Source organism: Coregonus lavaretus (assembly GCF_964263955.1).
Source record: "Coregonus lavaretus genome assembly, chromosome: 6".
Taxonomy (NCBI): Eukaryota; Metazoa; Chordata; class Actinopteri; order Salmoniformes; family Salmonidae; genus Coregonus; species Coregonus lavaretus.
Genome location: NC_139993.1, coordinates 30523162 through 30595250, shown reverse-complemented (window position 1 = coordinate 30595250; position 72089 = coordinate 30523162). Strand labels below are relative to the sequence as shown.

The following is a 72089-nucleotide window of genomic DNA, read 5'->3' as shown; positions in this document are numbered from 1 at the left end:
GAGAAATCGATGGTAATAGTAGTTTATTATCTGATGTCAATAATCAAGGACCAAGTTTGTGTCCTTAACTCAAGGAATCGCCGCCGCATACGCGGTTTGAAGTGAGATGGAGAACTGTTGCTCCTACGGCACTAATTTAGTGGGCACCTTTGGAGCTCCACCCAAACAAGGCATTTGATAGGTTTGACGAGTTGCGAGGCGTCACTGATTTACACCGGGTTTCCACCCTTTTGTAGCTACTTTCTGCCATTAACTTCACCAGGTTTTCCGATTAGGGAAGCCTGGTTCTCGACAAGGCTACTAATGACTCAACCCACTTTGCCTGCTCTGTGCTGGTGTGACCCTCAGTATGCCAGAGCTGCAGAAGCTGCAGCAGCTGAAGGATGAGACTGGGGAGCTGTCGTCTGCTGATGAGAAGCGCTACCGGGCCCTGAAGCGCACCGCTGAGCGAGAGCTTCTCATGGTGAGAGGACTTTTATAACACTAATACCTTTGTCGCCCAATATGTCACAGCAGTTACAACAGTGCTATGAGAACAGTATGGCAGGTCCTGTCAAGTAGAATGTTTTTTGACCTAGTGAAGATGATATGGGTTCCCCATTCCTTCAATTTCAACCTTTTTACCACTGTTCCTCTTCTGTCCCTCGGCAGAATGCGGATGTGATCTGCTGTACCTGTGTGGGGGCAGGAGACCCCCGCCTGGCCAAGATGCAGTTCCGCTCAATCCTCATTGATGAGAGCACCCAGGCCACCGAGCCAGAGTGCATGGTGCCTGTGGTCCTGGGGGCCAAGCAGGTACACACACACACCAATTTATAGTCAAGATTGGTTAAATCCCAATGATCTTTGCATGGTCATGTTTTGAGAGAAAAAGGTGTCAACAGCTCAACTAGGTCAATTGTCCGTGACCTACTCAGTCCAGACAAAAACAGTTTTTTGTCTGTTCAAAAGACTGTTCCAGACAATGTAAAAGCCCATGAGAATATTTGGTTAATTGATTGTCGTTTAATCATTAACTCCCCCCTTCACAGCTCATTCTGGTGGGAGACCACTGCCAGCTGGGCCCAGTAGTGATGTGTAAGAAGGCAGCCAAGGCGGGCCTGTCCCAGTCTCTGTTTGAGCGTCTGGTTGTGCTGGGCATCAGGCCCATTCGTCTGCAGGTGCAGTACCGTATGCACCCGGCCCTCAGCGCCTTCCCCTCCAACATATTCTATGAGGGCTCCCTGCAGAACGGCGTCACCGCTGGTGAGTTAGACGTTTTTACCAGGCTTCTTGGTCATATTATAGCTTTTGAATTTGTCATGTGTATAAAGTGATTTAATTTCAAAATAATTCACACTTATTATTAACGATGTACTGGTGCCTAGTGCCTACTATAATTTCCCCACACAATATACAGAATTGCATCTAGAAAATGTGGAGTTTCTGTAGAAACTGTGTTTGTTCACCCCTAGAAGATCTAGAAGTAGCAATCAAGAAGTAGCATTGTAGATCTCCTTTGGATTCAAGCAGTGTTTCAGAGCCCAATGTGTTTGGTGTGTTCATACACTGAGTATAAAGCATTTACTCTACTGTGGAAGTTTAATGTTAGGCCATTCTGAAATCGACTGTAACTCAAAGCATATTGATTTTGGGCACATATTTGCTGTTGAATAAAATGGCAATTTAGGTTTGTTCACTGAATTATTGAAGACCAATTCCCATACTAATAACCATGTTGACAATTCTCTGTTTATCCTGGGCAGCTGACCGCATCAAGAAAGGCTTTGACTTCCAGTGGCCGCAGCCAGACAAGCCCATGTTCTTCTATGTAACTCAAGGCCAGGAGGAAATCGCTAGCTCTGGAACGTCCTACCTGAACAGGTACAGCTTACAGTCCAGTCAAGGTTAATCTCAAAGTGCTATTTTGAAATGCACATAGCGTGCGTCTCTTCATTTAGTTTGATTGAAACCATTTTAAACACTGTCCTCTCTCGCCAGAACTGAGGCGGCCAATGTGGAGAAGATCACCACCAGGCTGCTGAAGGCTGGGGCCAAGCCTGACCAGATAGGCATCATCACCCCCTATGAGGGCCAGAGATCCTACCTGGTGCAGTACATGCAGTTCAGTGGCTCCCTCCACACAAAGCTCTATCAGGTACAGCAGTATAGCTGAACTTGCACTGTCTGGGGGAAAAACAATGATATGTATTTTTGTTGTCGCAGTCTTCTCAAGAACATTGATTTGTGATGTCGATTTGCTTTATTATTGTTTTGCAGATGGTAGCAGATTTATACAATCTTAAATGAGTATTGCGTTACTACTTATGTCGATACCTGTTGCATTTGACCAATGCCAAATGCAACAGGTCTTGATGACCAATGTTCCAACACTGTTCTATCCTCTTCTCTTGCTATCAGGAGGTTGAGATCGCCAGCGTGGATGCGTTCCAGGGCAGGGAGAAGGACTTTATCATCCTGTCGTGCGTACGAGCCAACGAGCACCAGGGCATCGGCTTCCTTAATGACCCGCGCCGTCTCAACGTGGCCCTCACCAGAGCCAAGTAAGCATCTGGACCATTAGTCTTCATTCTCACCACAGCTTCTCTGGATATACAGTTTCAAATCTGTATGGCCAAAGTCATGGAATTACATATAGAATCCCTAGAATGGACAATGGGGTCCTAGCAATAGTTATTTCATAGGATGTCTGTGGTCAAAGTCATGGTAGTTTAGAAGAATTGATGATGAATTGTGATGAGCCTCGGTGGAACAGTATAGAATGCATCATCCAAATATTGACGGGAATCACTGACGTGAATCCTTGACAAAGTAGACAAAATTGTGATTTTGAGACTGCCTTGTCCTTAGATAGATCTCTCCCACTGACGTGTGTGTAACATATGTTTTCAGGTATGGGGTGATCATTGTGGGCAACCCAAAGGCCCTGTCCAAGCAGCCTCTGTGGAACCACCTGCTCAACTACTACAAGGAGCAGAAGGTTCTGGTGGAGGGACCCCTCAACAACCTGAGAGAGAGCCTGATGCAGTTCAACAGGCCCCGCAAGCTGGTCAACGCCATCAACCCTGTGAGTTATCACACATGCATAAACACACCGCACATGTTTTCAGTGTGGATATTGAACCCATGTAGAGTCTATTCCCCTCATATAATTTAAAAAAAAGTAATACTTGAAACACGTTTTCCTCAGTAAAACTTTTTCCCATTAACACTTTTAACTCTGTAACACTTTTGTTGGCCAATATGTTATGACAGTTACAGCAATGTTAGAACAACAGTATAGTAGCTCCACTGGGTTTTCGAGGGTATTGAACCCATGTTTGTGTTCCAGGGAGCCCGGTTCATGAGCACTGCCATGTATGATGCCCGCGAGGCCCTCATCCCTGGGTCTGCCTACGATCGCAGCAGCACAGGTTAGTGGGAAAGTGTCTCTTTTTAATAAGGCCGTGGCTACGAATACAGAGTTTTTGCACAAGCCATCATGCAAATATAACTTGTCAGTATATAAGGGAACTAAATGGGACTGCCCCATTAGAGCTTCTGACAGACGTTCACTATGGTGCATTACGTTTGTTGGAACCTCTAGCACGCTGACAATAAACAATGATTCATTTAAGAATGACTTTGAGTAATTAAGACACACAAATGACTCAAGTGGGAGCCCGATGGCCACGCAATGTAATTATTTATTTACAGCGAGTGCCTGTGTGACTGCCTCTCTTTGTCCCTCTCTCCTCCCTGCTGCAGCGAACAGGCACCACAGCACAGCAAGTGTTTATGCGCTGTCCGTGCTGATGCTGCAACATAATTACAGCCATTTAGTTTCTTAAACTCTGACTGAAAAGTTTTGTTAACGAAATCCCTCATTTGTTTAGGAAAAACATTCCCTATTCCATCAACCCTTGCTCTCTTTATGTGAAACATGTATGTATCGCATGCACGTGGCCAATAGGGCCTGACCTATAGCCTATCACATCAATAAATTGGTTATAACAAACTCTGAACACCGTAACATGTGACAGCAAAATTACTACGGAAGACGTGAAAAATAAACTTGAAACGGGGGAATGTTTACTGGTTGCTCAGGAGGGAATGGGGATGTCAATTGTGTGGAAGACATTTGACTTAGTTGTGGAAGCCACTGGAGATCAATAAAAATGAGGGTATAGGAGCAAGCGCTGCGTGAGTATTATGTGTGCCAAACAGGTGCTGTTAGATTACAATATTATTATTTTTCTGACCATCTGGAACATTGTAAAGAAAATGTAATAAATTATAAGTGTACCAGAGAGTCTGTTCTAATGGAAAACATTCACAATTATTCAAAGCTCCCATTTGTTATTTCATTTAAAAACTGAAATGCTTTATTGCATTTCAAAGCATGAATGACTCATATGCTGTGTGATGACATGAACAAACAAATGATTTATTGATTGATTTTAGGGCTGAACCCATTTAGTCGACTGGTCGATTGCTTGGTCGACAGGCTGTTGGTCGACCGAGATTTCTTTAGTCGAGCAGTAGCAAAATATCTATCTATCTACAGTGCCTTTGGAAAGTATTCAGACCCCTTGACATTTTCCACATTTTGTTACAGCTTTATTCTAAAATGGATTAAATAAATAAAAATCCCCAGCAATCTACACACAATACTCCATAATGATCAAGCGAAAACACGTTTTTATACATTTTAGCTAATTTCAAAAAAATGGAAATACCTTATTTACATAAGTATTCAGACCCATTGCTATGGGACTCTAAATTGAGCTCAGGTGCATCTTGTTTCCATAACTTGATTGGAGTCCACCTGTGGTAAATTCAATTGATTGGACATAATTTGGAAAGGTACACACCTGTCTATACAAGGTCCCACTGTTGACAGTGCATGATTACAGCTATCTTTCTGCGTAAGTCTCTAAGAACTTTCCACACCTGGATTGTGCAACATTTGCCTATTATTATTTTCAGAATTCTTCAAGCTCTGTCAAATTGGTTGTTGATCATTGCTAGACAACGATTTTCAGGTCTTGCCATAGATTTGTAAGTAGATTTAAGTCAAAACTGTAACTCAGCCACTCAGGAACATTCACTGTCTTCTTGTTAAGCAACTCCAGTGTAGATTTGGCCATGTGTTTTAGGTTATTGCCCTGCTGAAAGGTGAATTAATCTCCCAGTGTCTGGTGGAAAGCAGACTGAACCAGGTTTTCCTCTAGGATTTTGCTTGTGCTTAGCTCTATTCCATTAATTTTTTTATCCTGAAAAACTCACCAGTCCTTAACGATTACAAGCATACCCATAACATAATGCAGCCACCACAATGCTTGAAAATATGGAGAGTGGTGCTCCGTAATGTATTGGATTTGCCCCAAACAACACTTTGTATTCAAGACAAAAATAGTGAATTGCTTTGCCAAATTTTTTGCAGTTTCACTTCAGTGCCTTGTTGCAAACAGGATGCATGTTTTGGAAAAAATGTATTCTGTAAAGGCTTCCTTCTTTTCCCTCTGTCAATTAGGTAAGTATTGTGGAGTAACTACAATGTTGTTGATCCATCCTTAGTTTTCTCCTATCACAACCATTAAACTCTGTAACTGTTTTAAAGTCACGATTGGCCTCATGGTGAAATCCCTGAGCGGTTTCCTTCCTCTCTGGCAACTGAGTTAGGAAGTACACCTGTATCTTTTTAGTGACTGGGTGTATTGATACACCATCCAAAGTGCAATTAATAACTTCACTATGCTCAAAGGGATATTCATTGTCTGCTTTTTTTTACCCATCTACCAATAGGTGCCCTTCTTTGCAAGGTATTGGAAAACCTCCCTGGTCTTTGTGGTTGAATCTTTGTTTGAAATTCACTGCTCGACTGAGGGACCTTACGGATAATTGTATGTGTGGGGTACAGAGATGAGGTAGTCATAAAAAATCAATGTTAGACACTATTATTGCACAGAGTGAGTCAATGCAACTTACACTGAACAAAAATATAAACAAAGTGTTGGTCCCATGTTTCATGAGCTGAAATAAAAGATCCACAAAAAGATCAAAATTTGTTTATATCCCTGTTAATGAACAGATCTTTACCAAGATAATCCATCCACCTGACAGGTGTGGCATATTAAGAAGCTGATTAAACAGCATGATCATTACACAGGTAATTGCACCTTGCGCTGGGGACAATAAAAGGCCACTCTACAATGTGCAGTTTTGTCACACAACTCAATGCCACAGATGTCTCAAGTTTTGAGGGAGCGTGCAATTGGCATGCTGACTGCAGGAATGTCCACCAGAGCTCTTGCCAGATAATTGAATGTTAATTTCTCTACCGTCGTTTTAGAGAATTTGGCAGTACGTCCAACTGGCCTCACAACCGCAAACCACGTGTATGGCGTTGTGTGGGCGAGCGGATTACTGATGTCAACATTGTGAACAGAGTGCCCCATGGTGGGGTTATGGTATGGGCAGGCTTAAGCTATGGACAACGAGCACAATTGCAGTTTATCGATGGCAATTTGAATGCACAGAGATACCGTGACGAGATCCTGAGGCCCATAGTCGTGCCATTCATCGGCTGCCATCACCTCAAGTTTCAGCATGATAATGCACGGCCCCATGTCGCAAGGATCTCTACGCAATTCCTGGAAGCTGAAAATGTCCCAGTTTTTCCATGGCCTGCATACTCACCAGACATGTCACCCATTTGAGCATGTTTGGGATGCTCTGGATCGACGTGTACGACGGCATGTTCCAGTTCCCACCAATATCCAGCAACTTCGCACAGCTATTGAGGAGGAGTGGGACAACATTCCACAGGCCACAATCAACAGCCTAATCAACTCTATGCGAAGGAGATGTCGTGCTGCATGAGACAAATGGTGGTCACACCAGATACTGACTGGTTTTCTGATCCACGCCCCTACCTTTTTTAAAAAGGTGTCTGTGACCAACAGATGCATATCTGTATTCCCAGTCTTGTCAAATCCATAGATTAGGGCCTAATGGATCCCTTCAATTGACTAATTTCCTTATATGAACTGTAACGCAGTAAAATCTTTGAAATTGTTGCATGTTGCGTTTATTTTTGTTCAGTATATTGTGACGTGTTAAGCACATTTTTACTCCTGAACTTATTTAGACTTGTCATAACAAAGGGGTTGAATACTTATTGACTCAAGACATTTCAGCTTTATTTTGTATTAATGTATAAAAAAAAATATATATATATATATATCTACTTTGACATCATGGGGTATTGTGTGTAGGCCAGTGACGACAATGTAAATGTAATCCATTTTAAATTCAGGCTGTAACACCACAAAGTGGAAAAAGTCAAGAGGTGTGAATACTTTCTGAAGGCACTGTAGCCTAATATCTTGCTAGAACTGTAAGGTGGCACCAGAATTGATTGCATTGCTAAATGCAACAAACGCATTCTACAGCAATCGGACCGCTCACACATGCATGACTACTGTGACATGTTTTCTGTCTGTGTGTTTCTTTCTACAGGGCGTCCATCCAACATGTATTTCCAAACCCACGATCAGATCGGCATGATTGGGGCTGGGCCAGCCCACATGGCGGCCATGAACATGCCTATTCCCTTCAACTTAGTGATGCCCCCCATGCCTCCGCCAGGCTACCTGGCCCAGGCCAACGGCCCTGCTGCAGGTGAGCAGGAAGCGAAACAATCACTATTCATTAGTTGTTCATATATTGACTGGTGGAATATGTATTTGGCCCTGTGAAGTTGGCCTGAACCAGCAGTCATAACTTTCCAAGTCTCCGGGGTCCAAGCATAACACTGTGTTGCTCACCAGAGTATTCCTCATGTGGTACTTTTGTGGTGATAGTATGTTATGGGGGTTTGGAGATGTCCTCGTACCCCTACTATTTATCCTCTGTAATGCATGTTCATTGTTTGTTACTGTGTTTGATAAGTGAGCGGGAACTTACTCCCTCTGTGCCACCCAGGTCGTGGTGGGGCACTGAAGGGCAAAGCGGGGCGTGGCGGGCGCCAGAGGACCCGCGGCATGGGGAACCACGGTAGCAGCGGGCAGGCCAACGGGCCCAACAGCCAGGCCAGCCAGGACGTGTCTTCCCAGCCCTTCTCCCAGGGGCCACTCACCCAGGGCTACATCACCATGAGCCAGCCCTCCCAGATGAGCCAGCCTGGCCTCTCCCAGCCTGAACTTTCCCAGGTAACAAGACCGGCCTAAACTCCACTCACCACTACCTAATACCAAATCAGACTTTGGCCTCGTACTCCTATGCCCAATCCCAAATCGTACCCTACCCTTTATGTGATTGTGGAGATCTGAGAGGATTAGATGGGTATTAGTAAAAATGATAACAGCTTCAGCTTGCCCATTGGCTAGATGTGGTTCTCTGTAGCTCAGCTGGTAGAGCACGGCGCTTGTAACGCCAGGGTAGTGGGTTCGATCCCCGGGACCACCCATACACAAGAAAAAAATGTATGCACGCATGACTGTAAGTCGCTTTGGATAAAAGCATCTGCTAAATGGCATATTATTATTATATTATTATGTGGTCCTCTGTAGCTCAATTGGTAGAGCATGGCGCTTGTAAGGCCAGGGTAGTGGGTTGGATCCCCGGGACCACCCATACGTAAAAGTGTATGCACACATGACTGTAAGTCGCTTTGGATAAAAGCGTCTGCTAAATGGCATATTATATTATTAAATTATGTAATGTTTTTGCCATACTGCTTCTTGCAAGTAATATGGTAATAATAACGTATGCAATATGGTAATAATGCCACCTCTAATTTGCTGGGTGGAGGTTCATATTGCTGACATCTGATACTCTCAGGGAAATGTGTTGGAAGCAATGTGGGCATGCAGTAGTTTCGAGACTGCCGCGCAGCTCCCCTGGGACTGCGCAGAAGAAATACAGTATCAGCCCACGGAGAGAAGCACGAGATTGAACTTCACTCAACTTTCTAGAGTTTTCCCTGTTAGTTAACACTATCAACGTTTCCCTTTACTGTGGCAATTGTGATCGAATCAACTAAATATTAGCCACATTCAATGCAACATACCGAAACAAAAAGAACTATGCAAGACTTAGTATGCAAAACTAACTACGGAAGAGATTTTTTGTTGTTGTAGCGTGCGGCATAACCAATCAGAGCTTCAGTATGCCTATATGCAAATAGACCGTTGCCATATATGGATCTGTGCCATTTACTTTGAACTGGACTGTTTACAGCATGAGCGGTCGTGAGTAGATGCGCTTGTTTTGAGATCAAAGTGAGAGCTACATGTAGCCACGTGTGCACATTTAGTTAATATCCTTTGCTAGTTAGTGAGTTATTATCCCAGTTATAGATCATTTGTAATCAGCAATAGGGGAGTGATTGCTTCCTACAAGAGCACAAAACGTGTACATTTCTAGACATCTTTGAAAAGCAAGTCAGGTAAAGAGCTTTTTTGTCATAAAGGGGCAGTGTTGTATTTTGAGACAGGCTTGAAAAGCTAAGTAGCCAATTTGTCTGATTCTCTGTAAAAAATAAAATAAAATAAATGGTATGGGAATAATAATGCATCAAACAACATTTTCAGTCGCCTCTTTTTCTGAAGGACAAGTGGATAAACTGGTTAAGGTCAAGCCCTGCATGTTCTTTTCAAAAGTCTCATGGAATGTAGGCCTACATTGAACACCACACATTGGCTTCTACTGTTGGCTGAATGATAGAACAGCTATTTCCATGTTAAAATGTTATGGGATGCATTTTCGCCATTGTTTTTGATGGTAGGCCTACATTATGATCAAATAGCCACAGTAGCCTACTTGGCCACTGTTAAAACTAACCTAAACTGGGTACAGCCTCAGTGTTCACAGTAAACGCACGCTGGAAGTTTGCGCTCAGCAGACCTGAAATTTGCTCAGTGCTGAAAATATTAGAGGGAACATTGGTTGGAAGAATTATGTTTTGGATGTAATTGGGTGTTTCTCCTTCTATTTTAACAGGACAGTTATTTAGGCGACGAGTTCAAGTCCCAGATCGACGTGGCTCTGTCGCAGGATTCGACTTACCAGGGTGAACGTGCATACCAACATGGTGGGGTGACTGGACTGTCACAGTACTAGAGTGTAAGGTAACTCTTCCCTCTATTCCCATTCCCACGGTACTAGAGTAATCAAGAACTGTTATTGATTTGACCTCCACTGTACAGACGAGTGTGCTTCCAAAAATCGTGTTGGTGGAAGCCATTTTGAATATCCTTATTGTTTCCTTTTCTCAGGTTGTTGGAAGAGGAGCTAGGCTTGAGTTGAGCTTAGTTCATCAGCATTTTAATCTGGGTAATAATAAAAACAAAAAATGGAGACCTGTTTTCCTCTGCTACAACTGAAGCACCACCGTGTGAAATCAACGGGAGAGAGAAACCAACCAATCGCGAGAGAGAAGGAAAGAAACTGATCGAAAGAACGGACGGCCAGGAAGACGGAACAAGTAGGAGTGAGGGACCACTGCCGGCACATGGGAACGAGAGCGAGAGGAAGGCGGTGGCCGGCGGTCGAGATGTCGTGAGGAAGACGAAACGAGGAACAACTCCCTCCACAACACTTTTCCCACCTCCCCTCCCAGCCTCACGCCTCTGTCTGAGGGAATGACCAGTTGTCAAGAGGACCTCGCTCTTTGAGCGGCGAACAGAGAAGGACATGTTCTCAAGCAACTTGGCTGGGGGAGCACATTCTGCTAACTCTCAAAAGCGGATAACAAGAAAGGGGGGGGGGGGTGCGGAACACTTCAAGCAGGCAACATAGGAAATCCTCACCTCAAAGTTGATCGGTTGTCAAACCCGTTTGATACCCAGACTCATTTGATTGGATTGATGTGGAGGACGAGTGGCGGTGTTGATCTCAACTCTTAGACCTGAAATCTCATCAAATGACTGCAAGAGGAACAGTCTCCAAGAGGAACAGTGTCGTCGTTCAACTTTGAGTTGAAAAGTTTTCTCCGCTAAAGTCTGATATTAAAGAACTTTGAATTGAAATGCCTTTGATGGCATTGGAACCATTGGCTTTTTCAACAGGTCTTTTCAGAAACAGGTGGTTAACTACAAGTCTGGTGGAGTTGAGTGGTATGGGGATATCAGAGGAAAGTTTCTGAAGTGGTGAGCTCTGGATCCAAGAGATCTGTAATCATGAGACTATTTGTTTTTGAAGTACCTTTCTTATTGCAGAGCACAAAAGGCAAAAAAATATTTGATTGAAAACTGACCAGCATTGAAGAATACGAACTCAATATTATTTGAAGTTGCAGCAAAGGCTTTTTTGATATTTTGAAAGGGGGGGGGGTGACAGATGATGTTACCCCCTGTGCTGTTGGGCGGATAATTTTCTGTGTTTTAAACGTTTTTTATGCTTAGATTGGCAGCGGCTTTGAAGTAATGCTTTACTTGGAGGAATTCCTTGTGGATGTAAGATCCGTCTGCATGAAACAAATTTCCATAACAAGTGAACACTGAGCTATTAATGGAAACTGATTTCCACTATAGTCCACACACTTTTGTGTCACTATTGAAGTTGCAAGAGGCAGGTGGCTAGGTGTGAAATACAAAAGTATGTGGACACCCCTTCAAATTAGTGGATTCTGCTATTTCAGCTACACCTGTTGCTGACAGGTGTGTAAAATTGAGCACACAGCCATGCAATCGCCATAGACAAACATTGGCAGTAGATTGGCCCGTACTGAGGAGCTCAGTGACGTTCAACGTGCCACTTTTCCAACGAGTCAGTTCTTCAAATTTCTGCCCTTCTAGAGCTGCCCAGGTCAACTGTAAGTGCTGTTATTGTGAAGTGGAAACGTCTAGGAGCAACAACGGCTCAGCCGCGAAGTGGTAGGCCAACAAGCTCACAGATTGGGACTGTAGCACGTAAAAATCGTCTGTCCTCAGTTGCAACACTCACTACAGAGTTCCAAACTGCCTCTGTAAGCAACGTCAGCACAATAACTGTTCATCAGGAGCTTCATGAAATGTGTTTCCTTGGCCAAGCAGCTGCAAACAAGCCTAAGATCCCCATGCACAATGCCAAGCGTCGGCTGGAGTGGTGTAAAGCTCGCCGCCATTGGACTCGAGCATTGGAACCGCGTTCTCTGGAGTGATGAATCACGCTTCATCATCTGGCAGTCCGACGGACGAATCTGGGTTTGATGGATGCCAGGAGAACGCTACCTGCCCGAATGCATAGTGCCAACTGTAAAGTTTGGTGGAGGAGGAATAATTGTCTGGGGCTGTTTTTCATGGTTCGGGCTAGACCCCTTAGTTCCAGTGAAGGGAAATCTTAATGCTACAGCATACAATTACATTCTAGACGATTCTGTGCTTCCAACTTTGTGGCAACAGTTTGGGGAAGGCCCTTTCCTGTTTCAGCATGCCAATGCCCCCATGCACAAAGCGAGGTCCATACAGAAATGGTTTGTCGAGATGTGTGGAAGAACTTGACTGGCCTGCATAGAACCCTGACCTCAACCCCATCGAACACCTTTGGGATGAATTGGAACGCCGACTGCGAGCCAGGCCTAATTGCCCTACCTCACTAATGCTCTTGTGGCTGAATGGAAGCAAGTCCCTGCAGCAATGTTCCAACATCTAGTGCTGTTTTAGCAGCAAAGGGGGACCTACTCCATATTATTGGCCATGATTTTGGAATGAGATGTTCGACGTGCAGGTGTCCACATACTTTCGGTCATGTAGTGTAACAGGTAAGGAATAGACAAGGATGGTGGCTGGAAGAAGGATAAGGCTTGTGAACTTGAAGATACTAAATAACCAGATTTGGAGGATGTATGTAGAGTCAATTGGCGTTCAAATTTGAATGTGATTCTTCCCCTGTGAAATGTAGTCGTGCATAAAGAATGTTAGCTGCATGACTAGAATTAAGTTGTCAAATCCAAAGTATTTGAAACCATTTCACACCAGTTACACACAATCAGTAAAATTACCACTGATACTGATTATCATACAAGGTGACAGTGATTTCTCACATGAAAATAATTAATGCATCCGAATCAGTAGCCATAACTTCCTTTTGGTTATTTGCAGGTATATAGCTGCACAAACAGGAATGAAGGTGACAGCAACCTAAGCCAGCATGTACCAATTTACTAGAAAGAATCACTGAATGTGGCCAGTTGTTGTGACGTTGAAACCACAGAGCAATAACTTGACCCAGAGTCAACATGTTGTTACTGAATGTACGAACTGGTGCAAGCCACCTTCCTTCTCTTAGGAGTGCCACTAAACCAGGCTGGTAGAATGGCTTTCCTTTTGTAACTATTATTTTATGTGTTTTGAATTTTTGGCTTCCCCGATGTTCGCCCATCGGTTTGCTCCAGATTCCTATGGCTCACAAACCCTCCATTCTTACCCCTCTGTGAATTGTAATCTATCATCCCCCCCAGTATTTCCTTTTTTGCATGATTTGCTTGTGCCATTTTTTAGAGGGGCGGGATTATAAACAGCAAAGTTTGACTTAAACCACACTATTTGGTTTAATTTGTTATCTGATGACAAAGGGGGATTAAATAATGGTTCTTTTATTTTTTCCAAGTTTTAAATCAATAAACTGTTCATGGGACTTTTGTATTGAGGAATCCTTGTCTATTTAATAATATAATAATAATATGCCATTTAGCAGACGCTTTTATCCAAAGCGACTTAGTCATGTTTTACGTACAGTGGGGAAAAAAAGTATTTAGTCAGCCACCAATTGTGCAAGTTCTCCCACTTAAAAAGATGAGAGAGGCCTGTAATTTTCATCATAGGTACACGTCAACTATGACAGACAAAATGAGGAAAAAAAATCCAGAAAATCACATTGTAGGATTTTTTATGAATTTATTTGCAAATTATGGTGGAAAATAAGTATTTGGTCACCTACAAACAAGCAAGATTTCTGGCTCTCACAGACCTGTAACTTCTTCTTTAAGAGGCTCCTCTGTCCTCCACTCGTTACCTGTATTAATGGCACCTGTTTGAACTTGTTATCAGTATAAAAGACACCTGTCCACAACCTCAAACAGTCACACTCCAAACTCCACTATGGCCAAGACCAAAGAGCTGTCAAAGGACACCAGAAACAAAATTGTAGACCTGCACCAGGCTGGGAAGACTGAATCTGCAATAGGTAAGCAGCTTGGTTTGAAGAAATCAACTGTGGGAGCAATTATTAGGAAATGGAAGACATACAAGACCACTGATAATCTCCCTCGATCTGGGGCTCCACGCAAGATCTCACCCTGTGGGGTCAAAATGATCACAAGAACGGTGAGCAAAAATCCCAGAACCACACGGGGGGACCTAGTGAATGACCTGCAGAGAGCTGGGACCAAAGTAACAAAGCCTACCATCAGTAACACACTACGCTGCCAGGGACTCAAATCCTGCAGTACCAGACGTGTCCCCCTGCTTAAGCCAGTACATGTCCAGGCCCGTCTGAAGTTTGCTAGAGTGCATTTGGATGATGCAGAAGAGGATTGGGAGAATGTCAGATGAAACCAAAATATAACTTTTTGGTAAAAACTCAACTCGTCGTGTTTGGAGGACAAAGAATGCTGAGTTGCATCCAAAGAACACCACACCTACTGTGAAGCATGGGGGTGGAAACATCATGCTTTGGGGCTGTTTTTCTGCAAAGGGACCAGGACGACTGATCCGTGTAAAGGAAAGAATGAATGGGGCCATGTATCATGAGATTTTGAGTGAAAACCTCCTTACATCAGCAAGGGCATTGAAGATGAAACGTGGCTGGGTCTTTCAGCATGACAATGATCCCAAACACACCGCCCGGGCAACGAAGGAGTGGCTTCGTAAGAAGCATTTCAAGGTCCTGGAGTGGCCTAGCCAGTCTCCAGATCTCAACCCCATAGAAAATCTTTGGCGGGAGTTGAAAGTCCGTATTGCCCAGCGACAGCCCCAAAACATCACTGCTCTAGAGGAGATCTGCATGGAGGAATGGGCCAAAATACCAGCAACAGTGTGTGAAAACCTTGTGAAGACTTACAGAAAACGTTTGACCTGTGTCATTGCCAACAAAGGGTATATAACAAAGTATTGAGAAACTTTTGTTATTGACCAAATACTTATTTTCCACCATAATTTGCAAATAAAATTCATTAAAAATCCTACAATGTGATTTTCTGGATTTTTTTTCCTCATTTTGTCTGTCATAGTTGACGTGTACCTATGATGAAAATTACAGGCCTCTCTCATATTTTTAAGTGGGAGAACTTGCACAATTGGTGGCTGACTAAATACTTTTTTTCCCCACTGTATGGGTGGTCCCGGGGATCGAACCCACTACCCTGGCGTTACCAGCGCCATGCTCTACCAATTGAGCTACAGAGCACCACATATTTGAGGAGTCCTCCTCTTCTATCAGTTTTTAGGAATGTTATTTGGATGCTTAGAGCACCAAATTGAAAATGTATTCATTTTAGCTCACCACCTGCTTTGTCCTCTGATGTCCATTCATTTTTGTTTCTTTGTTGTTACTTGACTTTTAATGTGTCAATCCAAAACACATTGTTTGACAATCTTGCTGTCAAATAGCTAGTCGTGGTTGAAACGTGCTTAGAAATTGTCTTCTTTGATCAACATTATGCATTTTTCCAGGTTGATTATGTTACTGTATTTCACATCAAGAATTCCAGCAGGGAATATAGCGTTGCTCCTTATACTTTTTACAAAGATGGTGACAAATTATACTTACGTTGAAATTAAATTCAGCAATCCTGCTATCAAAGCTTGCCATCTGTTTACATGGCCAGCACTGCTAACTAGAAACATATTAAAATTATATTATCAAACTATACTGCAGAAATGGATAAGAACTGACATTTTTTAGGACATTTCAGTACGGTAATGTATGCCTTCCTCTTTCCCAGCATTTGGATTCTCACTATGGAAAACTGCACTGAATTTGCAGGAATTAGTGTTTTAGATGCAGTGAAGATTAATCAAGACATTTCACCTTATGATTCCTTTCTTGTGAAACTGAAACAAAGGTTGCTTATATGTCAAAGGCTTTGAGCAATGAGAAAGTGATTTTGCCAGTTATTTGGACATTTACAGATTATGAAACATGTTGCACCTGAACTCTGCACAATAATGGGCAACTTGTCTTGTTATATATATACACACAATTCGTTAATGTACACTACCAGTCAAAAGTGTTAGAACACCTACTCATTCAAAGGTTTGTTTATTTTTACTATTTTCTATGTTGTAGAATAATAGTGAAGACATCAAAACTATGAAATAACACATATGGAATCATGTGGTAACCAAAGTGTTAAACAAATCAAAACATTTTATATTTGAGATTCTTCAAATAGCCACCCTTTGCCTTGATGACAGCTTTGCACACTCTTGGCATTCTCTCAACCAGCTTAACCTGGAATGCTTTTCCAACAGTCTTGAAGGAGTTCCCACATATGCTGAGCACTTGTTGGCTGCTTTTCCTTCACTCTGCGGTCCGACTCATCCCAAACCATCTCAATCGGGTTGAGGTCGGGGGATTGTGGAGGCCATGTCATCTGATGCAGCACTCCATCACTCTCCTTCTTGGTAAAATTGCCCTTACACAGCCTGCAGGTGTGTTGGGTCATTGTCCTGTTGAAAAACTAATGATAGTCCAACTAAGCCCCAACCAGATGGGATGGCGTATCGCTGTAGAATGCTGTGGTAGCCAAGCTGGTTAAGTGTGCCTTGAATTCTAATTAAATCACAGACAGTGTCACCAGCAAAGCACCCCCACACCATCACACCACCTCCTCCATGCTTTACGGTGGGAAATACACATGCAGAGATCATCCGTTCACCCACACCACGTCTCACAAATGGTTTTTACGACTGCGCTTGAAGAAACTTTCAAAGTTCTTGAAATGTTCCGTATTGACTGACCTTCATGTCTTAAAGTAATGATGGACTTGTTTCTCTTTGCTTATTTGAGCTGTTCTTGCCATAATATGGATCTTCTGTATACCCCCCCTACCTTGTCACAACATAACTGATTGGCTCAAACGCATTAAGAAGGAAAGAAATTCCACAAATTAACAAGGCACACTTGTTAATTGAAATGAATTCCAGGTGACTACCACATGAAGCTGGTTGAGAGAATGCCAAGAGTGTGCAAAGCTGTCATCAAGGCAAAGGGTGGCTATTTGAAGAATCTGAAATATAAAATATTATAATTTGTTTCACTTTTTTGGTTACTACATGATTCCATATGTGTTATTTCATAGTTGTGATGTCTTCACTATTATTCTACAATGTAGAAAATAATAAAAATTAAGAAAACACCTACTCATTCAAGGGTTTCTAAAACTTTTGACCGGTAGTGTACAGTGTTGCATTATGTGTTTTTGCTTCATCAGTTTCTTTTTCTGCATCCCATGTTGCTTCTTCTGAATGGTTTCATGTATCCTCTCCTTGAAAAACGTATTCTCACCCCTTATCTTATCCAGTTCAGCCTTTCTTTTCGCCTCCAAGTCAGGATCCTGTGACAGGATAGTAGTTGGAATGTCAGGACAAAATCAGCTAAAAGCCTTATCACAGCAAGACCTTTAACTCTGACCATGGTGTTGTGGCTCATGGTGAGTGTATACTTACTTTCCCCTAGAAAATAATGTTTTCTCTTGGTCTCCTTTTTCTAGTCAATCTGTTGACTCAAGTTTCTGCAACACAAAAGGAATGGTGAGAAGTCACAGCTGTAATATGAGCCCATGTTATCCAACAGCCACATGTTCGAGTGGAAATGTCTATATAAATATAATAATTGTTCATACAATTTCACATTTGCGCCTGGCCACGTTGATTTGAGTGAGGATCTTCAGAATCTCTCCTCCACAGGATACTCCTTCAGTTTGGCCTCTGGACAAACGAGAAAGCAAAACAAATAATCTTCTAGCTTTCTGCACCAAGATCATATCCTAAGTGTTGATACTGCACCAATGACTAATGGGCATGTCTGAATTGGAAAGGGTAGCAAGCAATACTAAACCAACTATGTGCAATCTATACTTTTCCATGTAGGAAATGTACACTTAAGGATCTTCCCCTCGATGGAATGAACCAAGTGGATGTCATACTGTCACCAGTGTGATCGAGACACCATGCATTCCTGTAGACAAATCAGAGAAAAGTGGTTTGTATGTTTAAGTCTACAGTAGCGGCCTATGTGATAACAGACAGATACTGAAGGAGGAATATTACTTGCACTGGCAGTTCGGCCAACTCTGTGAATGTAGATCTTGGACAGACCTGGCGTGTTGTGGTTGATGACAACCTGGACTGTTGGGATATCCAGGCCCCTGACAGTAAGGACATGAAAATAATGAGATTTACAATGGTTTGTAACCTTTCCATATATTGATACATGTTTTTGGTCTGATTATACACACTGGTGTTGAACACTGAGCTTTCTTACCTGGAAGCTACATCAGTTGCAATCAGGATTTTGAAGACACTGGACTTGAACTTTGCGAGGTTGGCAAAACGTTGTTTTTGTGAAAAAGGTAACTAGTGTCTTAATTCTGTGTACATTGTTACTTATTATCATGCATGTTAAATGTGTTTTTAACTTGTCCTATAACCCATTAATGAATACAAAGTTACACTCGTGTAACCCATTAATGAATACAAAGCTACACTCGTGGAGCTCAGGTTGTTTACCTGCTTCCTCATTGAATGCAAAGGAGATGGTAGGAAAGTTGTATTTCTGCAGCAGCATTGTGAGGATTTGGCAATTCCTGTAGGAAGAATGCAATGCATTAATGATTCAATGTCTAACTATCTTTCTATATTGATGTGTCTAAAGGCCCTGATACAGCAGCATGTTCTATTCTAATCCTTAGTCATATTGTTCTAGGTTCTATAGTCATCTCTGAGTGAAGGAGTCCTTACTTGCAGGTGTTGGTGAAGATCATGATGGACCAGTCGTCGTGCTGGTCTTAACTTATGGATCAGATGCACCAGGTTGGCATCTTTTACTTTCTCTGGCGTCAGGATGTACCTGTGCGGACCCTATGAAAAAAATATTTACAATTGAAGTATGTTGCACCAAGACAAATGTCCTGTTTTGAAGAATGAGGTTACCTCTACGTGTAACCATGTCATGTACCAATGTAGTGCATCATGTCAGCCATGCTTAAAAGCAGGTATTAGGTATTGAGCACAAATAATGGTAACGTATTCCCAGGAAGGAAGTTTGCAGCAAGCAAGGGTGAAATTTGAAAAAGTCCCTGATCCGGGAACTCACAATCTGGAATTCAGTTTACAAATATTTTATACATGATACAAATTTAAATAATGTTTTAAAATTTGTCATTATGCTATTTTTTTACCTTTATTCAAACTCTCCATATTCATTGTACATTTTCATCTCAACCAAAAGCAGCCAATTGTATTTAATTGTTTGTCTTCCATTGGACGGACCCCCGGTTAATTTAATTGAGCTAATCAATGCACAGATGAGTGTTTTGTACTGAGGTGAGTTAGTTTTAATGTATGTACTGTAGAATTCAAGTTTGTTTTGGAACCTTTTATGTTATGTATTGTTGTAAGCCTTTTGATTTATATTACGTGTCAAACTCATTCCATGGAGGGCAGAGTGTCTGCGGGTTTTCGCTCATTGTACTTGATTGTTCAATTAAGGTCACTAATTAGTAAACAACTCCCCTCACCTGGTTGTGTAGGTCTTAATTGAAAAGAAAAAGCCTGCAGACACGCCGCCCTCCGTGGAATGAGTTTGACACACCTGATTTACAGTATGTATTTCTATATTGTATTAATGCCTTAGGGAGGTTTTCAACATGATGCCAAATACACACCAATATAATATGAACACCTTTTTATTTCAAGCATATTTTGAGCACAAAAGCTTAGAGATTGAAGGAAGACAAACTGTTCCCCGAAAAAAAAAAAAAATGCTTCAGAGACATTATGCACTGACCTTCTTTCAAGGACAGCTCAGGGAGAGTTTTTGGAAGTACAGAAAAAAACCATACCAAGTACAGCAATTAAAAATGATATAATTGAAATTGAGGTTTACCTTTTATAGAAAGAACATTTTTATTCCAAACAGAAATTACAATGTTCTTTTACACCCATAATGTGAATGTATTCCTCATTTCAGCCATCAGTCGCTGGAAATACTTATTTTACTCCCATTATTTAAATCAAACCTCATTACAAGTGGAGAGTGTGCTTTCAAGACAACCTGCGAGCCATTGGAATATTATATTTCACATTTCAAATGGTGTAAAGTGGGTTAGGTTAGGCAATGTAATTTGATTCGCCAAATAGCAACCAGCAGGTGGTGTTAGAGTGTCTCGGTCTCATTGAGCAAGGACAATTCTTGAATGGGATACCAGAATGGGCAGAGTAGGGGGAACAATAAACTGCAGAAGGATCTCTTTACCGTGCGCTGACATTCATCAGGGGCAGAACGCAGTTATACTTTTGTAGAATTTCGAATAGTTAGTTCCCTCATTTTTGAGAGGCGTTTAATCACAAGATTAGTGTGCCACCACAAAGAAAGAGCGACGAAGAACGGGATTCGCTGGAGATACTACGGACAAAGGAAAGCTGTTTTAATTGACTTCAAACAACAGAACTACTACAATTGGGAAAATATTACATGGTTTCAAGTGAATTTCCCCCCCCCCCCTCACTGAACGTTTGAGGTATCCGTGTTCCAGAAATGTAATGCAACGTACTGTACAATTATAAAGGAATTCACTTTACAGTGACGTCCGAGACACTTTGTTAACCATCTATTCGGAGACAGAGAAAATAATAAGGACATTACCTATCGCTTGAGATAAGACTGGAATTTATATCCTACAAGGACACCGAAAGCGTTCAACAATATGGGGTGAGTGCACTGCAGCCTTATAGTTTCTCAAATCAAGTTGCGCTTTCTCTACAATCTCTTAAAGGCAAGGACAAAAAGTGAAGTTTGGGATGAGTTCAAGGTGGTATGTATAAATGACCCCATGTTGTATGAATTTGATTGGAAATATTCTGTAAGATTTGGCATGTTATCGCCCTAATGTATGGGCGTAATGTATGCATGCTTTGACGCCAAAAAAAATGCTCAATGATTTCCTAAATGTTTTGTCCATCAGTCTTATTTGAAAGGGTTTCATCTTATATTTATTTTCAACTGACCTAATTTCAGCGTCATCATCCTTTAACAGTAGCATGGTTGATGCCCTCAGTCTACACTCATAACTGTATGAAGATTCACCTTGACTATGGCTACATTGTTCCACACTGTCAAACATATATCATACTGATGTGTTGAAATAATCAGATGAAAATACCACAGTTGACAGACAGACACAGACATGTTGATGACTTTGGTTGTATTGTGTGGTGCAATAGCCCAGCATTTCAGAACTTACTCTAATACTCAGCCTTCTTCTCCAATTAATATTTACTCATGTTTACCTTGGTAACAGACAGCTTTTGAAGCCACCTGTGCTCATGGCTCCATGGCCCAATAATGGACTAAAGGAACCTAACGTTACTCCTTATAGTCCAAGGACCTTCCATGTTCTTTTTAGAGGCGAATTGGCTCTGGCAGACAAATGTGAATCGATTCTCAATTGTGGTACGTTTCTAGAAACATAAAGACTTCTACTTTCATATAACATCAAAATATTTTCACAAGTGCAAAATATACACTTAAGGTACACTGTTTTAACACAGTTGCAGCCCACAGTATCTTTCAGTGACAACACTTTTGTGGCGTCTGTCTTCCGTTTACACACAGGTGTTCGGAGACGCAGATAGTTAATTAGCACAGGTAGGCTACGCCTCTGTCTTCCGTCTGTTTTCCGTAAACAAGCGCTGTAACATGGAAATATGGTTGTGTGGGAACCCTAACCCTTTAAAGGTGTGTAGTAAATTAACTTTTATTTTTTACTTATTCATATTTCTCGCTGATATGAACGGTACGTTCCTTATGTTTCCAAAAAACGGACAGCAAGCGAAGTATTTTGATGTTCAGAACGAGCTTCGGGGCTGTTAACCTCTTATGGATTGGACATTTTTTTTTCAAATTTTCGCCTAAAATGACACCCAAATCTAACTGCCTGTAGCTCAGGACCTGAAGCAAGGATATGCATATTCTTGATACCATTTGAAAGGAAACACTTTGAAGTTTGTAGAAATGTGAAATTAATGTGGGAGAATATAACACATTAGATCTGGTAAAATATAATACAAAAAAACAAACATGCGTTTTCTATGTTTTTTGTTGTTCCATCATCTTTGAAATGCAAGAGAAAGGCCACAATATAATATTGCAGTTTAGGCGCAATTTAGAATGTGTGTGTGCAAAGTTTCAGATTGCTCCAGTGAAGCATTGCAATACTGGACTATTTTGTATCAAGTCTGCCAAATGTGCCGAATTGGTCAATTGACAAATTTTGAAGTACATTTTAGATTTTACATTTTAGTCATTTAGTCATTTACCAGAGTGACTTAGAGTTAGTGAGTGCATACATTTTTTTTTTTTTTTTCATACTGGTCCCCCGTTGTGTTGTGGGAATCGAACCCACAACCCTGGGTTGGTAGAGCGTTAGCTAACTATAGAGAACATACAAAAATGATATGGTAATACAAAATGTAAGTTTATACACTCCCAGGAATGTCATACATGATGGATCATTAGCTTATACACTAACTTTCACACATCTAGATGGCCGGGCGGGGTGGGTGTGGAGCCGGAGACAGCAGGGGTTCAAACTGTAGAACCCAGTTCCTACATTTGAATATAAAAATTGATTTTATCAAACAAAACAATGCTACATTTTATCTCTGGGACCCTTAGGATGACAAATCAGAGCAAGATTACTGAATGTAAGTACATTATTTACCTTCAGAGGTGAATGTATCAAACCAGTTGCCGTGATAAGTTTTTTGTTGTTGTGCACTCTCCTCAAACAATAGCATGGTATTTTTTCACTGTAACAGTGCAGTTAGATTAACAATAATTTAAGCTTTCTGCCCATATAAGACATGTCTATTTCCTGGAAAGGTTAGCTGTTACTTACAACAGTCATGCTAATCACATTAGTGCACGTTAGCACAACCGTCCCGTATACTGGACACCGATCCCGTAGAGGTTAACAACATTTCCCCAGCCAGAGGATACTATTGTCAATAGGCGCTAAAGGTAGTTAGTGTATATGAATGTATTAAAGGCTCCATTGATGGTGAAATCATTAGTTGTGAAAGATTTATGTTGCCTCTTTTTGAATTATTTAACTAATGATATTTAAGAGGGGCCTTGAGGAAACCAATGGGGGGTTTTAGTGTACTGTAACTAGACCAAGTCTGTCTGCTTAAGGATGCAGTCAGCTCAGCTTCAGAGAAACTAGTGCTGTCTTTAGTTCCCATAGTTCTCCACCACATACAAAGGGTTGGGAAAGAAGAACATCTACTCTAACCTCATGCTGTTTTCATTTGGCCCTGAAAAAACCTCTCAGCGCTTTTGAAGTGTATTCCACTTTATAAAAAAAGTCTCATTTGAAGTGTTACCTTCTTTTTCCATCACAGAAAAGGAGCCTTCCCTGAGCTGTAAACATGTATCCATCACACAAAGGTATTATTGACACATGTCATATGTGTTGTGCTTATTCATTGTCCATTTGCCCTGTCCCCAAAAATGTGCCCCTCATCGACAAAAGTTTCCCCTCCCAATTGCCCCATCTTGTCATGTCATGTATGCTCTTATCATATTCTAATCCAGGGATAAATATTAGAACACCTACAGTACGTAATGAAATCCAAACTGGATTTTTCATGCCTCTCAAAATCTGCAGATTTGGTTTCTGCGCTGAGATGCATTTACCCTGAAATTGTCCTAATAAATTATTGCATTGTGTCAAAGGCATTGTGCCTAGACCAGTTTTCCCCCAAATATGATTTGTTTTGTATTGTGCAAGCTTGAGTAAAATTTGACAATTATATAAGCCATGAAATGGTCTTTTGTGGCCTATAGCTTACTGAGAATTCTGATGTTGAGGAAGTGCTGGCTAATTTGCAGTTTTTTGGATCTTTGCCATTGCATGTAATATTCTCTCTTCCATTCACTTTAATTTCTTGACTACAGCATTTTACCAGTCAGCATTTTACCAGTCAGACATATGCAAGAGCCTACTGACCTTCAAGTTAAGAGCCTGCACTTCATAATACAAGGGAAGATGATGCTAAGGTTTTGGCAAGTTTCCAGATTCTTTAGCGAAAGGCAATGTTGTATCGTTAACATTTTGAGTTGTTGATAATTCCATTTGATGAAAATATAATTTGGTCCCTGGAGAAAAATGTGTGGATTAAAGAATGGAAAACCTTAGCACCGTGATAGAATACCATATGTGAGCTGAGATGTCTACTTGTTGTTGAGTAGTAATGAGTTAGCGTTTCCACCGTGCTATTTTGGTATTTAGTTGTGCAGTGTCATGTTGCTGAAATGGCCGGAGACTTTCGCTGGCTCAGGAATGTCGACGTGAGGCTCACTCGACTCTCAGGGGGTCATAGGAATGAAACCCTTAAAGGAGAACTACAGTCAAAATGAGTTTTTCTCTCACACACACTTTATTCTCTCTATACAAAAACAATAATCTAGGTTTCTGCAAAGGAATAGGAGCATTTCCATGGTAATTGAATAGGGGCATTTCCACGATAATGGAATAGGGGCATTTTCACGATAATGGAATAGGGGCATTTTCACGATAATGGAATAGGGGCATTTTCACGATAATGGAATAGGGGCATTTTCACGATAATGGAATAGGGGCATTTTCACGATAATGGAATAGGGGCATTTCCACGATAATGGAATAGGGGCATTTTCACGATAATGGAATAGGGGCATTTTCACGATAATGGAATAGGGGCATTTTCACGATAATGGAATAGGGGCATTTCCACGTTAATGGAATAGGGGCATTTCCACTGTAATGGAATTGCGCTGAGACTCAGATTTTTCACTTAAAATATATGCCAAACAAAAAACATTGATTTTTTAAGTTTAACAAACCATATAACTCTATGCACAAGGACTACTTTTAACAATTTACACTGAACATTTTACAAAAACACATTTACTGGAAGAACTGTGCAGATGCAAAGTTTCGTAACAGAATTCTGGTAACATTCTTCTCTGTGTTTTATGTGACCACGTTTCTAAAAACATTGTTAAATATCTGCTCCGAAGTACGATTAAAAGATGTCTGCAGAAATAATGGGTGTCAGCTATGACATGACACCTTGAGTTTGCAAAAATATATTTTGGATATTGAACTACTGTAGGTGAAGTGGATCTGTTCTGTACTACACAGAAATGGATATGAATGTCATTCAATTCATGGTGATGTATCCTAAATAGGTACATAAAGGTAGAAATATGCAATATCCTCCTTTGCGTATTTGGGTATTATTCTACACACTGGCTATTATTTTAATGAGCTCGGCCACCAAACAAGACCAAATTACGTTGGTCCAGACCGGACCAAATCTGAACCAATCATAGACGTCTATGTTCCACAAGTTTGGACATCAAAATAGAGTACAGCACAGTAGAGTACTGTAGAGTTCAAGAGAGTATAGTTTAGTACAGTACATTAGTGTACTCAACTCTAGTATGCTCTACTGTGTACTGAACTCTACTCCACTGTATTATACTATACAGGACTGTACTGTACTGAACTATACTTTTACTTTTCTTTACTGTACTGTGCGCTACTGTACTGTGCTGTCCAAACTTGTAAACATAGATGTCTATGATCCGGACCAGACCAAATCTGAACCAATCATGGACGTCTATGTTTGGGCCAAATTAAGGTCGGTCCTGACATCTGTGGACGTTGAAATCAAGGCCAGGGGGGACTGACCAAATTACCGATTTGGTAACAGAATTTCGAGTTTGAATCAGTTAATAATTCTTAAACAAAATTGGTATCAGTAAAAACACTATAACTAATTGATAGCGCTACCTTTTATTATCCACCCTCATGAGTGCGAGAAATGTGAAAATATCTTAAAGATATGTGGGTTTTTGTTAACGGAATTTGAAGGCATAAGGCAATGTTTCTTAAACTTACAGAAGCCAGAAAGAAATGTCACAAACTAAATATACAGTGCATTCGAAAAGTATTCAGACCCCATGACTTTTTCCACATTTTATTAAGTTGCAGCCTTATTCTAAAATATTTTTTTTCCCTCATCAATCTACACACAATACCCCATAATGACAAAGCGAAAACAGGTTTTTAGAAATTTTTGAAAATCTATAACAAATAAAAAACAGATACCTTATTTACATACACAACCAGTCAAAAGTTTGGACACACCTACTCATTCAAGGGTTTTTATTTATTTTTACTATTTTTTACATTGTAGAATAATAGTGAGGACATCAAAACTATGAAATAACACATATGGAATCATGTAGTAAACAAAAAAAGGTTAAACAAATCAAAATATATTTGAGAATCTTCAAATAGCCACCCTTTGCCTTGATGACAGATTTGCACACTCTTGGCATTCTCTCAACCAGCTTCACCTGGAATGCTTTTCCAACAGTCTTGAAGGAGTTCCCACATATGCTGAGCACTTGTTGGCTGCTTTTCCTTCACTCTGCGGTCCAACTCATCCCAAACCATCTCAATCGGGTTGAGGTCGGGGGATTGTGGAGGCCATGTCATCTGATGCAGCACTCCATCACTCTCCTTCTTGGTAAAATAGCCCTTACACAGCCTGCGGGTGTGTTGGGTCATTGTCCTGTTGAAAAACTAATGATAGTCCAACTAAGCCCCAACCAGATGGGATGGCGTATCGCTGTAGAATGCTGTGGTAGCCAAGCTGGTTAAGTGTGCCTTGAATTCTAATTAAATCACAGACAGTGTCACCAGCAAAGCACCCCCACACCATAGCACCTCCTCCTCCATGCTTTACGGTGGGAAATACACATGCAGAGATCATCCGTTCACCCACACCGCGTCTCACAAATACATGGTGGTTGAAACCAAAAATCTCCTATTTGGACTCATCAGACCATAGGACAGGTTTCCACCGGTCTAATGTCCATTGCCCGTGTTTCTTGGCCCAAGCAAGTCTCTTCTTCTTATTGGTGTCCTTTAGTAGTGGTTTCTTTGCAGCAATTCGACCATGAAGGCCTGATTCACACAGTCCCCTGTGAACAGTTGATGTTGAGATGTGTCTGTTACTTGAACTCTGTGAAGCATTTATTTGGGATGCAATTTCTGAGGCTGGTAACTCTAATGAACGTATCCTCTGAAGCAGAGGTAACTCTGAGTCTTCCATTCCTGTCGCGGTCCTCATGAGAGCTAGTTTCATCATAGCGCTTGATGGTTTTTGCGACTGCACTTGAAGAAACGTTCAAAGTTCTTGACATTTTCCATATTGACTGACCTTCATGTCTTAAAGTAATGATGGACTGTCATTTCTCTTTGCTTATTTGAGCTGTTCTTGCCATAATATGGACTTGGTCTTTTATCAAATAGGGCTATCTTCTGTATACCCCCCCTACCCTGTCACAACACAACTGATTGGCTCAAACGCATTAAGAAGGAAAGAAATTGTACAAATTAACTTTTAACAAGGCACACCTGTTAATTGAAATGTATTCCAGGTGACTACCTCATGAAGCTGGTTGAGAGAATGCCAAGAGTGTGCAAAGCTGTCATCAAGGCAAAGGGTGGCTATTTGAAGAATCTGAAATATAAAACATATTTTGATTTGTTTAACACTTTTTTGGTTACTACATGATTCCATATGTGTTATTTCATAGTTTTGATGTCTTCGCTATTATTCTACAATATAGAAAATAGTTTTTAAAAAATTAAGAAAAACCCTGGAATGAGTAGGTGTGTCCAAATGTATGACTGGTACTGTAAGTATTCAGACCCTTTGCTATGAGACTCGAAATTGAGCTCAGGTGCATCTTGTTTCCATTGATCATCCTTGAGATGTTTCTACAACTTGATTGGAGTCCACCTGTGGTAAATTCAATTGATTGGACATGATTTGGAAAGGCACACACCTGTCTATATAAGGTCCCACAGTTGACAGTGCATGTCAGAGCAAAAACCAAGCCATGAGACAGGATTGCGTCGGCACAGATCTGGGGAAAGGTACCAAAAAATGTCTTAAGCATTGAAGTTCCCCAAAAACACTGGCCTCCAGCATTCTTAAATTGAAGAAGTTTGGAACCACCAAGATTCTTCCTCGAGCTCGCTGCCCGGCCAAACTGAGCAATCTGGGGAGAAGGGCATTCGTCAGGGAGGTGACCAAGAACCCGATGGTCACTCTGACTGTTCCAGAGTTCCTCTGTGGAGATGGTTGTCTTTCTGGAAGGTTCTCCCATCTCTGCAGCACTCCACCAATCAAGCCTTTATGGTAGAGTGGCCAGACAGAAGCCGCCACTCAGTAAAAGGCACATGACAGCCCGCTTGGAGTTTGCCAAAAGGCACCTAAAGGACTCTCAAACCATGAGAAACAAGATTATCTGGTCTGATGAAACCAAGATTGAATTCCAAGCGTCTTGTCTGGAGGAAACCTGGCACCATACCTGCGGTGAAGCCTGGTGATGGCAGGATCATGCTGTGGGGATGTTTTTCAGCGGCAGAGACTGGGAGACTAGTCAGGATGGAGGAAAAGAGCAACGTATAGAGAGATCCTTGATGAAAACCTGCTCAGGACCTCAGACTGGGGCGACGGTTCACCTTCCAACAGGACAACGACCCTAAGCACACAGCCAAGATAACGCAGGAGTGGCTTCGGGACAAGTCTCTGAATGTCCTTGAGGGACCCAGCCAGAGCCCAGACTTGAACCCGATCTAACATCTCTGGAGAGACCTGAAAATAGCTGTACAGCGACGCTCCCCATCCAACCTGACCGAGCTTGAGAAGACCTGCAGAGAAGAATGGGAGAAACTCCCCAAATACAGGTGTGCCAAACTTGTAGCGTCATACCCAAGAAGACTCGAGGCTGTAATCGCTGCCAAAGGTGCTTCTACAAAGTACTGAGTAAAGGGTCTGAATACTTATGTAAATGTAATATTTCTGTTTTTTATTTTTAATACATTTGCTGAAATTTCTAAAAACCTGTTTTTGTTTTGTCATAATGGGGTATTGTGTATAGATTGATTAGGGGGAAAAAAACTATTGAATCTTTTTTAGAACAGTGCTGTAACGTAACAAAATGTGGAAAATGTCAAGGGGTCTGAATACTTTCTGAATGCACTGTAAGTGTTGATATTAGCCGGGGTCTTTACTCTTTACTCCAACATTGTGTTTTGCGGTTAAGACTTTTTCTGATAGATGTTTTATAAGACCTCTTTTCCATCTGTTTGACAAGAAATCAAAGCCTTTGTTTATTCCTATTTTTTAGGATTGAAAATGGTTCAAAAATGTATGTATACCTTAATCTCTCAAAAGTATAGACTCTTAGCTTTCATATGACACCCACTTTGACATGCTCCTATGAACTTCACATGTTGGTGCTCATGGGTCCTTTTACATGGAAATGACCATAGTCCCCTGAGTGTCATCCCCGTAATGCTCACAGCAGGGGTAACAATTTAGTATTTTTACCTCCGGGACCATTTATATAGGTGTCGGCGGAAAACATTACTAAACAACTCACATTAGTCTATTACCTACATGCAAATATGGCACAAGATTGCAATAGCCTAATTGATTTCACAGTTGTGGAGTCATAGCTTTTTTTTTTTTTTTTTCAGATCTTTTCAAATAATCAGAGGTAGTATATGGGGGATATTTACACCCCAGAACTTCTGCATGAAGTAGGTCATTTAGAATCTTATAACAAATTATTTTTCAGGATCAGTTTACCTGTGGTATTCTGCCATCTGTTTTCCCCATGGAAGATGTGTCCTTTGTCACATTAAGCATATATCCATACCACGTGTAGTTTGGAACAGCTTGGTTTTATATTTCTGAGCTATTGCTTCCAGATAACTTATTTTGAAGCTTTCATAGACCACAGAATAACTCATGGGTATTTTCAGGCAGCTGGAAGGGGCAGCTGATCCACATAGGGGGGCCATTTTACAGATCAGTGGCTTTGGAAGATGAATTACTGAGGGAGCTTAAGCATGATGACGAGACAAGTGAAGGGGATTAGCCAGTGATGACACTGTGTCTCTGGGTGAACCCACACACCCAAGGGTCATTGGGAAAGTGAATTTTAGAGTTTAACTCAGAACGTGAGCGAGAAGCTAATGTCTAATGCTGTTTCACTGTAAATGTAGTTAATGATTTCAGAAAGGAACAATCAATTTTTCCATTTGCCCTAAAAATGCACTGATTCCCACAGAAGTGATTTGACCAGATACAGAAAGCGGCCCATCCATCGTCAACAACGCCCAAGATTAATTCATAGTATATGGGCGTGCGTACAGCACGGGAAAGGTGATGAAATATAGATACGTGGGGAGAGTAGTAGTCTTTTCCTCCAGCTCCCACCCTCTCATCTAGCTGTCTGCCAGCCCAGCAGCTGCTGTCCCAATGACCTTGCTAGCCATCCGCTCCTCACCGTCCCCTCTGATCATACAGCTCCAACTTGTTTGTTTCAATGATTCCTTGTACTTTTCATGGTCATAGACTACAGTATATATAGGCTAGTCAATGCCAACACGCTCCTGGAATGTGTTACATGTAGCTATACAGAAGTACACACTTGTTTTTCCATGAATCAGTTTCATTTAATAATGTACACATAAATGTAATTCAGTTCATGCATGAGTGAGGGTATGCGTGTGTGTAGAGGGGCAGGGGAGATGAATAGGTTTACAATAATCTATCTGGACAACCCTTGCTTTATTAAGACCTTTGCAGAGCAGTGCCATGTTGCATTGAAAATGTCACTGCAATATTTACCTAATCTCTAGGATACCTGTGCACAACACTGTAAGGCTGGTTCGACATGGCTACACAGAGGCTAGTAGAGCGTTGAAGAACGTTGGTAGAGCGTTGTAGAACGTTGGCGGTTCGGTGTGGTAAGTTGTGGTTCCCACTTCCTCCTTGACCCTGCAGGGCAGCATGGAATGTGCCAGATGGCCAGACAAAGGCCTGTGTCCCACAATGTGTGTCACTGTCACCCCTCCCCCCCTCCACTCCCTGCCTCCTCCTCTCCACGTCTCTTTGCTTTCCCTTCTGAGGCCTCGCTTTGGGCTTCCAACCCAGTACCTCCCTGCCAGGGGGAGGGCTCAAGGCACCATTTTTTTCTCTCTCGCTGCCCACTCACGCACTCAGACATGAGGCTTCTCGGTTGTCACAGCGTGAGACATGGCGTCTTTACAACCAAGCTCTCATGGGCTTCTGTAGAACCTAGATCTGATCCTCTAATGGGAATGAATATGGACTGTATTTACGCTGCAGGACTGATCTTTAGGAGGATTTGAATCCATGTTAATCTATACGTATCATCAAGTCAGTTTATTGTCTAGGCATAGTCACTTTACCCCTACCTACATGTACATATTACCTCAATTACCTCGACTAACATGTACCCCTGCACATTGACTCGGTACCGGTACCCCCTCTATGTATGTGTGTGTATGTATGTGTGTATATATATATATATATATATATACACACACACACACGCATACATACAGTGGGGGGAAAAAGTATTTAGTCAGCCACCAATTGTGCAAGTTCTCCCATTTAAAAAGATGAGAGAAGCCTGTAATTTTCATCATAGGTACACGTCAACTATGACAGACAAATTGAGAAAGAAAATCCAGAAAATCACATTGTAGGATTTTTAATGAATTTATTTGCAAATTATGGTGGAAAATAAGTATTTGGTCACCTACAAACAAGCAAGATTTCTGGCTCTCACAGACCTGTAACTTCTTCTTTAAGAGGCTCCTCTGTCCTCCACTCGTTACCTGTATTAATGGCACCTGTTTGAACTTGTTATCAGTATAAAAGACACCTGTCCACAACCTCAAACAGTCACACTCCAAACTCCACTATGGCCAAGACCAAAGAGCTGTCAAAGGACACCAGAAACAAAATTGTAGACCTGCACCAGGCTGGGAAGACTGAATCTGCAATAGGTAAGCAGCTTGGTTTGAAGAAATCAACTGTGGGAGCAATTATTAGGAAATGGAAGACATACAAGACCACTGATAATCTCCCTCGATCTGGGGCTCCACGCAAGATCTCACCCCGTGGGGTCAAAATGATCACAAGAACGGTGAGCAAAAATCCCAGAACCACACGGGGGGACGTAGTGAATGACCTGCAGAGAGCTGGGACCAAAGTAACAAAGCCTACCATCAGTAACACACTACGCCGCCAGGGACTCAAATCCTGCAGTGCCAGACGTGTCCCCCTGCTTAAGCCAGTACATGTTCAGGCCCGTCGGGGCGGCAGGTAGCTTAGTGGTTAAGAGCGTTGTGCCAGTAACCGAAAGGTCGCTGGTTCTAATCCCCGAGCCGACTAGGTGAAAAATCTGTCGATGTGCCCTTGAGCAAGGCACTTAACCCTAATTGCTCCTGTAAGTCGCTCTGGATAAGAGCGTCTGCTAAATGAATAAAATGTAAATGTAAGTTTGCTAGAGTGCATTTGGATGATCCAGAAGAGGATTGGGAGAATGTCATATGGTCAGATGAAACCAAAATAGAACTTTTTGGTAAAAAATCAACTCGTTGTGTTTGGAGGACAAAGAATGCTGAGTTGCATCCAAAGAACACCATACCTACTGTGAAGCATGGGGGTGGAAACATCATGCTTTGGGGCTGTTTTTCTGCAAAGGGACCAGGACGACTGATCCGTGTAAAGGAAAGAATGAATGGGGCCATGTATCGTGAGATTTTGAGTGAAAACCTCCTTCCATCAGCAAGGGCATTGAAGATGAAACGTGGCTGGGTCTTTCAGCATGACAATGATCCCAAACACACCGCCCGGGCAACGAAGGAGTGGCTTCGTAAGAAGCATTTCAAGGTCCTGGAGTGGCCTAGCCAGTCTCCAGATCTCAACCCCATAGAAAATCTTTGGAGGGAGTTGAAAGTCCGTGTTGCCCAGCAACAGCCCCAAAACATCACTTCTCTAGAGGAGATCTGCATGGAGGAATGGGCCAAAATACCAGCAACAGTGTGTGAAAACCTTGTGAAGACTTACAGAAAACGTTTGACCTGTGTCATTGCCAACAAAGGGTATATAACAAAGTATTGAGAAACTTTTGTTATTGACCAAATACTTATTTTCCACCATAATTTGCAAATAAATTCATTAAAAATCCTACAATGTGATTTTCTGGATTTTTTCTTCTAATTTTCTCTGTCATAGTTGACGTGTACCTATGATAAAAAATTACAGGCCTCTCTCATCTTTTTAAGTGGGAGAACTTGCACAATTGGTGGCTGACTAAATCCTTTTTTCCCCACTGTATATACATACATATTATATATATGTGTGTGTGTGTGTGTGTGTGTATGTATGTGTATATATATTTGTGTGTGTATGTATGTGTATATATATGTGTGTGTGTGTATATATATATATACACACACACACACTAGGGGTGTAACGATTCGTTTTTAACAACGATTCGATTTGTATCACGATTTTTGGTTGTCGATACGATTCAAGGACAATATTGGTTCATTTAGAACGATACGATCCGAAACGATTCAGTGACTTGAAATCGATTCAGTAACCTTTTAGCCAAAAATTCAACCAGTGTGACTGAAATAAATACCTGGATACTGGACAGTGCAGGTGAAGTTTCCTAGATTCCTGTTTCTTGTAAGGACCGCAATGGTGGCTTGATAATTTCTCGCTCGTCGGCTTCTCCTCTGTCGTCCGCCATGCTATGTTTTGTTGTCTTTGCGCTGCTGCTGGCGTGGGGCGATGACATCACGGATAGGCAGACTGAATCGAGTAATGTTTAAAGCCTTTATCATTAAAAGTGCTAAGAAAAAACATCCATATAAAGTCTGACGTGCTTAAATCCAATGGGTTATTTCCTAGTATCGATACAATCGATTTATTACATTTTAAAACGATGTTAGATTGATATATGTTGTCCAAAAGGCCAACTCACAGAGCACAGATCGATGTAGTTGGATCATAGGAATATAAATTGATACATCGATGTAGTAGATGGATCGTTACACCCCTAATACACATACATATATACATACATATATAATGTGTATGTATATACAGTGGGGAAAAAAAAAATCCAGAAAATCACATTGTATGATTTTTAAGTAATTTATTTGCATTTTATTGCATGACATAAGTATTTGATACATCAGAAAAGCAGAACTTAATATTTGGTACAGAAACCTTTGTTTGCAATTACAGAGATCATACGTTTCCTGTAGGTCTTGACCAGGTTTGCGCACACTGCAGCAGGGATTTTGGCCCACTCCTCCATACAGACCTTCTCCAGATCCTTCAGGTTTCGGGACTGTCGCTGGGCAATACGGACTTTCAGCTCCCTCCAAAGATTGTCTATTGGGTTCAGGTCTGGAGACTGGCTAGGCCACTCCAGGACCTTGAGATGCTTCTTACGGAGCCACTCCTTAGTTGCCCTGGCTGTGTGTTTCGGGTCGTTGTCATGCTGGAAGACCCAGCCACGACCCATCTTCAATGCTCTTACTGACTCGTGATACATGGCCCCATCCATCCTCCCCTCAATACGGTGCAGTCGTCCTGTCCCCTTTGCAGAAAAGCATCCCCAAAGAATTATGTTTCCACCTCCATGCTTCACGGTTGGGATGGTGTTCTTGGGGTTGTACTCATCCTTCTTCTTCCTCCAAACACGGCGAGTGGAGTTTAGACCAAAAAGCTCTATTTTTGTCTCATCAGACCACATGACCTTCCCCCATTCCTCCTCTGGATCATCCAGATGGTCATTGGCAAACTTCAGACGTGCCTGTACATGAGCTGGCTTGAGCAGGGGGACCTTGCGTGCGCTGCAGGATTTTTATCCATGACGGCGTAGTGTGTTACTAATGTTTTTTTTTAGACTGTGGTCCCAGCTCTCTTCAGGTCATTGACCAGGTCCTGCCGTGTAGTTCTGGGCTGATCCCTCACCTTCCTCATGATCATTGATGCCCCACGAGGTGAGATCTTGCATGGAGCCCCAGACCGAGTCATCTTGAACTTCTTCCATTTTCTAGTAATTGCGCCAAAAGTTGTTGCCTTCTCACCAAGCTGCTTGCCTATTGTCCTGTAGCCCATCCCAGCCTTGTGCAGGTCTACAATTTTATCCCTGATGTCCTTACACAGCTCTCTGGTCTTGGCCATTGTGGAGAGGTTGGAGTCTGTTTGATTGAGTGTGTGGACAGGTGTCTTTTATACAGGTAACGAGTTCAAACAGGTGCAGTTAATACAGGTAATGAGTGGAGAACAGGAGGGCTTCTTAAAGAAAAACTAACAGGTCTGTGAGAGCTGGATTTCTTACTGGTTGGTAGGTGATCAAATACTTATGTCATGCAATAAAATGCAAATTAAATATATAAAAATCATACAATGTGATTTTTGTGATTTTTGTTTTAGATTCCGTCTCTCACAGTTGAAGTGTACCTATGATAAAAATTACAGACCTCTACATGCTTTGTAAGTAGGAAAACCTGCAAAATTGCCAGTGTATCAAATACTTGTTCTCCCCACTGTGTGTGTGTGTGTGTGTATGTATGTATGTATGTATGTATGTATGTATGTATGTTATGTATGTGTATGTGTATGTGTATGTGTATGTGTATGTGTATGTGTATGTGTATGTGTGTGTGTGTGTGTGTGTGTTTGTTTGTTTGTTTGTTACCGGATTGTGTTAAGAACTGTAATGCTGCTGGGTTTTTCACGCTCAACAGTTTCCCGTGTGTCTTAAGACTGGTTTACCACCCAAAGAACATCCATCCAACTTGACACACCTGTCCCCTACCATTAGCAACTGTAATTTCATTTGTTGGGTAAATTAGTTTAAATTAAATAGACAGAGAACAGAACTACCGCAACGTTATTTTTGTACCTACCGGCGGGGCGGGAATAACACAGCCTTGGGAGGGAAGTAACAGCTGGCGAGAAGTGCACAATATCTGTCTTAACTCCATGTTTTTGGTTTGTAATGCTTGTTACTTCCAAAAAATGTAATATCAGCCATGATTTCACATTTGTGTCGATTGGAATAATTCATGTTATATTTTCTAAGTTTATGAAAATGAACCATGTGTCAACGTCGCAATGTTGCGCAACCACAGTATTTTGCCTTACAATATTAATCAAACTAAAATGGATCACATAATAGCTATATTAACCATCGTTTTCTCATCTCACTTTAATGGGAATTTAGTAGATGTTTTTCACAATTTTCAGAGACTATTCATGCTTAGCCCGACCAATCAGGTGCGCTCCAGCTGTCCTTGTCATGCACGCTCCTCATGTCTTGATAGAATAAACTTCTTTATTCTCCTCACAAACGGCAAACTCATCATGGCTTGACATAAGGTAATTGACCCCCAGAATCAACAAGATAAAAACATGTTTTTACCACTAACCTGTTGTTAAAAGCTTGTGAGAAGCTCATCCAGGAAGTCAATTGATTAAGGCATAATTCTAATAATGTCATATAATTTTCAAACATGGTCACTTGTTGATATTTTGCAAACATTATAAAATCAATATGAACTAGAGGAGACAATGGCCTCTGCTTAAACGTTTATTTTATTTTATTCCACTTCCGTCCCCCTTGTCTCTCCTGTAACTTCTCCCAGGCTAACACCCAAGACTAGCTAGCATGATACTTGAAACCTATGCTGGCATTTAGTCACTAGATGGGTTAAGAAAATTACGTGTGGAACCTTAACCAACTAAACACAATGCTACAACCGAAAAACACTTCAGATGGAACAGCGATGCTCGTTGATGTGTAACCGTAGTTGCCTGCGCGTAATACCAGTGTATTGCAAGCCGCGTGGATGTGCATAGATGCACTACATTGTTAGTTCCACAGGTAATGAATCTATTGATGGTGTATTCTTTATTTGTAATGAACGATCTGAAGGTGTTGGACTTTTGAAATACCTGTACAGGCCACACAATTGCGACGGGAAGAAACCATGGGCATCATCCAAATGTTCCTTAGGAGATTTCGTTAGGTCATAAGTGTCTGCGCGCACCAGCATGTCCATTACGCCTCGATCACACCGACAGCGTCATTGCATTTTGGTACACCAGAAGTACATTCATTTCCAATGGAACGTTGCGTTTGCTTTGCAGCATTGCATTGCAGAGGCAGTTGCAGTGCGTTCTGTGTGGTGAATACGTTGGATTTATCGAGCATCGAACGAATGCGTCAAACTATGCGTAGACGGCTTGACAGAAATGGTAGCAGAATGTGAATGTTGAACTTTTGTTGCACACATATGCAGATGATGATGCTTACCATTTTGCGCAAATACGCTGTAGGTGTGATCGAGGCATTACGCATACTTTCGATAAATCCAACGTATGCACCACACAGAATGCACTGCAACTGCCTCTGCAACACAATGCTGCAAGGCAAACGTAGTGTTCCATTGGAAATGAATGTACTTCTGGTGTACCAAAACGCAATGATGCTGTTGGTGTGATCAAGGCATTAGGCTGCGGGACCTAGAATGAATGAACAGGGGAAGTTCATGAAACACATCAGTGCCCACAGTTTGCAATATATGCCAGTGTTGTCTAATAATGTTTTTAATGTCAGAGCTGTAAGGAGGGTTTTTCTAAAAAAAAAATTAATGTCATTGCTGTAAGGAGTGAATGTAGTACAGCACACCACAGAAAATTATTTTTATTTTTTTCTTGTGTTTGTAATGTATCATGTCTGTCCATAGCACAGAGTCCAAACTTGCTCTGGAGTAACCTCTGTGAGAAATTTGAGTACAATTGATTTGCTTCCGTGATAGAATCCTCATTTTGAGTGGTCAATGAGACTGAGCGCTAGCTAACCAGCTGAGCTAGCAATCAATGTAAAAAAAAACTAAAGGATCATTTTTGATTAGAAAATACTCCAATAGGCTCTTCATTTCAGGAATCACAGTAGCAAGTACCACTGGTGCACTGTTCAATTATTTAACCATTTAAACTATTTATTTTTTAAAGAAAACTAATTTTTACCCACTGGCTTTCATGTGTTTCAAACGTGTTGCTATCCATTGGAGCGCTGAGATTGGTTGGCCAAAATTCTGGGGTGGGGTTAGCGAACTTCAATTAGAGCAAGGTTTCCCAAGCTCGCTCCTGTTTTCAGTTTTAAAGCTAATTTCCTGAAATGTTAAGCATTTTGCCATGAATAATGCTGTGTTATTTTGCTCAAACATAATAACACAATCTATACTGCTAAATTCATTGTTTTTGGAATTTTCAATTTTCCCTTGTCTAGCTTTTATTTTGGTGATTGTTAGTTCTCAAAGATTATATGATAAGAAAAATATTAGGTACAGCCATCTAATATCGGCCTCTCATCAACAAGCTTTTTTCACCTACAGGACTACCACTGACTGGATGTTTTTTTGTTTGTCGTATGTGAAAAGCTCAGGAGGCCGGCCATTTCTGAGATACTGGAACCGGCGCGCCTGGCACGGACAATCATACCACTCTCAAAGTCACTTAGGTCACTCGTTTTGCCCATTCTAACGTTCAATCAAACAGTAACTGAATGCCTCAATGCCTGTCTGCCTGCTTTACAGAGCAAGCCACGGCCATGTGACTCACTGTCTGTAGGAGCGAACCATTTTCGTGAATGGTGTGGTGTGCCTAATAAACTGGCCACTGAGTGAATATGTCCATTATCTTTTGGACATATACATATCTTGTTTTAGTCGTTTAAGTTTACACTGAAAGCGCTTTTCCATCCCTAACCTAGCCTCTGTCGAGTCTCCAAAAACCAATGTTCCAGTTTTCAGGGGAAATGGAAAGTGAGCCTGTGGCGTGACTTCCTATTTTGGACGTTAACAAGGCAACACTACAGTGAGGGAAAAAAGTATTTGATCCCCTGCTGATTTTGTACGTTTGCCCACTGACGAAGACATGATCAGTCTATAATTTTAATGGTGGGTTTATTTGAACAGTGAGAGACAGAATAACAACAACAAAATCAAAAATGTCAAAAATGTTATAAATGATTTGCATTTTAAGAGGGAAATAAGTATTTGACCCCTCTGCAAAACATGACTCAGTACTTGGTGGCAAAACCCTTGTTGGCAATCACAGAGGTCAGACGTTTCTTGTAGTTGGCCACCAGGTTTACACACATCTCAGGAGGGATTTTGTCCCACTCCTCTTTGCAGATCTTCTCCAAGTCATTAAGGTTTCGAGCCTGACGTTTGGCAACTCGAACCTTCAGCTCCCTCCACAGATTTTCTATGGGATTAAGGTCTGGAGACTGGCTAGGCCACTCCAGGACCTTAATGTGCTTCTTCTTGAGCCACTCCTTTGTTGCCTTGGCCGTGTGTTTTGGGTCATTGTCATGCTGGAATACCCATCCCCACCCATTTTCAATGCCCTGGCTGAGGGAAAGAGGTTCTCAGTCAAGATTTGATGGTACATGGCGACGTCCATCGTCCCTTTGATGCGGTGAAGTTGTCCTGTCCTCTTAGCAGAAAAACACCCCCAAAGCATAATGTTTCCACCTCCATGTTTGACGGTGGGGATGGTGTTCTTGGGGTCATAGGCAGCATTCCTCCTCCTCCAAACACGGCGAGTTGAGTTGATGCCAAAGAGCTCAATTTTGGTCTCATCTGACCACAACACTTTCACCCAGTTCTCCTCTGAATCATTCAGATGTTCACTGGCAAACTTCAGACGGCCCTGTATATGTGCTTTCTTGAGCAGGGGGACCTTGCGGGCGCAGCAGGATTTCAGTCCTTCACGGCGTAGTGTGTTACCAATTGTTTTCTTGGTGACTATGGTCCCAGCTGCCTGAGATCATTGACAAGATCCTCCCGTGTAGCTCTGGGCTGATTCCTCACCATTCTCATGATCATTGCAACTCCACGAGGTGAGATCTTGCATGGAGCCCCAGGCCGAGGGAGATTGACAGCTCCTTTGAGTTTCTTCCATTTGCGAATAATCGCACCAACTGTTGTCACCTTCTCACCAAGCTGCTTGACGATGGTCTTGTAGCCCATTCCAGCCTTGTGTAGGTCTACAATCTTGTCCCTGACATCCTTGGAGAGCGCTTTGGTCTTGGCCATGGTGGCGAGTTTGGAATCTGATTGATTGATTGTTACCTGTATAAAAGACACCTGTCCACAGAAGCAAACTTTTATACAGGTAACAAACTGAGATTAGGAGCACTCCCTTTAAGAGTGTGCTCCTAATCTCAGCTCGTTACCTGTATAAAAGACACCTGGGAGCCAGAAATCTTTCTGATTGAGAGGGGGTCAAATACTTATTTCCCTCATTAAAATGCAAATCAATTTATAACATTTTTGACATGCGTTTTTCTGGATTTCTTTGTTCTTATTCTGTCTCTCACTGTTCAAATAAACCTACCATTAAAATTATAGACTGATCATGTCTTTGTCAGTGGGCAAACGTACAAAATCAGCAGGGGATCAAATACTTTTTTCCCTCACTGTACATCTTAACTCCTCCGCATTTACTGGATTGGTTGAACAGTGCAGAAGAGAACCTTCCCCGGCAGTTTTTTTCTTCTCGCCAAGACCAATAGGCAGGGGATCTAGCTTCAGGCATTTATTTTACGCCTGCTACATTAGGTTTTTCCTAACCTAAACCCACAACAATACCCACAGGCTTTATAAAAAAATTTGAAATACCATCCATTTAAAAGATGGGAATGTCTGAGCAATATGTGCCTCTGCAGAACATTTTCTTTTCAGAACTATTTTTATTTAAAAAAACAATATTACGTAGTTTGCCCTTTAATTTGTTAATGCATTGTGGTGGCTCATTTGAAAGAAAGCCATTTCCAGGGCTCAAAATGAATCCGAGTGTGAATCCCAAAAAGGGGCTCACCTCCCGCAGCTTGAGTGGCAGCAATGGAATCATGTAAATGAAACATGCATACGTCCTCCATTTCACCTCCTTGTCTTGGAAGAGAATGTCAGTGAGTGACAGGGCTGTGTTGCTAAATAACATTGTGTGTTTCTCCACTGAAGGGAACAACCCATCTTCAGTGCCAGAGCGCATGTCTTCCAGATAGACCCGGCCACCAAGAGGAACTGGCTTCCCGCCAGCAAGCATGCCGTCACTGTCTCCTTCTTCTACGATGCCAATCGGAGTGTGTACCGTATCATCAGTGTGGGGGGCACCAAGGTGAGATATGAACCCCACTGGCTCTCTCTTAGCAACATGGTCCTCATTGTTGAGATTGCCTTTGATGCAGTATGATTGAACAGCAGAGTCCCCGTTGAGTAACACCATTAGTAAGGACCTGCTGTGTCATTTCTGGTAGAGGGTAGTTAGCTGTACCTTTGGCTGCTTCCCAACACACACACACACACACACACACACACACACACACACACACACATTATAGGGGAGCTGGCCAGCTCTCGACTAATGAGCATGTAACATTTATAGTCCTGCCGCCCTATACTTGTCCTACAAAGGGTGCTTCAATGGTAGTCAGCACCATTATATTATTATTTTGCTTAGGTTTTTGTCAGTACTAGAGTGAGTGGATGTCCTTACTCAATGAGAATGTATATGCTCTCGCTCACTGAATGGGTTGATGGAGTAAAAAGGGAAATGGTGAACTTTTCACACGTCTGCAATTTAGTACATTTCAGACAATAATGCCTTTGTCTGATGTGTTGGTAATGTTGTTTTTCTTTGTGAATTTATTATCAGTAGGCCCCAGGCAAGGTGGCAGAATCAAGCAGTGATGTGTTAAGTTTTCCTTTGTTGCTTTGTTGATTAGAAATAAGCAGTTGATTTATGCCACGGACTCTGCCATCCATCACAGGCCATCATCAACAGCACCATTACCCCCAACATGACCTTCACCAAAACCTCCCAGAAGTTTGGCCAGTGGGCTGACAGCCGCGCCAACACCGTGTATGGCCTGGGCTTTGCCACCGAGCAACAGCTTCAGCAGGTTAGTCACCACTGGTGTTATAGACGGTTGAAAATTCAGAAGAAACACATTTCTAATGCATACTCGTTGACTAATTACTCTAATACTTACGTTTCACTTTTTCTTCCATAGTTTTCAGACCAGTTCAAGGAAGTGAAAGAAGCAGCACGTCTTGCAAGGGAGAAATCACAGGAGAAATTTGAACTGACCAACCCCGCGCTGAATATCGCCGCCCCACAGGTGAGGTCTGGAACTGCAGTTGCTCGATTAGCCCCATAAGTTAACTGCCGAGGCATGACAGATAAGCACATGGCTTAGCAGCGCTACCCTCAGGACCATGTGTGTGTGTATCTATCTATCTATCTATCTATCTATCTATCTATCTTATCTATCTTATCTATCTATCTAATCTTAGACACATTTAATTCTCTTGGGGTATTCTATTATTTTCCCCATTTGGTTAAGTCTATTAAAGGATTTCATGCATGAGAAATGGGGATGGTAGGCGGAAACAAGCTTGTTCCAAGGTAAACAGAGTGACCGTAATGCCTCCTCCTCCTGGGGAAGTGTGAGAGGGGCTGAGTCATATATAAATGTGGGGATTTTTTTCTAGGACACTAACTGTTGAAATTAAGCCTTCCTTTGGGTGATATAATTTTGGGTGTTATTACTTTTAAGGTCAGTAATTGACACTGGCAGTGTGAAATTGTATGTTAGTCCGCTTGCAGTACAATTTTCAACTCCTCCAAACATAGCTGCTGGAAGTAGGGGTGCTGAAAAATCAGAATAAAAAAAATATTAATAAAAAAAAAACATTGAAGAAATGATTGTTTAACAGAAGTAGTGCACTGGGCCTTTACTAGTATTAGCGGACCGATATAGACGTCTGTAGCGTGGGCAAAAAAGGTAGTTGTATAATTAAGAACAGTATCTTGCAGGATTCAATAGTTGGAATTGTAAGAGTTGTTGCCCTGTCCCTTTCTCTGCGATTGTCACCCTGTCCTCAAACATTTACATCAAAAGGTGCAAAGTTGGGGCCTCCCGAGTGGCGCAGTGGTCTCTACAGACCCGGGTTCGATCCCAGGCTGTGTCGCAACCGGCCGTGACAGGCAGTCCCATAGGGCGGTGCACAATTGGCCCAGCGTCGTCCGGGTTAGGGGAGGGATTGGCCCGTGGGGGCTTTACTTGGCTCATCGCGCTCTAGCTCTAGTCAGTTGAATGGTGTTTCCTCCAACACATTGGTACGGCTAGCTTCCAGGTTAAGCGGGCGGGTGTTAAGAAGCAGGGTTTGGCGGGTCATGTTTCGAAGGTTGCATGACTCGACCTTCGCCTCTCCTGAGCCCGTTGGGGACTTGCAGCGATAAGACGATCGTAATTGGATCGCAATTGGATATCACGAAATTGGGGAGAAAAAGGGGATAAAATAAAAAAGGTGCAAAGACACAGATCCACATCAAATTAAATATTTTTCTTGATCAAATAACATGGAAAACAACCACTTAATTGACCGTCCTTACAAACCACTTAATGTAAATGTACATTACTGTATTGTACATAGGCTGGTCATCTAGGTTTGTACCTGTACACTTTCCATCACCATGAAGAAAAACTATGCACAATACAGTAATTGAGTACATTGAGACGTCAAGTGGTTTGTGATGATGTGGCTCAGTTCGTAGAGCCATGGCGCTTGCAATGCTAGGGTTGTGGGGTTGATTCCCACGGGGGGACCAGTACGAAAAAGTATGAGAATGTATGCATTCACTACTGTAAGTTGCTCTGAATAAGAGTGTCTACTAAAATGGAAAAGGAATGAATAGACCATTTCACTTTTCACATAGAAATAAGTTGCATTTGCAAAGTATTTCAAGAAACTAGAAAACGTAAGCTATATCAAGCAAGTATTTTTATATTCCACAAGTATTATCAGATTAACTTTTTTGTACAGATAGTTATCAGACTCAAGTTACAAAAGCTGGTAAACACTCAAATACATTTTAGTTTAAAAAAATTCACAAAAGAAGTGCACTGGGCCTTTACTAGTCCTGTATTAGTGGACCGATAAAGACGTCTTTAGTGCGGGCGATAATTTTTTTTCTGCATCCCTTGTGTCTGCAAAGAAAATCGCAGCACTCCACCCCAAACTACTTCCTGCGGCTGTGCCTCCAAAGATTCTCTTGAACCATGTTGTGTGCTGAAAGGCATTATGGTTGTTTGTTTCTTGGGAATTAATATGGGATATATTATCACTGAATTACGTTTGAAGGATTTGCTGTATCAATAATGACAGCTTGAGCCAATGTGGGCGGGAGACACAATTTATACACCACGCAAACTATGTAAATACAAACTCATTGTATTTGGAAATTACATTGTTATACAGCTCATTGTTACAGAGCCGACCTGAACCGATGACTTGTCCAATTCATTTTAATGGCTATTTCAGCAAATTAATTGGAATCCATTGTTTGATAAGTGCTAGGGCCAGTTTGGTTATTTGTTGTTGTAGCAACATGCATTGAATGAGAGCTGTGTGTGTGCTGCAAACCACTAACAAGAAGCCATTGAACATGAGTAGCTGCCAACAGTATAAGGCAAACATGTTTTTTTTAGGAATAGCGCTAGTCACGGGGGAAGCAGTTCTCCATACTGTCTACAGCCAACCAGAGCCTTTGTGTAACTGTACAATAGCCCCGCTGTTTAGCATATTGAGATAAACAGGCGTTAGGCGGCATTCTATTGGCATTCATTCCTATTATGCACTACTATGAACAATGGGCAGTATAGAATAGATAGCCCGGAGCGTCATTGTTTGAGTATTCATAAATGTGACATAACTCCAACAATACAGCAGAAACAACGATACATTCTTCTTCATAGCTTTCCTGGTTTGTGATATTCTTGAGTTATGTTTTACAAGGCACGTCGTAGAGTTGTGCTTATTTACAGCTGGGCTTATTTTGATGTGATCCGATTTCACTCTGTTTTATCACATTAGTTCCACAAACAATGCCCCCGTGTCCGTTGACACCAGGCGGAAACATTCCTTTGGCTACTGTGGGAATGTATAATGTAATTGCAATGGGGTCACCTAGGAAACTGTCTGGAGCGCAGCGTATTTCTTTGTACAGTCCACTGACTCCTTCCTCTCCTCAATCTAGACTGCAGTCATCCCCATACTTTCAGCCACTCTGATTTATAGATAAGACAGAACACAAATCGATACGCACTATGTGGTTTTACAGTTTTTAATACGTGTTTAATACGCTTTATGTACACACTTTATTAGAAAATTTATGAAATGCACATTGTTATATTTGGTAACACTTACTTATTTTCCCTCGACTCCAACCCCATTCGATGCATGGAACGGATGTGGGTGGAACTATGTCTACATAAGGGAGCTAATTATTTATTTTGACTCCCAAAAGCTCTGACGAAGGCCTTGAGGCCGATACGTAAAGCTTATTAAAGAGCAGTGATACTATTAAGAGCAGTGTGCGGGTTTCTTCATTTTTCTCATCTTATTCAATTGATCCCATGCACCTGCAACAAAGATAGCTCAGATGTGCGAGTGCCTTTTGAATTTTGTTCTATGAACTAAATACAATTGGTGCAGTTTCATGTAAGAAGTATATGCTGACATTAAGCATACACACTGCAGTCCTAATATGATATCACTTCATGAAGGAATGATAGTAATTGACTTAAGTCATTATGGTTATGGCAGATGTGATGTCACGTCTATGATATAACTGTAAAAGCTTTATGTCTGGAGGTCCTGCATTTTAGTGTTGAAAAGCTTAGTAGTGACTTAAATAATAACAACTGCGATGGCATGGTTGTTGAAAAGAGAACAAAACATTATTTTATTTTGTAGCTGGAGGGACACTTAAAGCGGTGTTGATGCTCCAGGTTTTGGTACCTCTCCTCTCCCATTGTATTAATTCACTACACTCCAATTCTTACAAGCCCTGGTCACTAACAACTAGCATGGGTACACCCACTTCTCTCACAGCCTCCAAGGCAACAGTACACTCCCACTGATGCAGAGCTACAGTTGAAGTCGGAAGTTTACATACACCTTAGCTAAATACATTTAAACTCAGTTTTCACAATTCCTGACATTTAATCCTAGTAAAAAATCCCTGTTTTAGGTCAGTTAGGATCACCACTTTATTTTAAGAATGTGAAATGTCTGAATAATAGTAGAGAGAATGATTTATTTCAGCTTTTATTTCTTTCATCACATTCCCAGTGTGTCAGAAGTTTACATATACTCAATTAGTATTTGGTAGCATTGCCTTTAAATTGTTTAACTTGGATCAAACATTTCGGGTAGCCTTCCACAAGCTTCCCACAATAAGTTGGGTGAATTTTGGCCCATTCCTCCTGACAGAGCTGGTGTAACTGAGTCAGGTTTGTAGGCCTCCTTGCTCACACACGCTTTTTCAGTTCTGCCCACAAATTTTCTATAGGATAGAGGTCAGGGCTTTGTGATGGCCACTCCAATACCTTGACTTTGTTGTCCTTAAGCCATTTTGCCACATCTTTGGAAGTATGCTTGGGGTCATTGTCCATTTAGAAGACCCATTTGCGACCAAGCTTTAACGTCCTGACTGATGTCTTGAGATGTTGCTTCAATATATCCACATAATGTTCCTTCCTCATGATGCCATCTATTTTGTGAAGTGCACCAGTCCCTCCTGCAGCAAAGGACCCTCACACTATGATGCTGCCACCCCGTGCTTCACGGTTGGGATGGTGTTCTTTGGCTTGCAAGTGCCCCCTTTTTCCTCCAAACATAACGATGGGCATTATGGCCAAACAGTTCTATTTTTGTTTCATCAGACTAGAGGACATTTCTCCAAAAGGTACGATCTTTGTCCCCATGTGCAGTTGCAAACCGTAGTCTGGCTTTTTTATGGCCTTTTTGGAGCAGTAGCTTCTTCCTTGCTAAGCGGCCTTTCAGGTTATGTCAATATAGGACTCGTTTTACTGTGGATATAGATACTTTTGTACCTGTTCCCTCCAGCATCTTCACAAGGTCCTTTGCTGTTGTTCTGGGATTGATTTGCACTTTTCGCACCAAAGTATGTTCATCTCTAGGAGACAGAACGCGTCTCCTTCCTGAGCGGTATGAAGGCTGCGTGGTCCCATGGTGTTTATACTTGCGTACTATTGTTTGTACAGATGAATGTGGTACCTTCAGGCATTTGGAAATTGCTCCCAAGGATGAACCAGACTTGTGGAGGTCTACAATTTCTTTTCTGAGGTCTTGGCTGATTTCTTTTGATTTTCCCATGATGTCAAGCAAAGAGGCACTGAGTTTGAAGGTAGGCCTTGAAATACATCCACAGGTACACCTCCAATTGACTCAAATGATGTCAATTAGCCTATCAGAAGCTTCTAAAGCCATGACATCATTTCCTGGAACTTTCCAAGCTGTTTAAAGGTACAGTCAACTTAGTGTATGTAAACTTCTGACCCACTGGAATTGTGACACAGTGAAATAATCTGTCTGTAAACAATTGTTGGAAAAATTACTTGTGTCATGCACAAAGTAGATGTCCTAACCGACTTGACAAAACTATAGTTTGTTAACAAGAAATTTGTGGAGTGGTTGAAAAACGAGTTTTAATGACTCCAACCTAAGTCTATGTAAACTTCCGACTTCAGCTGTATGTGGTTAGGGTGCATCTCAACAGTCTAAAGCATATTCCTTTCATCCTCTGCTTCATATCTGATAGGTGAAAGCAATATGCTTGATGCCTACTGGGAATTAGCTTTCACCTGTCCACTTCTTTCACATTTTTGTCAGAGCAGATGACGGAAAGGAGATAAGGAGAGGAAGCCACGTTAGTCTACTGAGATGTGAAGTCTGCATTCGAGGTGTCTGTCATGTAATGCTGTGGGTGCATCATGGTGATTCATGACAGGAGCTAGGAACTTCCCTGTGATCCGGTGCTACACATGATGGCAGCCATATGGAAAGGGCAGATGGGTGTGCTAGAGTACGAGGGTTAATATGACCTCACCGTTAAGGACCCACAAAGAGAGCCAGCGTGTACCGAAGACGGGCCCTAAATATGCCTCTGATGCAAGGGCTTATCAATTAATAAAGCTGGTTCAGGGTCTCAATGAAACCAAGTGTGTAGTAAAAGGAAAGGTATAAAGCAAGGAAAATAGGTTTGACAAAGACTCAGATAAATAAGTAAACTGTGGTGATGTACTTGGTTTGCAGTGGCACAGGGCTATAACTTTGGTTTAATATTTTATAGCTGTTTGAAATTAAAATGTATCGTTTTTAGTTATCCAATCCTCTTCCTTTTATGGTCATGAAACTCAGTAGAGCTTTATCCTAGAGCCCTACTGCATATATTTCCCTATATAAATTGTTTTAACAATGGGTACTTAATTCTACACAATTAGTAATTACATAGAACCAAATTTCAATGAGTCTCACAGAATCCAAAAGGGAATTAGCATGTCATTATTATGTAATTACCGTTTTACAATGTAATTACAAAATATCAAGGGAATAGCTGACTGAATTAAATCATAACCAGCGACTGTCTTTGTTTTAGTTTTTTTTTTTGCATAAAATGGGGTGCACTGGAGCAGACAGTTTGACACTGAAATATTGCTGATGGTTAAATGTTTTATGCTCTGTTCATGAAAACACACTCATCTCTCTATTCTTTCTCTTCTCACCCATTCTCTTTTCCCCCCACGTGGGTGCCCTCTCCCTCGCTGCCACTGATGCGCCATTGGCTTGCTCATCTCACAGCTCTCTCAGGTTAGTGTCATGTCTATTACACCTCACTTTTCTTTCTGCTGCCAACTGACACAGAGAGCACACTCACTGCTCGTTATTCCAAAGGGATTATCCCCATCACATCCCCCAGATGGCCTACTTGGGACTTGGGAGTTCCTAGAAGACCCCCTAGTGTTTCCATGAGCCATTGTTCTCAATAATGCAGTTACAGTATGATGAGGGCAGATTTTGAGAGTGGGAAACAGAAGAAAGGATATCTTCCCATGATCAAATACAATCTGTCTGTACATTTTAAAGGGAAAAGATTCCACTTGAGATATCATCATTTGAACTACAACCCTAATGAACTATTCCGCTTGTACTGTGTTTTTTTAATAAGGATGTATCACTGTCTTATGTTTGCACTTGCTCCAATTGGAATGCACTAGTCAACGATGAGGGAAAACTTGGAAATTTGTAATCCATTATTACTTAAACATGATCCACATTATGAATAATTTAGAGACCTGTGCTCCCTAGCCATTGACTTTGGTGTGTGGAGTTGTTTTAGCTTTGATTTCTTGCTCTTCCCTTTTGGACCTAGCTAGTGCCAGCTCTGTTTGAATGCTGGCCCTGTGCATTTTTTATCCACTTTTTACCCTCCATATCATAAGTATAGTGAGGGAGTAGCTGGGTCGTAGAAAGAACAACTTCCTTTCGGGAATACACACAGGCTGACTCTGAGACAAATTAATAATACAAGCTTTTCTGAGTGCAGGGGTGTAATGCCTCACGGATGCACTCGGCGCTTGTCGAGCTCAAGTTTAGTTCCCTTTCAGTCAGTCATCTTTGGTACAACATACAATGGGGAGTCGCACTCTCACGACTTCGGTTGAAGGATCTACAATCACTCCTGACAAGGCCAATGAAATCCGCGCCTCGCTGGAAGCCCCGCCTTCCACAGGTGATAAGCATGAGGCTCGGATTTATTCCTTCAATTATTCCGCACTTCACCTCTGTGTGAACAGGAACGATTCACGGTACTAAAACAAACAATTAGAACACGAGAATGTCTTTGCGCCAACTAAACGGCCCCGTAGTGGTAGAGCATGCTCACCCCCTGGATGTGTGCTGAAGTATGTATGGTTCTAATCACAAACAATTAGTTATTCCTCTAATTACTTGACCTGGCTATAGCAAATAAGTATGATGGCTTATGCGACCGAAACGAGAAAAGGCTAACAAGCCGGGTACAGGTTCGCGACCATGTCCCAATTAATTAAAAGATACGTTGGTTGTCTTGTATGTCTCAGCTCGGTGCATGCTCAGGCTGCCCTCACTGGAATCAGTTTGTGTGTGAGACTAGGGGACGGCTGGCACTGTTCCCCTACTAGTACGCGGCACAGATTCTCTTGACAATCGTGTTGCATTCTTTAGGGGGCTTGGTGTTCCGCTGGTGACATCCTCTCCCGGGTGCCCGTACCTCAGCTGAGTCTGAGTTGCGGGACGCGGAGATGGTTTGGGTCGTTGGTCGAGTCAAATATCTCCCAGCTCCTGTGCTCTCTGTCGCCGGTTACAGGAGGCTACTCGAAGAGAGAGGGCGACCAGGTTCTGTGGGTATCCCCCCACCGCCTGTGTCTGCCTTGGTTAAGCACCGCTTGCCTTTCTTCCCAGAAGGGTCCAAGTCCCACCTCGGTGAGTCGGTCCTACGTAGACTTTCGAGACCAGGCTAGCTAACAAGCGCTGCATAGGTTAGCTAACTCGCCAAGGTGAGCTAGCTACTACTTGCTATTCCTGCCTCCCAACAGTGGAGTTGCTTGGGTGGTAGCTCTCTTGTTTAGTATACGTAGTGTTAAGTAGCTTGTTTATTCTAGCTAGCCTAGCTTAGACTAAAGAGCCTCCTGGCTAACGTTGGCTAGCATGCATAACTTCCGGTGAAATGAAGCTTAGTTCCCTTGGCGCTATGGAAACCCCATTCCTATTTTCAATTCCTGGAGTTGGAGGGAGTAGAGAGATCATGGCTTGCATGCTCCTCTGATGAGGAAGTAGCCCCCGAGCAGCTGCGCCGCTCCACAAAAACATTGCTGTAACTTCTTCCTGTGAACCCCTCCTTCTTCCTGTGAACCCCTCCCCCATATGTGGCTCATTACTGGGATTCATTACTGATTCCTGTTTATAGCTCACTAGTCATTCCTGGGAATTAGATTAGCCCTTTGACACGTACGAACACACAGGTGTGATCGTTCTACAGTGCAGTGGTCCCTGCAGCGTACGCTCAAACCGGTGTGATTAGAACACTTATTTAGAACGTCCAGTTACGATTGATGCAACAGTCAGCGTTTGAGCTGGCCACACTGTCTTTTCATGGAAACATTTTGCACAAACAGTCTTTACAACGTTATGTCCTCAATGTGAGCAGTTTTATTTTTGGATGCAATGTTCAGACATTCACAAAAGTAGCGACAGCATGACACAATTCTCATCCAAACCAGAAAATGTAGGCTACATTAGTCGTATCGCTAACTGAGGAAAGAGTGACCTAACACAAGCGGTCGTATTTAGCTAACACTCTTCTGACAGAAACCATAATATGAATGAGCTAATCGCAATTACTATTTACAATTCATCACATCACGGGTGACCTCACCAGTGATCGAAATAATTGAGTAAAACACTTTCTACAATTCGAAAGTAATCCAACGATGGGTAGTTTGTGTGCTACCAGGTTTGTTTTTTTCGCATCAACCAAAGATAAGAGGTTACAAGGTGAGTTGGGTCTGTTTGCAGTATGCATGTTGAAGGAGGTGTGTCGTCTACCATCATTCACTTCCGGAAGTTTACACGAAAGACGAGTAAACCATCCCTTCACCTCGTTTTCTTATAACATCTTTGGTCTGACAGACGCTTGTGACAACTAGACTGAATTGTATGACGTCAACAAACATGGCGCCACACATAGCTGGCAATTAGTTTAGCATTAGCTCATCATAATCAGTAAAACTTTCAAAAAAGTGTTTTGCACACATCATATGTGTGCATTTACAATCTATGCAAGAATCAGAATGCATGACTTGTCACCTGTACTTGAAAATGTGAATAAAACAGTAAATACATTACCAGTCAAAAGTTTGGACACACCTACTCATTCAAGAGTTTTTCTTGTAGAATAATAGTACATCAAAACTATGAAATAACACACATGGAATTAACAAAAGTGTTAAACAAATCTAAGTATATTTTATATTTGAGAATCTTCAAATAGCCACCCTTTGCCTTGATGACAGCTTTGCACACTCTTGGTATTCCCTCAACCAGCTTCACCTGGAATGCTTTTCCAACAGTCTTGAAGGAGTTCCCACATATGCTGAGCACTTGTTGGCTGCTTTTTCCTGTTCTATCCCCACGGAAGATGTTCCGACTCTGCTTAGCCAAATATCGTCTGGGTCACACACCTCATTTTCGCCAGTGCCTACGCCTAGATCCCCTGGGACTATTGTTGATGCAGCCTTTCCAGCCCTTTCCTTTCACCTGGACGCATCTCGCAGCCTAAGCCGGTTGCTTTGGGTGTCCCTGCCAGGCCTACTTGCCATGGCTCAGTGGTGGGACCTTCTGCTATTGTCAGGGGGCTCCCAAGGGCTGAGTTGTATCCCGCAAAGTGATCGTGACAGACGCACCCCCCCCCCCCCCCCGCGCTGTACGAAGGCAACTCGATTCGGGGGGTATGGACACTGGTGCAGAGTGCACTGCATATCAATTACTCGGAGCTCCTAACGGTGTATCTGGCGCTCAGGCGCTTCACCCTTTCTTTTTTCAGGTCGGCATGTGCTGGTCAGTGGTGACGTGCATCAACAGACTGGGAGAGACTCATCTTTGCTCGCCCCCTATTGCTGGGGAGCAGTGCGCACATGCTCTTGCTTTGGGCAACGCTTGTCCCCGGTTGCCTCAACTCGGGCGCAGATCTTTTATCCAGGTGGGACCCTCTCTCTCAGGAGTGGAGGCTACACCCCTGGGTGGTCTCCTAGGTATGGAAAATATTCAGCAGGGCCAACGTAGATCTTCTGGATGAGGGACTTGAGTGCCTCGTTGAGAACGGATGCTCTGGCACACCAGTGGCCTCGTACCCTCTTTTCCGCATTTCCGCAAGTGGTTCTGATTCAGCGCACGTTGGAGAGGGCATGCCGGGAGGGCTTATCATTGATTCTTCTGGCTCCCCGTTGGCCCAGGCAGCTTTGGTTCGCGGATATCATTTGCCTTTTTGGCAGGGACCCGTGGCAACTCCCTTTGCACACGGACTTGTTGTCCCAGGCTCACAAGAAGGTTTGGAAAGCGAGGCCAGAGATTTGGTTCCTATGGGCCTGGCCCCTGAGAGGGCCAGTCTGATGGCTAGAGGTTTACCTCCAAATGTTATTGATACCATTCAGTCTGCAAGGGCGCCCTCCACGAGAGGGCTGTATGCATATAAGTGGCAAGCGTTTGAGCTCTGGTGCCAAGATAAAGGACTTGTTCCTTTTACGTGCTCTGTGAGGGACATCCTTATGTTCCTACAGAAGCCTTTTGAGCAGGGTCTGGCATTCTCCACGTTAAAAGTGTACATGGCCGCTGTTTCAGCATGTCTTGTGGGAATTGACGGAGCCTCACCGGAGCCCACCCCCTGGTGGGTGCGGTTCCTGAAAGGTGTGCGGTGTCTCAGACCGGTCTCTAAATCTATTGCGCCCACATGGGACTTGCCGCTGGTTTTGGAGGCACTAAGTACAGTTACATGCACACAATAATATGATTATTGTGAATAGTCAGATTTAATATAATATTTTGATTTAAATGTTTACATGCTTTGCAAGAATAATGATTTCCCTAATAATCCTGTTTACATGGACACATCTGAAATCAGGCTACCTGATGGGACTTGCAGAAAAAAAGTTCGGCCCTGGCGACTCTAAGTTGACGTTGTGTCCAAATGCGGCCTTAGCCATAACTTTCAGGGCGATGTCCTACAGGTCCTTAGCATTTGAGCTATTTCCCTTTTCGCCGCCTCCTTTTGCTTCTAAAGAGCAACAAAGGTTACATACCCTGTGTCTGGTGCGAGCTTTACGCATGTGTATTTAATGAACACGGGATATCCGGTTACAGTATGTGACCAGCTTTTTGTCTGTTTTGCTAATCAAGCTCGCAAGGGGCAAGGGTTACCTAGCGGTGTACGCGCCCACTCCACTAGGGGTCTGGCAGCGTCTTGGGCATTTTATCGCTTGGATGTCACTGCTCCCAGTTTATCCAACAGGGTGCTTACGGCTGGGACAGGGGACAGTCACTAGGCAGCGCGCTGTGTGCGCAATACCCAGGCTGCTGCATCTGGCGCGGTCAGGTCCGGGTGGTCTGCCATGGGTCGTTTTTCATTTAGTGTCCGTTAGGGTCGGCTTGGGGCGTGATTATATTTCCCCACAGTATGTGGTACCGAAGTTGACTGTCTGAAAGGGAACATAACGTTATGACTATAACTACTGTTCCCTGAAGGAGGGAAACAAGGTACAACACCTGTTTGGACCTGCGCTGCCCATTCCTGGGCTCGGTGAACAGCTGTATTAAATTGAAGGAATGAATCCAAGCCTCATGCTTATCACCTGTGGAAGGCGGGGCTTCCAGCAAGGCGCGGATTTCACTGGCCTTGTCAGGCATGATTGTAGATCCTTCAACCGAAGTCACGAGAGTGCGACTCCCCATAGTATGTTGTACCTCGTTTCCCTCCTTCAGGGAACATTAGTTATGGTCATAACATTATGTTTTCCATCTGGCCACAGAGCTTGGCGTTAGCTGGATTTTAATCATCAGCTCCACGTTGAGGAAAAAGATTTCACAAACTTGCTAACACAAAAAGAGACATCAAAGATGGTCTAACAAGCAAACTTCAATGGGCTAGACATTTCTCATAGTATACTGAAGAAAAATATAAATGCAACAGTGTTGGTCCCATGTTTCATGAGCTGAAATAAATTATCACAGACATTTTCCAGACGCACAAAGAGCTTATTTCTCTCAAATTTTGGGCACAAATTTGTTTACATCCCTGTTAGTGAGCATTTCTCCTTTGCCAAGATAATCCATCCACCTGACAGGTGTGGCATATCAAGAAGCTGATTAAACAGCATGATCAATACACAGGTGCACCTTGTGCTGGGGACAATAAAAGGCCACTATAAAATGTGCAGTTTTGTCACACAACACAATGCCATAGATGTCTCAAGTTTTGAGGGAGCGTGCAATTGGCATGCTGACTGCAGGAATGTCTACCAGAGCTGTTGCCAGATAATTGAATGTTCATTTCTCTACCATAAGCCGCCTCCAACATCGTTTTAGAGAATTTGGCAGTACGTCAAACCGGCCTCACAACCGCAGACCACGTGTATGGCGGCATGTGGGTGAGCAGTTTGCTGATGTCAACGTTGTGAACAGAGTGCCCCATGGTGGTGGTGGGGTTATGGTATGGGCAGGCAACGAACACAATTGCAGACAACAAACACAATTGCATTTTATCGATGGCAATTTGAATGCACAAAAATACTGTAATGAAATCCTGAGGCCCATTATTATTACTTTTATTTATTTTTACCCCTTTTTCTCCCCAATTTCGTGATATCCAATTGGTAGTTAAAGTCCATGAAAAATGTATTCACTCACTAACTGTAAGTCGCTCTGGATAAGAGCGTCTGCTAAATGACTAAAAATATAAAATGTAAAAATATCACATTTACATAAGTATTCAGACCCTTTACTGAGTACTTTGTTGAAGCACCTTTGACAGCGATTACAGCCTTGAGTCTTCTTGGGTATGACGCTACAAGCTTGGCACACCTGTATTTGGGGAGTTTCTCCCATTCTTCTCTGCAGATATTTTCAGGTCTCTCCATAGACGTTAGATCGAGCTCAAGTCTGGGCTCTGGCTGGGCCACTCAAGGACATTCAGAGACTTGTCCCGAAGCCACTCCTGCGTTGTCTTGGCTGTGTGCTTAGGGTCGTTGTCCTGTTGTAAGGTGAACCTTCGCCCCAGTCTGAGGTCTTGAGCACTCTGAAGCAGGTATTCATCAAGGATCTCTCTGTACTTTGCTCCGTTCATCTTTCCCTTGATCCTGACTAGTCTCCCAGTCCCTGCCGCTGAAAACATCCCCACAGCATGATGCTGCCACCACCATGCTTCACCATAGGGATGGTGCCAGGTTTCCTCCAGACGTGACACTTGGCATTCAGGCCAAAGAGTTCAATCTTGGTTTCATCAGACCAGATAATCTTGTTTCTCATGGTCTGAGAGTCCTTTAGGTACCTTTTGGAAAACTCCAAGCGGGCTGCCATGTGCCTTTTTACTGAGGAGTGGCTTCCGTCTGGCCACTCTACCATAAAGGCCTGCTTGGTGGAGTGCTGCAGAGATGGTTGTCCTTCTGGAAGGTTCTCCCATCTCCACAGAGGAACTCTGGTGCTCTGTCAGAGTGACCATCGGGTTCTTGGTCACCTCCCTGACCAAGGCCCTTCTACCCCGATTGTTCAGTTTGGCCGGGCGGCCAGCTCTAGGGAGAGTCTTGGTGGTTCCAAACTTCTTCCATTTAGGAATGATGGAGGCCACTGTGTTTTTGGGGACCTTCAATGCTGCAGACATTCCCAGATCTGTGCCCCCGACACAATCCTGTCTCGGAGCTCTACGGACAATTCCTTCGACCTCATGGCTTGGTTTTTGCTCTGACATGCACTGTCAACTGTGGGACCTTATATAGACAGGTGTGTGCCTTTCCAAATCATGTCCAATCAATTGAATTTACCACAGTTGGACTCCAATCAAGTTGTAGAAACATCTCAAGGATGATCAATGGAAACAGAATGCACCTGAGCTCAATTTCGAGTGTCATAGCAAAGGGTCTGAATACTTATGTAAATAGGGCATTTCTGTTTTTTAGGTTAAATACATTTGCAAAAATTTATAAAAACCTGTTTTCACGTTGTCATTATGGGCTATTGTGTGTAGATTGATGAGGGAATTTTTTTTATTTAATCCATTTTAGAATAAGGCTGTAACATAAAAAAATGTGGTAAAAGTCAAGGGTTCTGAATGCTTTCCGAATGCACTGTACAGTACAGAGAATTGTCTTCAGTATCCACTGGCAGACAAATGTTCCTTCGAATATAAATCATGTTAAAAGGAAAGGGCCATATGCTGCTTCATGCTCTACAAAGTAATGTGTTTAGCTGCTGTGTGGCCCCATATGGTTGCCTGTTCAACTTTGAACCTGTGCTGCGGATACAGATGTAGGATCTGAATTTGATCACCCTGTTGCAGGAGAAGTTCCTGCAATGCAGGACATTTTAAACTTGTAATGTATTTGAGGTTTAAAAACTTCTGAAATTTGTAATTTCCACTTTGAAATGTCAGACTTGATTTTCCCGTATCAACCCCTACAAAAATGTCCAATAATTAGAAGCCACATAATAATTCACATTTCTTGTTGCACATGATTATTTTCCTGCTGTAACAAAGTGGCTCAAATTAAGATCCTACATCTGTATGGTGGTTGAGAATGACCTAATTACTTTTGGCAACCTGTTGTTTGGATGAGGTGTCAATGTATAGCGACAGCCTTTCATCTTCTTCCTGTCATTTTATTGTGCTAACAAGAGGGCTAAGGTTTCAACCATTTATCTTTGTCAGGTAACAGAAATGGTACAATACTAATACAGGATTTTAAAAAAACTGTTTGAATGTCCCTCGAGAACAATAAATATCTACTGCCCTGTTTCTGTCACATTGTACAGCCCCTGAATTTCAATGCTCTAATTGGCAGGGGAATAGCTATGACAAATATAAATATGCAGTGTGAAATGAAGTCATTCCGCTCCCATTTCAGATCAAAATAAATTATTTGAATGTAATTGTAATACTGTAGGATATATTTTAAGCATTCATGGTTTCTTAAAGGGATACTTCATGATTTTTTATCTACTTCCCCAGAGTCAGATGAACTCGTGGATACCATTTGTATGTCTCTGTGTCAAGTATGAAGGAAGTTATTGGTAGTTTCGCGAGCCAATGGAAACTATCGTTAGCGCAATGACTGGAAGTCTATGGGTATCTGCTACCATGCTAACATATACCCATAGACTTCCAGTCATTGCGCTAATGCTAGTTAGCAACTTCCTTCAAACTGCACACAGAGACATAAAAATGGTATCCACAAGTTCATCTAACTCTGGGGAAGTAGATAAAAGGCCTCATTGCCAAAATCCCGAAGTATCCCTTTAATTCCTGTAACAAGCACACCAACTTATCAGATAGACAGATCTCAGAGAGCGTTCCCTATGTGCGGTCTGTGTTAGTTCAGAAAGACACATGAGATGCACACATCACTTATTCATCCACAATTTTAACCAAGAGATTACATTTTTATTAAAAATGTATTGAAGTGCGCACTGGTTTGTCTAAACCAATCCTTAGGCCTGTTAACTCTAGGACGCCCTATATCAGGGTTGGCCAACTCACCTCCTGGAGAGCCACTGGGATATGCAGGCTTTTGCACACCTTATGCTGTAACCTAATTAAGCCTTAAAGTCTTACAGAGCAGCTAATTAGTAGAATCAGGTGTGTTAGAGAAGGGCTTGAGCAAAAACCTGCATACCCAGTAGCTCTGCAGGAGGCTGGTTGGCCACCCCTGCCCTTCATAATGTAGAGTAGTTGTGGTCAGCTTCATTGAGTCCAGTCAACGAAGAACAGTTGGACGTGCAGTAGGATTGGAGGTGTCCGGTAACTCATTTCCATGATATCCATCCTGTCACTAATCATGTCCCTGTGGTCCCCCAGGACTTATCAGAGGACCACCACTCGCCGCCGCTGCTGACTGTCAATGGACCCGAGGACAAGCTGTTCCGCAGCAAGAGCGCCGACATGGATCAGCTGACGTCAGAGAAGGAGCGCATTAAGAAGATGCTGTCTGAAGGGTAATGTTATGGAACAGGCCCCCCTGCACAGTGCAGTTCTCCAAACACATACCTTGTAGTTACACAATGAGATCCAAAAAGCTCTTGGTCAGGTCTACTTTCATTGTGCCACCATGGTCATTCTTTACAGTGGCTCGGTCTCCCTTGGGAAAGAGGTATTCTGACCTCAGTGTGACTTCCTGGTTAAATAAATATACTGTATACTGTAGACCATGTATTGTGAATAACATGTATAAGCAAAGCATACAGTTCACACTATTTTGCTCCAAATGGTAATAATGTGCCACACCATTGGTGTGAAGTCACATTGGTGTCTTCAAATAACCTTTAAAATTAGCCGGCACCAGAATGTGACATTTTAAATGTAAAATGTAAATGTAGCCGATTGTCTCCCACTGTCTGGTGTTGTCATGCAACTGTTGGGTTGCCACGGAGTCACTGAGCAGCTATCACATTGTGTCGCCAGGCATAGTGTGTGTTCCCCATCATTAAGTGACGCTGCGCTCACTTAATAGTACTGTCGCACACGATTTAACTCACCACTACATTTAGGGAGGAGCATGCGTGGCAAGAGGAAAGCAGATTAGTGCTTAAAGCAAACCATTAGATAATAATAACTCCTATATATCTGTGGAAATGTACTAGCTAAATTAAGTCATGGCCCTAGGCGGTATGGTTTCCCCTATTGTGGAGGTTGTTGTGAGTGGGAGGTTGAACCCAATGACAGGTGGTCACGGACTGTATGAGGCTGAGTCATGTGTAGTTAAAACATGATCATTAATGAGGCTCTACCACAGAGCCATTCAGACACCAGTCTGCCCTCCATCCCACCCAAGCACACAAAACACAATTTTAAACCCAATGTTCTCTGACAACCCCTCCTTGTCCTTTTCTTGCATGTAATGAGGGTTGTATGTTTTTTAGTGCATGTTGCCATGGTGAGTTGGTTGGTAGTTGGCAGGCAGTTAGAAATGGCATGGAGGGTGTTTTTGCCTGAGGCCTCAGTACTTTAGAAGATGCTGGTCTTAGAAGACTGGTGTAATTCTCCCATCTCCCTCAAATTATTTGAAAGCTCTTGTCCATTCAATGTAATGACTAATGGTCCCACATTCTGGCATATCACTTGGTGAGCAGTACTTTGCACCTGACTATGACTTCTGATTAGTCTAATCATGGTGCACTTATCTTCTGATTTGTTTTTTCCTCCAGGTCCATATGTGAGATTAACCTGGAGTCAGAGCTGTTCACCCTGCAGGACAGCAACGCTAAGCTAGTGGCGGCGCTTCACGAGGCTAACACTGGCGTGGAGGAGTGGAAGAAACAGCTGGCCGAGTATCAGGAGGAGACTGGCAGGCTCCGAGATCAGGTAAGAGCTATGGTGACAGACCACTGCTATTCTGGTTGTCTGCGTCCCAGCTAACTGGTCTGGATCCATAATTGTAGATTATTAGGTTTAAGAGTGGGTAACCCTTAGATTTTGCAACTTTGGTGGTCGAAGTGGGATCCTGACCATGAGAGAGACCATTCTCAAAGCAACAGCATATGAAGATCTACTGAAGATCAATGGTCACATGGTAGTTAAACCTGGGTTATGTCAAAGGACCATACTGACATTTGGTAAATGCAGCACATTCAGAGCTGCGGACCACCAGTTTGATGATAAATGTTATATATCACTTTTGACGTGCCTTCGATAATCAGAGGGAGAATGTGTTTTGCATAACTTAAACTTAATTGGAAAAAGAGATGTGCCCTTGGTCAAGCTTAATGAGGTTCTTTCATGTGGCAGATTAAAGTACCACCGTAACATCTGCCGAAAAACAATTGGCTGTCAACAGTCCTATTTTAGCTCCAGGTACTGAGGGGAATAACATCCATCTCAGTCCAAAAAAAGCTACGGTTATCCACTTCTGCAACAAAGTCATCCAGGTGGTTGGAAGTAGACCATGTCCGCAGGGCTTGGCGGGGCGGTAAGGCAGTTTGAGGACAGGACACTCTATTTCCCCCTGCCCTAGTTAGGGAGGAAAATACAAATCACCAGAGGGATAGAAGGGAAGCCATTGGCTAGGATTTTCTACCATGCCACCATTCAAAGTAAGCCCTTTCCTCTCTCCAAGGAGTAGACACGCTTTACTGAAGGGGTTGGTTTATTTTCGGGGGTATCTCTGACACTGCAGAGATGCTCTGGTCCCCAGCCTGCTCTCTCATGTCTTGCCTTGCACTTCTGTAGACAGTAGCTGAGATGCGGTAGGAGCGAAGCGAGGAAGTCCTTTTTAAAGACAAACCAAATCAAGGGATGGTAGAGCACACTCTGTTCTAAAATCCCATCTGTTGGTTCTCTCAAAATGCTAACATTGTTCATACAAGCTCTTTTGAGCTAATTTCACCATAATGTATTCGACTTGGGCTCCTATTCATTTTCCTGCAAGGCAATTTGATGACTGTTTTAGAGATAGAATTTGAATTTCAGAAAGGACTATTTTCATGTACTGTATGTTGGGGTTAGATTGGCTTCAGGTCTCATCAGTAAGACTGTTGTCAGCGGTGGTGTGAAAGGGGACATTCCCCTGGGGACTTACTGTCACATGGATTTGACAGGATGGGGTTGGGTCCTATCGGAATGCTAGATACCCTTACAGCAGATTTCTCAAGCTCCGATGGATGGCATGACATGGAATCTTAAAGGGCCACTTTGAAATTCACTCTGAAGATGCGGAGGAGAAACAAAGAGAGACATGTAATTGCGAAGGCTGAGCACAAACCCATGCAAACTTCAGTCAGTTTTCAATAAACAAGTCTGTTTTGTTGTTGTACGATTCGAGCCATGTTCCTGTCTGTTGTTAAAGTGAAGATAATTGGGGAAAAGTAAAAAAGTTTAGACTTCAAGGGGTAAATGGTTTGTCCTCTCTTTTAATCACTGTCACTCCCCACATGAGCATATGTGGAATTCAAACCTTTGAGTCACAATTTATTTGCAAAACACATAAAAGTAGGTCAAATGAATATGTCTACATTATCATACCTTATTGTTAAAGCCCTCCGGCAATAAAAAAAACGAATCTCCAATACGGAAAAACGTGCAGTCAAAATAAATTGTGAGCCAAACACAAAACGTATCGACTGCCCACCCTTGAAAGAGAATCAGCAACCAAGTTGTCCTTACCACGGACATGTCTGATTTTCAAGAGGAAATTCCTGTAAATCCGTAGTAAGTTTTCTCTCGTGATTTTCCTCAGTGGAATGAATGACCTCAGGGAAACTAATGGCAGCGCACATGATCGTCAAGAGAAACTGATTACCACTCTTTGCGTTGGGCAAAGGACCAACACAATCCAGCAGAACTCTGCTGAAAGGTTCTTCAAAAGCAGGAATAGTCTGCAAAGGTGCAACCGGCACAGCTTGGTTCGGTTTACCCGTCCGCTGGCAAACGTGACTGTATTTACAGTAAGCCACAACATCCTGTTTCAGAGCAGGCCAGAAGACGTTACGCAAGATACGGTCATACAGTGGGGAAAAAAAGTATTTAGTCAGCCACCAATTGTGCAAGTTCTCCCACTTAAAAAGATGAGAGAGGCCTGTAATTTTCATCATAGGTACACGTCAACTATGACAGACAAAATGAGATTTTTTTTTCCAGAAAAACACATTGTAGGATTTCTAATGAATTTATTTGCAAATTATGGTGGAAAATAAGTATCAATAACAAAAGTTTCTCAATACTTTGTTATATACCCTTTGTTGGCAATGACACAGGTCAAACGTTTTCTGTAAGTCTTCACAAGGTTTTCACACACTGTTGCTGGTATTTTGGCCCATTCCTCCATGCAGATCTCCTCTAGAGCAGTGATGTTTTGGGGCTGTCGCTGGGCAACACGGACTTTCAACTCCCTCCAAAGATTTTCTATGGGGTTGAGATCTGGAGACTGGCTAGGCCACTCCAGGACCTTGAAATGCTTCTTACGAAGCCACTCCTTCGTTGCCCGGGCGGTGTTGTCACGCCCTGACTCTAGGGACTTGTATTTGTTGAGTCAGGGTGTGTATTTTCTGTGTTGGGTTTGTCATTGTTATAGAATCTATGATGTGTAGATCTTTGTTGGCCTGTGTGGTTCCCAATCAGAGGCAGCTGTCGCTCGTTGTCTCTGATTGGGGACCATACTTAGGCAGCCTTTTGACACCTGTTAGTTGTGGGATCTTGTTCCGTGTGAGGTATGTTATTTGTCTACCTTGGACGTCACGTTTCGTTTGTTGTTTTGGTTGTGCGTTTATTCGTGAAATAAATATGAATGCATATCACGCTGCGCCTTGGTCCTTCTCATCTTTAAACGATCGTGACAGAAGATCCCACCAATCCTGGATCAAGCAGCGTGACGAGGAGAGAGGATGGACTTGGGAGGAGATGAGCGAGAGTCTGGCAAGAGGGATGGAGGCCATGATCACGGGGGAGAGACAAGCCCAAAATATTTTTAGGGGGGGGCTCACGCCGTGGACGACGAGGCAGCAGGAAGCCGCAATAGAGCGGTTCAGCTGTTTTGCAGAGGAGGCCGCCAGATTAAGGGGGTCATTGGTTCAGAGGGAACAGAAGGAAAGTGTAGAGGCACGGCGAGAGGAGCTGGTTAGGCAGCAGAAGGAGCGGGGGTTAATGAAGGAACCCAGTCCTGCTCCTCGCACCAATCAAGTGGTGCACGTCGCCAGCCCGGCCCGGCCTGTTCCTGCCCCGTGCACCAAGCCAGTGGTGCGCGTCGCCAGCCCGGTCCGACCTGTTCCTGTCCCTCGCACCAAGCCAGTGGTGCGCGTCGGCAGCCCGGTCCGACCTGATCCAAAATCTTGTTTAGGAGATACCCCAGTCCCAACCAGAGACTTAATGGGCTGGAGTGCTCTCAAAAGAAGAAACTGCTTTTTCTTTCTCTAATTTTTCTGCGCTGTTGCGCCTTCTTCACCACACTGTATGTGTGGGTAGACCATTTCAGATTATCAGTGATGTGTTCAAGCCGGCTGTTCCGACCAAGACCAAACTCTGTTGAGGGTGCAGGATGGCCTGACTGGATTCAGTGTTTCCAGATCTAGCTCTCTTGGTCGAATGGCATGCTCATGTTCTTGTTGTCTGGCTGCATGTTCAAGTTCTTGTTGTTTGGCTACACGCACATCTTGTCTTTCCCTGTGCTCTAGCTCTAATTTCTGTTGTTCCCATTTTGCCTTTAGTTCTATCTCTCGCAGTTGCATGTCAATGGGGTGTACTCTACCATATCTATCTCTATGGGGTGTACTCTACCACCCGTAGGACCCTTTTCATCATCCTCCCTCTCCGGAAGAATTTCCTCCTCCACCAAAGCAATATACTGTAGACTAACCTTTTGACTACCACTTTTGAATTGGCATGTGCAACTTCGATGTCATTATGCTTTGCAATGACGAGCAGATTCACCTTTTTACATTTATCTAGCATCTCCCATGTAGGGTTTTCCACAAATGCTTCCAACTTAAAGTACATGTTTTTTATTTTATAAGCCTGTGTGTTTATGCAACTTTCAAAATGATTCCAACAGTCTTATAACCCCTCAGGGTCGATGTCAGTGACAGAAACAACCACAAAAGTGTATTTTGAACGTTCAAATATCTGGGCAGAGCTTCAGAGTAGGTGATTAGAGCGACGACCATACTCATGGGAAACAAGATCCCGGATGAGCCCCCATTTTGTTATGTTGCCAGGCATTAAAAAATTGTCGCTCAAATAGAAAGGGGAACTGACAGTCACTGACAACAACCAAAACGAAACAGGTGGGGGTTTTAGGAGGGGTTCTGAAAGACACTCATGGGGGTGTTCACTGAAAGTTGACTAGCAACAACAACTGGGACCTAAAAGACACCCACCATGAGCTTCCACTAAATTTGCCCAAGAACGGGCAACCAAAATTTAAACTCAAACCAAACTTAGACAGGAAGCAAACCAAGAAGTGGAGCAAAATAAAAACCGGTAAGATCAGAAAAGGATTGTTCTTTTAGAAATCAAATGGGGAGAGCCAACTAAAGGTGTTAACCCTCCACATCTCTCAAGACAACTAGAGCACTGGGCCAGCCACTCTTTAATATTACCTGGGCCAGCCCAGGTGAAACACCTTCCCACAAACGAGATGACAAACCAACACAGGTGTAACACATACTGACTAACGAGGTGACGCCAATCTGTGCGCCCCACATGCTAACGTCCAACCTCAAAATATAAATGGAAAAACCAAAGCCTGTAATAGCATGTATACTAGGATTTAAAAAGTCCTTATTTAGAGGGTTATTCTCTCCGTCTCTCTCTCTCTCTCTGGTGTTGTGTGTTTGCAGGTGGCAGAGCTGGAGGCTCAGAGCGGGCGGCCTGATCCCAGTGAGTCTGAGACGAGGGATGAGCTGACCCAGACGTTAGAGGAGTTGGAAGCCTTGCTCAAAGCTAAAGATGAGGTAAGACCCGGGGCTCAGACACACTTTCCAGGCAGCCAGGTACTGCTTGCCTCAACATGCCAGTCTTCTAGGCTGTCTAGATAGCGCCGTTGAAAGAAACTAGTGAGGTACAAGCTGAGGTTTTCACTTGAGAATCTCAAGAAACAGATTTTTCGAGCATTTCCCATCTGGAAGGGGAAATTTCCTTGGTAGATGTGTTTAGCATACTCTGAATTCCACCTCTTGTTCAAAGGAAATTGCTATATGTACTGTATATCTACAGGTAACTGCCGAAATAAAGGAAACATCAACATAAAGTGTCTTAATAGGGTGTTGTGCCACAAGCCAGAACACCTTCAATGCACCTTGGCATAGATTCAACAAGTGTCTGGAACTATTGGAGGGAGGTGACACCATTCTTCCACAAGAAATTCCATCATTTGGTGTTTTGTTGATGGTGGTGGAAAACTCTGTCTCAGGCGCCGCTCCAGATTCTCTCATAAGTGTTCAATTGGGTTGAGATCTGGTGACAGAGACGGCCATGGCATATGGTTTCCATTTGTTTTCATGCTCATCAAACCATTCAGTGACCATTCATGCCCTGTGGATGGGGGCATTGTCATCCTGTGGTAGCCAAAATAACGGACAACTGGGCCTACCCAGCATTTTTATACATGATGGGATGTTAATTGCTTAGGAATTGCTCAGGAACCACACATGTGGAAGCACCTGCTTTCAATATACTTTGTCTTTTTTAGGAAATCCACAATCTACAGAGCAAGAATTCAGATATCCATGATTTAGAGAAAGAGAGGGAAGAGGCAGTTCAGCGACTTCAGGTGAGTTTTAGGAATTGGGGCAGAACATGCATTTTTGGCTTTTCGAAACAATACTGAACACCAGTGATTCTCAGCCGGGGGGCGGGCACCGCTTGGGGGTCTCAGAGTTTTCAAAGGGTCTGAAAAAATACAGGGGGAAAAACTAAAGATATGACAGTGGGAGAATCTCAGTTGCATCCTCTGTACTCGCCTCCTCCTCAAAATCCATTGGAGGAGATGGTCAGAGGGGAGGGACCTCTGGCTTTCTCATCCAATGAGTTTTGAGGAGGATACGAGGAGTATGCAATTGAGATCTTCCCATTTACCCTTTTTAACGTGAATTGATCTGAAGTCCTGTGTCACTTGTGGACCTTCTAGGATCTGGAGACACGGAACGCAGAACTTGAGCAACGGGTGGAGAGCGCCGAGCAGACTCTGGCTTCCTCTCTGGAGGAGCGGGATAGAGTGGAGAGCGAGGTTCAGCGGGTCATCGACGTCCTGGACGTCAAGATCTACGACCTGAATGACCTGCGACAGAGCTTGGCCAAGCTCATCGACAAATAGCGCAACGTAATGACAGGATTGTAGAGGGTGATGGACAAGGAAGGAAAGGATGCTAGCTCTTTTGGAACAATGTTTGCTCAAGCACATTATTACAGTGGTTAAGAGTAGAACCGTGGATCCACCTGTTGCAGCGGTACATTGTTATTTTCAAGGTGGTGGGCGGGAGCAGTCTTCTTTTTTTTCTATTTTCACGTTACTGGGAGAGAAATGTTCTGTCGACGTTTACAGCATTTATGTAAATGTTGTGAGTCAGTCAACCTGCTGTTATAGAGGTTATCTTTAACTTTAAAAGTAGTTTAATTGAATCTAGGCTTGCACTTAAAAATGTAGGTGCCAAATTGTTTACGTTTGTCAGTATTAGCAATTAATAATAGGTTTACTTCTATTGTTTTATGTATTGTATCATATTAACAGTTTACATAATAATGATTTGATAATCCTACAGAAAGGGTACTCAATGACAACTTCATGAGCTCAGCAAAGAACCTTGCGAAGTACAGTAATGTGAGTTATGCGCATTACCCAATGTGCAACCTTTTACAAATAGATTTAAAAGCACAAGTAGTGTTATTAGTAAATATTTACTGTACTTGATTCAATGCAAAGCTAACTTGGTATCTGAACTTTCACTGATGCACACCATCGAGATTCTCTTCTGTCTTAGGCATTGAGGCATTTTTTCTTGGTATTAGTGATATAGGTACAAATAAGGTTAAATCAGTGTTGAATTAGCAATACAGTTTTTTGACAAGTACTCTGTAGGTAATGTAACATCACCAAAGCACTTTCTTGTTCATGTAGACAAACTGAATTCTGTTGAACAATGACCACGTTTACATGCGCACAGTACTCCGGAAAGTAGCTCATATCCTGCTTAAGGTCTTATTCGGGATAAGCTGTTTACATGCACCTTTGATCTCCTGCTCACGAGTATCCCTGTTCTATGAATAAACAGAATATTCCTAATTTAAGTTCATATGGGCTAAATGGAATAGGAACTGAAATCTGGACTGACTGTAGGCCTATAACCTTTCACATGTAGCCTAATATAATATGAACTCCTGCAGAATTATGCATTTCTTGCAGTAAAATGATACAACAAATGTTAATTTTGTCTCGGTAAACAGGGGTGGAGAAATATGATTTTCTTTCAGCATCTCTTGAGAAAATGTGAATGTGCGTGTAACATGTTCTCTTTGACACTGTTATGCAAGCAGACAGTAGTTCAACCACATAAAATATGCACCCAAGACGAACTGAAGTGTTATCAGAAACGTTTTCATGGTTTTCTCAGCGTTTCATTTCCTTAAAACCGGTCAAACTGATGACATTTTGCACAGGAACAATCTTTCCACTGTTTTGGAGTTATTGCGTTTTCTCCCAGGTCGCAAACCAGACAGACAACTTTATCGGTGTTAACTAGATTACTAATGCATTCATTTTATTGATGTAAGACATTCTAGTGAGCACTGCTTTATTTAGTCTTCTAGGGCAACAAGTTATGACAGAAGAGAAGCTGCATGTATGTAACTATAGTTGACAAACAAATGGCCTACCAAATGTCTGAAATTAAAAGCAGAAACGTATCTAAATTAGGGGTGAAAGTAGGCTATACGGTCCAGTAGGCTACGGTGTACAGGAAAACAAATGATGGTGGATCGAACTGCACAGCCTACTTTTTTAAGTGATTTGTTTGACAATCAGATGAAACATCACACAACACCCATGATATGCGAAACTGAGCCTGCACATACCGCAAAAAACAACAGTAGGCCTAAACGGGATAAGATGTTTACATGCCACAGTATCCCGTCGAAGATCAACATATCTCAGGCATCTTATCAGGGTTTCTCATAACCGGGATACAAGCTTTTTCGGGTTATTGTAAACGGGACATTATGTTTATATGCGTCAACTCAAAAACAGAATACTTGAGTATCCTGATTAATAACGGGGTATTGGTATGTATGTAAACGTGGTCACTGCTGTTCCTACCTAAAAGTGTGACTGACTGACTCATCCAATAATTCATGTGAAGATAGTAAGTGCCCCCTGCTCTGTGTACTTCATGATGCCTATATTCTTAATTTTTTGGGAACATGGTCATATCATCATGGTCTTTTACTAGCCCATCTCCAACATTCTGGAGAAGACCATTGACATAAAATGTGATCATTCAACTGGAGTAACGATACAAAATGCAGTACCAAAGATGCACTTTTCTTACCCACATAACTGGATGAAGCACAAAATCTGTACTAACTGGACAATACATTTTAGATAATGGAAAAAATGAATACAACTTTGTCTTGGAATGCCTGTGGAATTATTCTGTAATTAAAATTGAGCGTAGGGTCTGTAGTGTTCTCATCCTCTTAATACACTTGACACAAGTTACTTATTGACCACCACTAATACTTCAAATACCTCAGCGACCTGCTTTCTACTCCAAGTCCGTGTTCAAGCACTTTCAAATACTGTAAAAATGATCATCCTTGTACTCACTGATCTCACATTATGGACAGGTGGTTTATATTTGTTGCATTTGCCTATCATTTAACAAGGGAAGAAGGTAATCAAGGATTTAATGTTTTCCAGTATTAAAACAGGGCCTTACTAATCACACTTGCCTGATTTTACTTAACTTTCTGCATAGGAGGAACCTATGTTTATAATAATGAAAATGGAAGTTCCATTGTATGAGGAACCCGATATTGCGGAAATAAATGTAGTGCAAGTATTTGTATACAATTCAACATTAAACTTCGCAAAAATGTCATTTTATTTTTCAATGCTATGTATTTGATGAATAGTAGCCAATTAACTACAGATCTCTCTAATGTCAACTGACACTGAGGCACATCAGTCATTAAGATTGTTTTTATGAATTTCCCTTAGCTTTGGGGTCTCAATATTTCACTTGCCAGTAATTCATCTTTTTAATTTGGGAGAGATGTTCCATCCAGTTGAACACTCAAGCTATGCTTTTCAATGTCATACAATTTTGTCTACTGCACTTTCCTATTCACCTGGTTTAAGAATATCTTATGAACTACCGACAAGTAATTTACAAGGCTGTTGAGTACAAGTGCATCAAGCACAAACATGTTGGCCGTGTCAAATCTGGCTTGCCTACTAAACTGCATACTACATACTATTTAGAACATAGTACGTACTGTTTAGTAAAAACGAATGCAGTAAACAAATATCAGCATACTAGGCTCAACCTACTGAGACTGCGTCAACTAATGTGCAATTTCGTTGATTCCCACCTTTCGTTCATTTTGATACAGTGCATCCCCTCAGCTGTTGTCGAACACAACGCAGTAAATCTTTAAAATTGTTGCATTATTTTTGTTCAGTATAGCTTAAAAGCCAAAATGGGTATGTCACCCTGGCATTTAAAGCATAACTTTTTTTTGGTCATACAATTAAACCTTTTCGCATACCCAAAATGCCTGCTATTTCTAACGCATGTATAGGTATTCAGACAGCCATTGTGCTTTTGTCAGCTTCTTTTGGGGCTGGTTCAATTAATTTGTTACATGCAAGTATGTATGCGAGTAACCTTGATTTGTCTTAATGTTTTTTGAGCTGTCCATGCCCTGATGAAGGTCCGACTTTCAAAAACAAATTCAACAGTGTCCCAAGAAAATATTTGATCCTTTAGTCCTTCCTCTAAGACCCTTCAATTGTGGATTAACTTTACATACGTAAAAATGTATGCACACATGACTAAATCGCTTTGGATAAAAGCGTCTGCTAAATGGCATATTATTATTATTACAACATCAAGGCCAGGCAATGTCATTTTTTAAATGTTTATTTAACATAACAGTTATGCATGTCCCACAGAAAGCACCAAGCCAACAGTTTACTTCAGCTTCTTCTTGGGGCGCAGGTTGTTGGTGTGTCCACACTTCTTCTTGCGGCAGTTGACGGCACGAGGATGGAGGCGAGCGTAGCACCTGTAGCACAAAAAAGGGTCAGAAATGGCCATATTGTGTGGTCCAGCGGTCTAAGCCACTGCCAGCTATCGCTCCAATTGGTTAATTGAAACCAATACATTATACTGATTACCTACCCAGTCTTTTCAGACCTATGAAAATTGAATATGTATGGGATATGGTTGACGTGAAACAATGGAATTAACTGGTCCATTGTCCAGTCAACCATTCAAGGGGACACTCACATCAAAGGGACTTAACACGTTTTCCTTTGTACACAGCAACATTACTGCAGTTGCTGAACGTTGCATTTCCATCACCTCAATCTCAAATGTGGATTTAGGTTTCTTAATGGTAAACTAAAAATAAAGGGTGTGTAAAGACAAGTTCCAACCATAAAACTATTTTGTAAAAACAATTGATTAACACCATTAAGGTAACTGTACTCGGCTCTACTTACTTGCGGCAGATCATTTTGTCGCAGTTGTACTTCTGGGCCAGCTGTCTCAGAGATGGCTCGATGATGCCTCCACGCAGACGTAGCACAAGATGCAGGGTGGACTCTGGAGGGGAACAAACATAGTACTTTTGTACACTTGTTTGCCAGTAGTTATGAAAGTAGGCTCACAAGGCAAAAGTGGTCCCCGAAAATGTACTACATCACGTGCTGATATGTGCACCACATCATTGCTTGCTCTCTTGCTCTGCTGTGCGTGCGTCTTGCTAGCTGTCACTCAAATGGCAAGGGGCTGAAGCTCATTGGCTGAAACTCGAGCTTTTTTTTAATGGGGGCTGGCCCCACACAGCTTCCAGAAAAGTAACTTTCAAACTAGTGATTTTGTGGCTAATTGAGGTAAAACAGTAATTCTGCTCATAGATTATGCATGTATGAACTACACATTGACACATCCAGCCCGAAGCAGGTAATAAAAATACTAGCTGCTAAAGTTCCGGCGCACGCAGGTACCTTTTCACACAGGGCTAACTCATAACTATGAGCAGCGTTACATGCTCTCATATTAACTCATTCGCTCACCTTTCTGGATATTGTAGTCTGACAAGGTGCGACCATCTTCAAGCTGTTTGCCAGCGAAGATTAGACGCTGCTGGTCAGGAGGAATACCTGAGAATAGAAAGCATATTGATATGATCCACTATAATGAAATCACTACAGCATATAGTATCAAAGTGTAAAATCCATCTCCCCTAAGTAAATAAAACAGCCATACAGTATGACAAATGTATACAATGAAACTTAAAATACCATACCTTCCTTATCCTGGATCTTGGCCTTGACATTTTCAATAGTATCGCTGGGCTCAACCTCAAGGGTTATGGTTTTCCCCGTCAACGTCTTCACGAAGATCTGCATCTTGGCAGGCTGTTGGGAGAACATTTGGTGTGAGTTGGTGGCAATAGTTAGCGTAGTCGATTTCTCTTTTAGAAGCTTGTTAACTAGCCGAGTCTGCTAATCCCTGGCACCAA

The 72089-nt window shown here is 42.3% G+C and overlaps 3 protein-coding genes across 5 annotated transcripts in view; 2 read left to right on the top strand and 1 right to left on the bottom strand.

The window, feature by feature from the left end:
- LOC311131286 (regulator of nonsense transcripts 1-like) overlaps nt 1-13610 on the top strand; it is a 20863-nt gene extending 7253 nt beyond the window's left edge. For 2 of the 3 annotated variants that reach the window (XM_084164181.1, XM_084164179.1), the window contains exons 13-24: nt 349-463; nt 652-795; nt 1032-1245; nt 1746-1863; nt 1981-2137; nt 2401-2543; nt 2893-3067; nt 3332-3413; nt 7504-7665; nt 7969-8195; nt 9988-10115; nt 10263-13610. In XM_084164181.1, coding sequence (XP_084020307.1) covers nt 349-463; nt 652-795; nt 1032-1245; nt 1746-1863; nt 1981-2137; nt 2401-2543; nt 2893-3067; nt 3332-3413; nt 7504-7665; nt 7969-8195; nt 9988-10107 — 1657 coding nt within the window. In that variant the 3' untranslated portion in view covers nt 10108-10115; nt 10263-13610. The remainder of the gene's footprint in view (nt 1-348; nt 464-651; nt 796-1031; nt 1246-1745; nt 1864-1980; nt 2138-2400; nt 2544-2892; nt 3068-3331; nt 3414-7503; nt 7666-7968; nt 8196-9987; nt 10116-10262) is intronic. The other variant, XM_084164180.1, reaches the window with a different exon arrangement.
- Nucleotides 13611-20834: 7224 nt separating this feature from the next.
- LOC311131591 (homer protein homolog 3-like) lies at nt 20835-66657 on the top strand (the record flags this gene model as incomplete). The annotated part of the gene is made up of 9 exons (XM_084164659.1): nt 20835-20901; nt 41210-41366; nt 42019-42150; nt 42262-42369; nt 58716-58852; nt 60062-60218; nt 65183-65296; nt 66034-66114; nt 66472-66657. Exons 1-9 carry the CDS (start codon nt 20897-20899, stop codon nt 66655-66657), a joined length of 1077 nt encoding a protein of 358 aa, XP_084020785.1. The 5' UTR covers nt 20835-20896.
- Nucleotides 66658-70464: 3807 nt separating this feature from the next.
- The window catches only part of LOC311130306 (ubiquitin-ribosomal protein eL40 fusion protein), a 2056-nt gene continuing 431 nt past the window's right edge, over nt 70465-72089 (bottom strand). Inside the window, exons 2-5 of the mRNA XM_084163037.1 lie at nt 71874-71985; nt 71641-71727; nt 71065-71167; nt 70465-70625 (exon numbers count right to left, since the gene is read on the bottom strand). Coding sequence (XP_084019163.1) covers nt 70532-70625; nt 71065-71167; nt 71641-71727; nt 71874-71976 — 387 coding nt within the window. The 5' untranslated portion in view covers nt 71977-71985 and the 3' untranslated portion in view covers nt 70465-70531. The remainder of the gene's footprint in view (nt 70626-71064; nt 71168-71640; nt 71728-71873; nt 71986-72089) is intronic.